A 68,135-nucleotide genomic window follows, 5' to 3' on the forward strand; every position below is an offset into this window, starting at 1 on the left:
TTGTGATAGATATATTTGAAACTCCAAGCACATGCTACAGCTCGAATGGGAAGTAATGCAAAGAACTCATCAGCATTTCTAAAGTCTCCCACTTCTACTCTGCTTCACACAATAAGTGAATCTGAGAAGGCATCATATGTAGCACATATCAACAATTATCTTGCTGAAGATAAATTCTTAAAGAAATACCTTCCCATAGATCCTTCAACAAATGATCTCTTTGAGATTGCAAAGGATGGAGTGCTTATCTGGTGATTAATTCTAACACTTTGTGTGATATTCAACGATACTGGAATTACATTGTCCAATATAATTAGTTTTCCTTTCATTCTTTTAATGCAGCAAACTTATCAATGTGGCTGTATCTGGAACCATTGACGAACGGGCTATAAATATGAAGAGAATACTCAATCCCTGGGAAAGAAATGAGAATCATACCTTAGGCCTCAACTCTGCTAAGGCAATTGGATGTACTGTGGTCAATATTGGAACTCAAGACTTCATTGAAGGAAGGGTATGTAGACCCTTTCTCAACTCTAATTTTTTAGCCATTAAGCCATCCAGCATGTTTGTCGCAATTTTATCCTTGTTTTTAACATGCAAACCTGCATGCTTATCACATGACTCATTATATCTTGGTAATCTCACAGGTCACTTACTATGATGCATTTGTTGTCCCTTGACTAATTAAAATGATCATCATGATCAAAATGGTTCTCCTGTATCATTCTACCAATCCAAATCTATTTAACCTATTTCATAATTTTATGAAGGATTTTTTTTTTTTTTTTTTTTTCTGGTTTATTTTGATTACATTTGCTTTTTTGTGGTGATAGGATCTCCTAACTAATACTGTTTACTTTGGCTCATTTTCAGAGGCATCTTGTTCTAGGAGTAATATCTCAAATTATTAAGGTAAGGCTGCTTTTTATTTACTCCGTAATAGTCTAACTGGTTGAATTTTTAACTACAATGAGATAGGAATCATTAGTAGGCATTATTAACCATATAATTGATATAATGTTGCTAAAGTTGCATTCACCTGCTTCCCTTTCCTCAACAAACATTGAAGTACATTGAAGTGCATCAATATGGTTCTTGGATCTGAGATTAATGATTTAGAATGTGGTACTCACCTGCTTCCCTTTCCCTATAAACATGAAGTCCAAAGTTATAACATTCAAATGTTACATTAATGATATAAAATGTGCATTTTGGTTTTTAGCATCTAAGAAGAATTTTCTTATTATGAAATTGTAGATTCAACTATTGGCAGACCTCAACTTGAAGAAAACACCTCAGTTGGTGGAGCTAGTTGATGATAGTAAGGTGAAGAAGTTGACTGGTTTAATTTTTGTAAGACTTGATGCATCAATACTAATTCAGATTTTGTTATTATGTTTTGGTTGCAATATTAGGATGTAGAGGAGCTGATGAGCCTGCCTCCTGAAAAGATCTTGCTCAGATGGATGAACTTTCAATTGAAAAAGGCAAAATACAATAAAACAGTCACAAACTTCTCTACTGACATAAAGGTACATGGAATAAGCTGAAATTTAAAATTTCAATGAACTCTGGAAGCACTTTTGTTCTATTTTCACTCATCCCATCCTCCATTCTATAATTCCACAAGCTATTATTTTTCCCAATTCTGGAAATTGCAAACAATGTAAAGAAGAGAAAAAAATAACATTGGTGTTGCCTAAGTTGTATTCACCTGTTTTTCTTTCCTATAAACATTTAGTCCTGAGTTATGGTTTTCAATTGCAACATTAATGATTTAGAACAGAAGCTTCATTTAATTGGTTTGTGCTACAGATTTTCTTTGTTTTACACCTGTATATCAATCTTTTGGATCACAGTTTCTAGTGAAGTCAAGACACAAATTATTGAGCCAATTTACCTTTCTGTAGGATGCAGAGGCTTATGCTCATCTCCTAAATGTTCTAGCCCCGGAGCACAGTGATCCAGCTACACTGACCGTGAAAGATTATCTGGAAAGAGCTAAGTTGGTTCTTGAACATGCTGATAGGATGGGTTGCAAAAGATACTTAACAGCAAAAGATATTGTGGAAGGTTCTCCTAATCTTAACCTTGCATTTGTGGCGCATATATTCCAGCATAGGTGAGATAATAGTTCCTTTCAAATAGATTAAAGGTTTGAAGCCAGCCTTTTATATTTTCTACTCTTCAAGAAATTGGACAATCTAGCATGCAATGGTGCGAAATTAAGTTGCTCTGTATTGTTTACTGTGAATGTTGAAAAACTAATTTCCCAGTGTGTGTGTTGAGTTGACTTGATAATGAACTTTCAATTTAAGTTCCCATGTTGTCTAATTAAAATACCAGGTTTTGGGCGGCACAGTCAATGGAATAACATTCAATTATTTGTTCTTCTTCTTGTCTTAAATTTCTGTCCAGTATTTTAAACTGATGATAGAGATTTCATCTGTAGGAATGGGCTTTCAACACAAACAAAGCAGATTTCTTTTCTTGAAACTACAGATGATGCCCAAATGTCCAGAGAAGAGAGAGCATTTCGCTTCTGGATTAATAGTCTTGGAAACTCTTCTTACATAGATAATGTCTTTGAAGATCTTAGAAACGGGTAAGTTTAATCCTGCCACTGAATTGTTCTTTTAAACATTTGATACAGTTCTCCCAAAAGATTGAAAAATAGGAATTTGAATTTTCTATAATTATTGTGCATATGTACTATGTACTATTGGACCTAATTTTCATCAAGTTCTCTTCTATGTTGTTCTGTTGTAAATAAACTTCTACTTTGCTGCAGATGGTTGCTTTTAGAGACACTTGACAAGGTGTCCCCAGGAATTGTTAATTGGAAAATTGCATCTAGGCCTCCAATTAAGATGCCTTTCAGAAAAGTAGAAAATTGTAACCAAGTTGTCAAGATTGGGAAACAACTGAAGTTTTCCCTAGTTAATATAGCTGGAAATGACATTGTACAGGGGAATAAGAAGCTAATATTAGGTATGGCTGTCATTCATAATAGACAATATAGTATAAAATCTTTGTTATTATTTTCCTGATCAGATGATTTTAACTGATTCAATTTGGTCCTGGATCTCCTATTTTCTGTCTTCAGCTTACTTGTGGCAATTAATGCGATTCAATATGCTTCAACTTCTAAAGAACTTGAGATTTCACTCCCATGGAAAGGAAATCACTGATGCCGATATTTTAGAGTGGGCTAACAGCAAAGTTAGAAATTCCGGGAGCCAGAGTTGTATGGCTAGCTTTAAGGTAACTATGTCCAAAAGATTACTTTCTCTTTGCAAATCCAAAGTTCAATCTGTTAATTGCTGCAAGGATTTGATCAACTGTTTTCAGAAATCATGGACTTCGTCACTTCCCTTGGTCTGAAAACACAAGTAGAATAAAGTTCACTGTACCCAAATGACATTTACTGCCTTCTGTTGAACAGCCACACAGCTTATCATTATTGTTATCATAACCTGTTTCACACAACAGAGTAAATGAGGCTTTTTTTTTCAGGATAAAAGTTTGTCAGACGGTATCTTCTTCCTTGAGCTGCTCAGTGCTGTATACCCTCGAGCTGTCAACTGGAGTCTGGTCACGAAAGGAGATACAGGTATATCTCTTTTGAGTTAGACTACCAGGTTATTCTTTGATTTGAATTATATTTTCTTATTATTGGCAATGCCCCTTTTTCTTATTGAGTGAATTTCATTGAATGGTCTACCATGCTTTAATTATTTGAAATTGCAGCAATTGTGTATTCATGTATAAGTAATATTTGTCCTTGAAATTTCCCAAGGTTCTTCACTATATGTAACTATTACTTGAAAAAGTATAACATAATGGAAAGTGAGATCCTCAATTATGATCTTCTATGAAGATGAATAACTTCCATTGTGGTATATAAACTTAATAACCATCTCGGGAAAGCCAACCTTCATTATCTGAAGGGGATGAAACCTACCTAGTGACTTTAATTGGTAAAGAATTTTAAAAAGGAAAACTAACTTCGGTTGCTCATAATAGCTAACCAGCTCTATAAACAGCTCCCAAATAGAGTCAAATTTGGATCATTGTGATTACCAAACCAACTGTATAATTAATTTGGTTGTGTTCTACATTTTTGCTTGAGTGTGAATTATTGCCACCAAATATGTTGGCGATGACTCATTTTAACTGTCCAAAACCTGGATTTCTGTAGAGGAGGAGAAAAAGATGAACGCAACCTACATAATCAGTATTGCAAGGAAGCTGGGCTGTTCAATCTTCTTGCTCCCTGAAGATATAATCGAGGTAAAAATTCTTCATCCTCAACCCCACTCTCATAGTCATTGAATACTTAGGCCTTGTTTGGTAACTAGTTTATCATAAATTTTTGACGTATTTGACCACAATCAATATGAGTGTTTGAATAATTAATTTTTTTTTTTAATAACTTATTGTTCCAAAATGTTAAGACTCAAAAAGTTGTTGAAAATATTTTTTTTCGACCAACTTTTTGAAAAAAATCATTTTGCATATAATCAGAAACAGTTAATTTACCAAATATTTTACTATAATAAGTTAATGCTATCAACTAGTCAAATCTGTTAACCCAATCAACTGAACGCTATTTAATCCATCCACAACCATTTGTGCATCACCAGGTAAACCAGAAGATGATACTGACACTGACGGCGAGTATAATGTACTGGTACTTGAAACAACCTGCGGAAGATAGAATGAGCGTGTCTTCATCAGATAGCGAGACCGGCAGCCTCCTGGACACAACCTCCACCTCCACAACGGACGATACCGCTTCCGAGACTTCGTCAGACGAGAACAGCAGTAGATAACTGCTAGCTCGCTCTGTGGGTCGGGTATATTATATTATGCATTCAACTTGTGAAACAATCAAATTCATGTTCCGCCGATTCATTGGGGTATTGTGAAATGAATTTGGCTGGGCGGCCTATGTAGTACTGTTGCAATTTTTTTGAAGGAACAAGTACGTACACTGTTGTGAATAGTCAAAATTAATTTGGATATGTTTGGTAAAGAAGGCATTTTCGAATCTCGTGTCAGTAACTATTATCCGGCGCCATGCTTCCAGGCGCACATCACCGAATTAGTTTCGCTCCATAACAGCATCCCATTAGATGGTTTTTTATTGATTTTTTTTGTGGGTCTAATTAGAGGTGAAAGAGAAAAAAAGAGGAGAGAAGATTTTAGATGCTTGTAGAAGGTGTCCATTTTTTATCTTCACAATGAACCCATCAAAAGATTTAAAAAAAAAAAACAGTTATTAGTTCGCGTGAGGCATCAGAAGCGCTCAGCCGGACACGTTAACTAGCATTATTTATTATTACTATTTTTTGACTTCTTCATTCTCTCATACTTAGCTCTTAAAAATTTGTTTTACTTGTATATTCTGGCGATTTGTCATTATTCTAAAAGGCTGAACCTCAACCCTAAGGGCCCCCCACATCCCGGCCCGACAGAGCATTTGGGAGGATGTAAATCATGGTGATTCAACTGAACATGAACCATAGAGGCTAGACCGGTGCTCACTGTGCACAAGGAGCCACCCTCACTTTGAGAGGTTGCTCCCACACTGTCGCTGGTGAGACTCGATCCCTGGTCATTCTGGCGATTTGTCATTAAGTTATGGAGGGAGGTTCCATGGTACATAAGAATTTGTTTTACTTCTATTTTTCTCACACTCCATATCTAATTTTTATTTTCAAAAAATTGAAATTATGTCCCTAAGGCATTAGTCTATTGGATAATTTTATTTTTTTTTTACTTAAAACTTACTTCTAATGATAGGATGGGAGTTAGATTGACATTTTTGTGCGCAGAAGTATACAATTTAGTATTGAGTCTCGAAGTTAGAAAGAGTATTTTATGTTACATACATTGTTTGGAATCGATGGAAAATGGAAGGATGAGATAGGAAATAGAAAGAAAATAATGCATTCATTCTATCAAATATTTTATATGTAATAGTATTTTATTATGTATTTCTTCTATTTCAACACAATGTATTTATTTAGCAAGTATGATATATACAATTGGTTCGAATATTTTGAGATATTAGATTAAATACATTATGGATTTGGCTTAGAGTGTTTTGATATGTTCGAGGATAACAAGTTGAGACAAGTTTAGGGAATTGAAATGAGTGAGCTTCGTGGAGGATAGACTAAGGCATAGAGGCCTAACAGGTTGAGAAGACGGGTTTTGGATCGTGAATGCAGAAATCCATCTAGATTAGAGTTTACCATGAGAAATTTACATAGAATTATAATTTAGTCATAGTAGAATTGGTAAGGAAGATAGGTAACACCTACACATATAAATATATATAGACCTTGTCTCCACACAATACACATCATTTTCATTGTTCTATGAATAGACCCTCATTTACACCATTGTTTAGTTTCATATTGCTTTCTTTGCAATTTCATCCTTATATTTTGAGTTAATTCTTAATGTGTTGTTAAACCAAAAGGACCTAGTTCCATTAAACCACCCCGAAGACATTATATTGTTAGTCAAAAGAAATATAATACAGCACATAGAAGCAAAGGAAAGAAGGAAGACAAATGACATGCGGTCTAAATGAAAGAAAAAATAAGTTTAATTTCTTTTATGTAAGATTTAAAACCCAAACATTAATGAAGTATTTATCATTGAAAGAGATTTTCAAATAAAAGCTAACATCAATTCAATTTGCATTAACCAAAGTATAAAATGATGTTTTTTTAAAAAAAAAAAAATAGTGTTTATCGATGCTAATAGTACACTATCGAGTATAGCTAATTGCATAAGATATTATTCGCAACCGTACTTATAATACTTATAAAACTAAGTGATAGATATATTAGATACGATCCAAATTTTTAAGTCCAAGCTAAGAGGTGTGTCACGAACTCACAACTAAACATGCAGATTGGGGGCTTGACCTTGGGGTCGGCCTAGGCTAGTTGATCACATTGAGAGGTGAGGTCGGTTAGGCATGATCTCAGAGGATGTACCCGAGAGGCTCAAGGTCAATCAAAGGATGCCCAAGCTAGGAAGTGGAGGTTGCATTGATTCTCGTATTATTGAATTGGGATCACTTACGACATAGGAAGCAATTATGGACGTTGTTGTATGATCTTCTCTTTACATTATCTTGCTCTTGTTCTTTATTTAAATTTTATTAATACAGATCATATCCTGTTTTGATCTATTACATCACCAAATATTATACATTTATATAAGACGTATCAGTATCAAAATATATCATAAAAAATTGAAGGATGATGGACCAAATTAAAGGATTTTGGAGGGGTTGGGGGGGAGCAAAAGCATTGAACCTTGAAGGATTAAGGAGCAAAGAAGGAAGGAGGAAGGAAGGGAAGAAAGCAAAAGCATGCTGCATGCATGTGGAACTTGATGATGTTCAAACTAAATTATTAGAGGTCTAATACTACATACTAATTATGAGGATTAGTTAAGTAGTCTTAATTTTAAGGATTCGTGTCATCCTAAAACGCCATTCCTAAACCTACACCCGGCCCCACCGCCATGTTCCTCTCCCGCTATTTGCCTATCTTTACGAATTTGAAAAACCCTGTCCCCACCCACCCCCACCCTCTCAAAAGAACAATTCCACTCAAGCGTGTATCTATTTTTTATTTATTTGCATGATTTTTTTATAGAGAATATGTTAATCTTTAATTATTTGTATAGATATTATTATTAATTATTTTGGGATTTTTGAGAATTATTATATATATTCATTAGTAAATTAGTTGTTTTAAATAATTTCTCTATTTCTAAATTAAGGAATGTTCTCTCTCTATATATATATATGATATATAGTTGCTTATTTGATATATGAATTTTATTTTCTTGGTACACCAAATAATTAAGGAGGCAAAATGAAAAAAAAAAAAATCAGACATAACCGACAAGACTAGAAAAGGTAAAGAAAAACCAACAAGAAAAATTACAATTTCGACCAAATTTGATATTTATACCTGCAACGTCTAGATTAAGTTGATGTCTAACATTATTATTAGAAGAAAATTTAAAGGGTCAAGATTAAAATAAAATAAAATAACAAAACAAAACAAACAAACAAGAAGAATTCAAAAATCAAAGGTGGAAATTACCCCAACAAAACTTAGACCTTGTGACACCAAGATTAACCAAATGTCTATATATCATTTTTAAAATAACACATGAAAATTGTTTCCAAAAAAAAATAAAAAAAATCATTCAAATTACATTATGACTTGACAATAGTCTGACCTCGCAACACTACATTAAGCAAATATTTAACATTTTTATTACTACAATATATAATTACATCCTCTATTCCTTTATACATGAAAAATATGATTATATATATATACACACACACACACAAATCATAATTAATGTTCTTGGTCTAATGATTGAGAGTGAATTTTGTTGACATTTAGGTGAAGTTATACAGTATGGCACTATGCTAATTGCTAAAGAAGTGACAACTATATATCGCCGTCCGGCGACAAGACCGGTGGTCCTCCCTCATTATAATGAAACAACAGTAATCTATTTTGTAGTTTTGGTAGATTATAACAAGGTCATGAGCTTGCTAGCATGATTAGATTAAGTGATAAATAGATTGAGAAAAATTGAAGGTTGAGAAATTAGGTAAACTAAAGCTTTCGACGAGAAAGCAAAGTCACAAATAATATCTTCTGTTTTTTATTTGTTCTCAGGACATAGTTTAACTGATTAATCAATCTAAAATAAATAAGATCGTAAATTTGCTTTATTAGCAACCATTGCACGAGTTACAGGTCGAATATGAATTTAACCTTCTTGTGACTTGTGAGTATTGGTGTACAAACATTTAGGAGTTTGTAACCTTTAAATTTGGACTTAAAACTTATAATACTTGAAATATGTTATTAATATATGATGGGGTATAATTAATTGAAATGAAATCTCAACAAGCCCTAATTATCATGCCAACATTTTCCATCACATAATCTATATATATGGACTGATTATCCTCCCATTTGTTAATATCATAGTTGAAAAAATCTCATTATATATATATATATATATATATATATATATATATATATATATATATATATAGTGAAAGGTTCCCGTGCGGTTGTGCAGTTATTAATGTGCGTGAGTATTGTGTCTAATGTGCCTGAGATTTGTACTTAATGTGCGTGAATGTGTAAAATGCAGCAGAAAATATGGTTATCAGCTTCTTCCCCATCCCCAGCACTACTTCCCAAAGTGAATAGTGTGTTGCTCTGCTTTACTGATGTTTACAATGAAATAAAAGCTTCCCAAAGTGAATACATGCACAAATTCTATCCTTATCAATGGTCTATGCAGACTGATCTTGGTGCGAAAATCTGGAACTTCTGTTGTTTGCTTCAATTCCATCATGTCAGATTTGTTTATTTATTTATTTATTGATTTATTCTGCTATGGTGAAGGTGAGTAGGGAGGACATAGAAAAACTAGGGGAAAGAAACAGAGAATTTTGATCTACTGGTGATTGGTCTGCAAGAGGTTCCTCGGATTAATGTTTCCAGATTGTTGAAAATTCTCTTATTACTCACGCACATTAAGCACAAATCTCACGCATATTAAGCACAATACTTTGGCACATTAAGTACAAAACTCACGCATATTAACATGACGCACATTAAGTACAAATCTGAAGCATATTGAGCATAACACTCACGCACATTAATCCACCGCACAACCGCACGGGAAGCAACAAATGTACCTGATCCCTTCCCTATATATATATATATATATATATATATATATATATATATATATATATATATATAAACGATGGAGTTAACTGTTGAAGTGGTGGCAATATTCTCTTTACAGCTGCACGGTGAAGGGTGGATAACATTAATTAGGTAGCTACGAATGGGAGAGGCGGACAAGAAAGAGAGTCACGACGGAGATTACATTACATTTAAACTTGCAATATATAGAGCAATGCTATTCATCCTTAATTTTATTTTTATTTTTTATCATAATTTTCCCTATAATTTGGTATTATTTAATTTGTTATTTTTTATATTAAAAGTTGGTAGGATCAATCAATTTACAACACTCAATGATTATAAGATATATCATGGACAAAATTTAGGAGGGGAGAAATTAGCAAGGAATAAGGTATAAGAAACATTTTCCACACATATAAGGTTGGTTCAAATGAGTATAAATCTTTTTTGTAAAAAGTGATGATTGATCCTAGTCATTTATCAAGTTCATCGTAGTTCAATATTTTAGGGAGAAAATATGGGGTTAAATTGTATCCAAATATCCATACATGTGGATAAAATTAATTACTCCGGAGTATTAATTATATCTGATTTGGTTATTGTCAGGTGTGAGTTTAAGTATAAAAATGAGGGCAAATATCTTTTTTTTTTTTTTTCAATTCAAATATGTATGAAAGTGAAATCACTTTTGGTCCCTTAACTACTATGCATGTAACAAAAGTGAAAAATTTTCCACTTTCATACATATTTCATATTTGTATAGAAAAAAAAAAAGAAGAAGAGATATTTGCCCTCATTTTTATACTTAAATTCACACTTGACAATAACCAAACCCGATATGATTAATAGTAATTAATTTTATGATTTTATCCAAACAAAGCACAATTTATTAAAAATTATTTTTTATTGGGTGACAAGCTAAGTAAAATCCACATTCACTACATGAAGGTATGCACTGAGCAAATCTCACACACAACAGGTAATAAAACATCTTAGAACAACTTTATGTGACAAATTCGATCGAGAATATGTTAGCAAAAATTAAAATAATAATTTTTAAATACGAGAATCATATTCCACTCACTCAACCACATTAAAAAAAAAAATCAAAATTATTCTTATTACTTATCGGATCACTATTCCTGAGTCAGCTGGGTATTTCCGTATAGGATAAAGGTGCATTATGCATCCCCCACAATAGAAATGATATTTCATATGTTTGGATAAACAAAGATAAAAGGGTGATATACATATTTAGAATTTCAACTGCCATAAACCAATAAAGTCAATATTATTGATCATCAATGCTACTTCACAACCGACTTTATTCAACTCCAATGACACTAGCTTTATTCTAGAGAGGTGACACTTGTGAGTGTAGTGACAATTCAATTCATTAGTTATTTTCGATATCAATTCAATCTTTAAATTATTATTATTAGAATGATATGTTTGATTATTAGCATATCTTTATGTTAGATTTTGTCAAAAGTAACTTTTAATTGGTCATTGTGGTGTTTTAAGTGCCCATGTCATCAATATCACGTTTATGTATTTATATGTACTGTCAGGTCGAAATGTCAATAGTCTTTGGGATTGAGGATTCAATCTTTTGGGAACAATGTATTTATATATACTGGTTTCACACTTTTTTCTGTTTGCGTTTTGTGAAATCTTACTATATATCACCCCAACCTATTGCTGAAAATTCTGAATTTTCACTTTGATCGAAATGTTGATAGAAAACTCATTTTCCGACCAATAACACCGTACCCATTTTCGTCCAATGGTTAAATTGAACGAAAATAGTGAGATTTCCGGTAGTAAACAGGTTCAATCAGCGGTGATGTGTTAGTCAACAATCTAGTTATAAGTGCGCACATATATGCATGCATGTTCCCTCACTACTAATCTACGATTTGCTCGGTGAGGTTTCGGACTAGCGTGAACCAAATAACAAGTCAAAAAAAATTAAATTTACCACTTTAATAATAACTAAAGAACCAAATTAAATCAACCCTATATATATAATCAAAGTATATATATGATCAAATAGAGTCAATAGCATTTTAAAAAAAAAAAAAAAAAAAAAAAAAAAAAAGGTCTTCACCACGTCTACTTACTCTTTGAATGGTGATCACATTTTTATTATTTTATTTTCTTCATGAGGGTTTTAGGTTCCACCTATTTAACTACCCAACAATGACATACGAAGGTATCGTACATGGATTATACATATATATATTAGTATATACATGAGTTATGACGAGTACATACACGTACATATAACAATAATAATGCAACACAAGTTCTCGGAATATAACTCGTCAATTAGTCAACAAACTCAAAATACTTTCATAAGTTTTACTTTGTTAACAATCGTAGGGTGCATGGTTGGACACTAGGCCAATGTACATGTATTTAGGTATGACTTGTAGATTAATTAGTTGAAGTACTCTCACAATTTATCTCATCCGATCCACTAATTTCTAAGACGTGAGCAATGACATACATTTAATTAAGTAGTTTGGAGTATAAGCTTAATAATATAATGAACACAAACCAAAAATAAGGTAATAAGTGGAAAAATGAAGGATAAAAAAAAAAAGAGAATAAAATTAAAGAAAAAAGGAGGTCCAGCAGGCAAGTGGGGTAACCAGAAAGTGGAAGCTAGCATGTGCGATCATATGGTGGTTGGGCATTTGCAGGTCCACAACACAAAAACTTGATCATAATAAGCCATTTCCGACTCCAAACCCTGATAATCATTTCATGCATGCCCGCATCTAATATCTATAAGGCTATAACCTATATATTTATCCTGAGCAGACTCTAACTGTATAAGGTACTTTTAATTCAGCCTAATCCTCGGTTACACCGAGCTAGTCTAATTAAGGGGCAAAGTATTGACCATATAATATTGATTTTTCTATACAAGAAGGGGTTCAAACTTCCGACCTCTTTTAAGGGACGAGAGTGTACGGCCATTCACGCCAACCAAGATGGTTAGCTATATGTCTACCTTTGTTATCAAATCCTCACCCTCTATTCATTATTATATATATCTCATGTTTCTAAGTGTAATTTGGAAACTAATTAAACTATATGATTTGTAATTATATTAAGAGTTAATTCCATCAGAGGTCCCTTGTCTTTAGAGCAATTCCAAATTTAGTTTCAGATTTTTTTTTGTCATTTAACATCCCAGACTATTATTTTTAGACACTTTTAGTCATTCTCATGACTTTCCTTATTTTTAGTAAGGGTATTTTTGTCTTTTCATATTTTTCTTTTGTTATTTTTCCGGTTTAATTGGTTTAAAAATTTAGGTATTTTTTTAGTAATCATATTTTTCAACCGATTTTTAGTAAAGTCCTAACCAATTAAACCGCTTGAAACCGTAAAAATAACAAAAGAAAATATAAAAAGATAAAAAAATGTCCTTGCTAATAATAAAAAAAGTCATGATGAGATAATAGTCTAAGATGTTAAATGGCAAAAACAATAACCTTGCTATTAAAGACAAGGGAACTCAGGTAGAATTAAATCTTATATTAACTCAAGAAGAATTGATCGATTCTTTTAATGCTAACGATCTACTTATAATATATATGTTATTGACGGTTTGACAAGGTAACCCTCAACAGGTGATTGGTCTGATTTGTAGTTAATTAAGGTTCACAACCCCAACCTATTATATATATATGTAACATATATGCATGGTCATCAATGTGGTATTTTCTAGTATTCAAGTCACTAGCTAGGTCGGTGTCGTCGTCGTCTCTGATCTCAAGTTAATTGAGTCTTACCTAAGAACTGACCCAAAGTAGTGTGTTCAGGACTTCGGATTAGGTTATAATGCCTTTAATTTGGATCATATTAAAGCGTTTGAACGTAACTTGGTCGCAGTAATTAGTTTAGGCCGCGGGTTAGTATATATCCATTATCCTATTTCTATCATATATATATATATATATATATATATATATACGCATATATGAGAAAGATTCTGGCGGCTCTTACTTGTGTGCCTTTATGTAAAAATAAAATAAAAAATAAAAATCCAAAGGAAATAGAGGTTTAATTTTATAAAAGGTTATATCTTTTTTTTTTTCAATGAAAAAAAAAAAAACCCTTGATTGCCCTTTCCGTTTTTGGTAGAAGCTAAGGCACAAGAAATTTTTCTATAATAATCCATATACCAATATTATGCCAAAATAATAATAATAATAATAATAATAATAATAATAATAATAATATATTCATAAATAAATATATGGTTGATGACTAGACACATTTTGAGCTTGATTAATTATATATATTATATATATTCCTCCGATCCTCTTTGCTACATATACATGCCATCTACCACTAATATAAAGCAAACACCCATTAAAGATTGATTCTTAAGAACCCCATCTCAGTGTTGTGTTCTCATCACCTCCCATTTCTAATCATCTCTCTCTCTCTCTCTCTCTCTCTCTCTCTCTCTCTCTCTCTCTCTCTCTTTCTCTCTCTACCCATGTTACTTCTTGACAACTTTGTCCTGCATTAAGGCATGTTTTTTTGTTATATACAAGGAGATATGCATGCATGAGTAGTCAGAACTGGAATCATCAATTTTATTTTGGTTTTTGTCTTTCCATTCTCAACCAGCCAAGCCCCTCTCTCTCACTACCAAAATCTTTATATATATACACACACAATCTGTATATATATATAGTGTTAGTTGCAGAAACCCTAAAAAGCTTTGCTTTAATGGCTTCCCCTAATCGTCAATGGAATCGCTGTTCCATCCAAACTAGGTTCACTCACCGCTTCCTCCGCGCGCTGAGGAGGCTCAGGCTCGCCGCCACGCGCCGCCAGACCCCAACCGCCCTTACATCTCCGGCGGCGCCGCCGCCTGACGACAAGGAAATGACTACGTACTACAGAAGATGCCGGAACGTGAAGCGCGCCGCCTACGCGTCCATGGCTTCCGCGGTGGGGACGAGGCGGGCGTGGAGCCGCGCCCAGCTTCTCAGGTTTCGCCGCCCTGCGGTGAGGAGAAGGGTGGCGGTGGCGGGCGGCGGCGGCGGAAACCATAGAGATGAAACGACGGAAGAGCTCCGGCAGCTGGTGCCCGGCGGCGAGGTTATGGATTTGGGCAGCTTGCTGGATGAAACTGCGCATTATATTGCCTGTCTGGCGTCGCAGGTACAAATCATGAGAAGCATTGCTGATTTATTCTCCACCTAATAATAATATTATATATTTATATTTCTTGTAATATATATGATGGATGGTTGTATGGATGGTGTACGTACCATATATATATATTATAATATATGTAGCAGATTAAATAAGTTGTACAATTGTATGAATAATGGTGGGAGCAGTCTATTGGCCTTATTGATTTGATTTAATCAGATATGGATAATCTAGATTGATTTACTGTCCTTTTGGTCCTTTATCGTCATGGTCATAAGTCGGAGTTTACTCAGTAGACATCATCCAGTATTGAATATGATCAGTTTCCTCATCACTAAAATAAATAATATTATATTTTTTATTTTCTCCTGAATATATATTATCATATAATCAATAAGTGAGTATATACAACAAATAAAAAGTTTTTCATGAGATAAAATAAAGTATCTCATTCGAATTTGTTCTAATCAACCTTTAACCTATGTAACTACGATGTCTCGACTCTCAAGCCGGCTAGTCTCCATCAATAATAGTTTGGAAAAGTTAATAAGCGAACACTAATTCAACAATAAGGTTAAATGTTTAAATTGAAAATAATGTATTTAATTGAGATTGGATGTTTGAACTGATCGAGTTTTATATCATGGGTGGAATTGATTAATATTTGGTTAAGGATATTTTTCTTTATAGTATATTAAATTTAAAATTTATGTCTGGTATAAAAGGGTTATACCATTTCATCAAATACCACAATATAATATTCTTTGATTTATGGGCCGGGAAAGTTCATTCACAACCGCTACTCAAAAGTGTCATGTGTTATAGGTGATGCTTGTCATACCACACAAAATGGTCACAAAGAAATAAATCAATCATTATATCGTGTACATAATTGTATAGTAGAATACACATAAACTCCTAACATAATACATAATACACATAAACTCTTAACATAATACACATAATCTAACATAATACATAATACACCTAAACTCTTAACATAATACACATAAACTCTTACACATAAACTCTTAACATAATACACATAAACAAAAACAAAAAAAAAACAAAAAAAAAACAGTAATAGGATTGGACGGACGACGGAACGATGTCCGTCGCGTCAACTCCCCAACTTTGAGAAACGACGTCGTTTTGGGTCAGGGCGCACAGAATGCATTGTCTGCCCTGGTGCACGATATAATTTGCCAAAGATAAACCAATTTTATTTTATGTACTCCTAATTTATTCAACGCAAACCAAAAAAAAAAAAAAAAAAAAAAAAAAAAAGGTAATAAATAACTTTATAGAGTCAAATTTAGAACTTTGCAGTTACCAAAATATATAACAAAATGCAATAATCATAGTATACCTTTTCATCAAATACCACAATATAATGTTCTTTGAATTATGGAGAAGTTCATTCACAACCGCTACTCAAAAGTGCCCTGCGTTATAGGTAAAGCCTACTATATCGGGCAAAATGGTCACAAAGGTGAAATAAACCAACTTAGTTTATCCAACACAAACCAAATTAAAAAGTTAATAAATAACTTAGTGAAGTCAAATTTGGAACTTTGCGGTTATCAAAATAACTCTCGGAACAAATTTAAGATAGATGAGAATGGTTAGATGGACGTACCGTCACACCGACGCCCGCAGCCCATAATTCATATGAGACGACAGTACTACATGCATAGCTTACAAGTACTAGGACGACGGCCGTCTAAATTGTCAGATCAGTGAAACAGAAGATAGATGATAGATGATGATATGATTGGGATCGATGGAATTGAATGAATTGAAGTCCAATAATTGTCGTAGATGGCTATGTTGTTGTTGTTGACCTAGCTAGCTGTAATCTGCATGCATGAATCTATCATGAACAGAACCGACGGGATGGCCGGGGAAAATGATATGATATGATATGATCATATACAAACATTACATTTTGTCAGTCGTCTGCTTCTCCGCTAGTTTCACGCACTCTTGTCGCCTGTTGTCGGCCGAGGACGACGACGATGTTTTCCACGCAGACATCCTTGGCGGGCCGGGGAGCGGAGAGGTCAGAGGAGGTTTCATGCATAATTATATCAACTGAACTATCACCTTACAGCCTTACAGCTAGCTTGCCTACGACCTACAATTATTGCTTAGCGTAGCTTGCTTTATATTTTCTTGAAAAATTTAAAGAATCTGTTCAGTCTCAACTAAAAGTTGTATATGTACAAACACATGAACTCAGTTGAGATTATGAGGAGGTGTTATCAAGGATTGAACTCGTAACATTTTGATATGGTCAGTTTTACGACTAAAGCAGTCAAGAGTGGGCAGGGCAAACACAACCCACCACTTGGATTATATATCATTGATATGGTTATACACAACCGATACATATTGGTCAACCTTAACCGATCAAAAACTATCATTTCTGGTCGTCTACCCTCGTTCCTAAATCCTAACATAACAAACTAGTAACACCCTTGATGAGTGTTCGACCAATTAGAGTTATATCTCAGTCAATTTAAGTAAATGTCTGATGAGAGTGAAGGAAAAAATAGACACTTAAAATTAAAGAGCAATCATGACTGTAGAATGCATATGCGCCACGTGTAGGACAACCCCATCAAATACGAAAATCATATTACTTACATTTAACTATATCTCCCTTTTGATGCATACCTGTATTTTTTTTAATTATATGATCAAGAAACGAAAAATTACATCGATTTAAATCAAATAATGCAGATAATATCTACAAATAATAAATATAATATTGAATGCCTCTCCGTGTTCTCTACAAACTTGCATGCAAACCAAACACAATAGTTTGTGAAGTTTATGTAAATAATCATGAGATTCCTGGTCAAATGAGGGTCAAACTTAAGTATATCTAATTAAAATTTATTACATATTGAAGATGTTTATAACTTGAATAGTGATTGATGGAATTCGAATTTTTAGCTATAGGGATAGTTGGTACTTGGTAAAATATTTCGAAATATAAAGATTGATTAGTAAATGATTAGTAAATAATGTATTATGATGAAAAATTGCAGCTACTATTTTATCTATTATAATAGTTTATAAACTCCATAAGAGAAGTAATATAAAATCATATACGATAAGCTCGATCAACTAAAGAAGTATTAATAAAAATTGAATTCGTGACATTTTAAATACAAGATTTTTTAAATGTTTTGTCGGGGCAGTCTTACAGTAACTTGAATTGTATACATGCGTGTTGGATTGTCTTGATAATGATGGGCGATGGTGATTGATGAGAGAGATGTTGGAAAATACATGGAAGTTGTGGCTATGAACCAAGGTTAGGGTAAGTATAGGAAAACGATTAGAATAGTTGGGCAATATTTTTGGATAATTATGGTCAGAATGATTAATCCGATGCAATTATGCAAATGGCGTGGTTTTGTTGGTTCTAATATCATTTCTAACCTTCTAACCGTTTTAATTTCGTAAATTTACGTAGAAATTCCGTATGAACACTTTTTAGATATTTTCCACATATTTAGGATCATGGAATAAGGGAATGGGATAATTGGGAATGTCCATTTTGAGTTAATGGTCTCTCCCCTTTTCAAGGTAATTAATGTGCCCGGGAGGATCGGAGGAGACACATGTCGAGGTTCCGAAATGCTCTCAACGTGGATGCTATAGGGTTAGGAGGCATGGTGACTATGCCAAGTGTCTTGACGAGGTCGACAACTTAATGTGATGTGACCGCACGTCGTTTGGTTAGTGCTCGAGGATCAAATGCAGATGATAAGGGTCTTATTCCTGATCGATTTAGCTATCTTCTCTGTCGAATACGATCGGGAACAAATCCTAGGTTTAAATCTAATCTTTAGATTAGATGTTGTATGGCGTGCATTGAGGTCAAGTGTTCAGGTCGAATACTTTCAGCCCTTACATCGCCGAACGGGTTACTAATTATAGTTAAAGCTGCAATTAGAACTACACTTTTCCCTTCATATAAATGGTTGTTAACTGTTAGCTGATTGTGTTGATTAGAGGGTATAACTAATTGATAACATTAGCTGATTGTAGGAAGGTGTTTGGTTGTTAACTGTTAGCTGATTGTGTTGATTAGAGGGTATAACTAATTGATAACATTAGCTGATTGTAGGAAGGTGTTTGGTTGTTAACTGTTAGCTGATTGTGTTGATTAGAGGGTATAACTAATTGATAACATTAGCTGATTGTAGGAAGGTGTTTGGTAAGTTGGCTGTTAACTGTTAGCTGTTTGGTATAATTTCTTTTCTCAAAAAGTTAATTGAAAATGCTGCTTTGAGTAACTTTTTGAATTTTAGCATTTTGGAGTTGATTTTTTAATCATGTCAAACAATTAATAGTTGTCAAATAAGTCAAAATTGACTGATAGGCTAATATTTTACCAAATAGGGCCTATGTTTATCATTATATATCGATGAACATTAAGCTACGCGGTAATGAACATTCTTCAATTATAAGCTCGCAAGCAATCAGAACCTAAGTTTGATAGCTAGCAGTGAATATCTGGCTCAATAATGATGAACATATCAAGTCTGTGCAATGAACAATGTCCCTGGACTGAGCTCACAATATTGCACAGTTAGAACCATATAATATGCATTTCTATTTCAAAAACTGAACTGGCTAACAGCCTAAGTACAAATAGGAGAAAACTGTACACTTTCAGTCAATATATAGTCTCTCCTCCTTCATTACCCTAACACAACCTAGTATATATCTCTGCTACAGAATGTATTTACTCGAGGTCTTACCTCCTATCATGGTTATCTTCATCGTACAATCTTGTCTTGGATGCCCTTCTACCAGTTTAGCTCGGGACGACAAACGCTACTACCAGTCATCAAGGTCTGACAGCAGAACCAGCTCGGGGGATGAGACGAGAGGGTAAATCTCTGATCCGGTATCCACTGCCCCAGAATGATGCGAGACAGAGACCCATGATTGCCATGGCGACCACGGAGCATGCAGGTGGAACTGCTTGAGTGCCCCCGAGGAATTGAGTTGCAAGCAGCCCTGCCAGCGTTGAACTTTGCATACCGGTGCATAGTGAGATTGTCCTGCAGATTTCTTCATCGAACCTGCCAGTTTAACGTGTTAGGATTGCAATAGTGATGGCAATTGCAAGTTCCAAGAATGTAAAGGGAACACAGGTACTAGGAATCTTTATCGACACAAACAAGAGATTTGATACCTAAATAGTGGAATTTTGGAGATCCAGTAACCCAAGGAGAAAGCGACAGCGTGAAATGCCAATACAGGACCAACCAATTTTGCGCCTTCAACAGAAAGAATTTGAGCCCGGTTTATAGCGAGAGGACTGCCAATACACAACGAAGTGCACACCATTGCAACATATGGCATTATAGGTTGAAGAATGGACACAACTGGCTTCGCGTAAGTGTTCAATACTAAGCCAAGAGTTACCGGAACAAGAACAACCTATAAATGGAAGAAACATAAGATAATAACAATATGAAATGCATATGTTGAAAACTAAATAGATAGGTTTATCTATAGGGTTGTGTCTGTTTATGAATAGGTGTAAGTTATGAGTAGTTATTTACACTTATGTATTTGTGTATATATATGTACTCTGTTTCTGTATTAGAAACACAGAGAATACCAATATAATTTCAGTCTTATATACATTTCCTAGTCCTTGATTCTTCATATTGCTTCGGCCTAACTGGCGGGTGGTATTATTCTCCACCCGCCAGGCCATTCCATCTTCCAAATTCAACAGAGAGTTCGTCTCGTTTCATACCTGCAATATTGATTTTGACATGGCAACAGCATCAACAGGAACAACCGAGCCAATGAGAAGGCCAGTTAACGGAGGAGTAACAAGAACAGAAGCAATGGTAGTCGAGCTGGTCAACAGTATACTCAAGGCCACATCACTTTTGCTTAAGAAGCTAGCATAACTCGAAAGCTGAGCTCCAGAAACGCAAGACATGAGGACAAAACCGGCATAGAACATTCTAGGCATGCCAAACGCCTGTGTTATCAGCACCCCAAGTACCGGTTTCAGAACGTATTGTGCAATAAAACCAATGGATAACGGCAAAGGTCTGCAATGGAACCAACAACACGATTTCAATCAAAAACTTCTTCAAATCACTTCCAAAGCACACAAATCGACAAGGTTTGAACCTCTTAACGGCTAGAGCAAAATCATCAATCGAGAGTTTGATTCCAATGGACAACATGATTCCTCCAAGTGCAGGAGCATACAAATCTTTCGACACCCTGCACGTTCCTCTATCATTTACACAAACCAACATTTTACACACTTTTAAGAAGGCATTTGTACTGAGAATCCAAGCAAAAAGACACCCAAATAAAGAGGAATCCTCTTAACATAAAAAATGGAAAATGAATATTATGCCTCATTCTCAGTATACTAAACTGAAATGCAGAGAATTCAAGATTACATAATCTTCTAAACTAGATTCTAAGTCAACTACCAATAAATATAATCAAAGATAAAACACCCTAACCAGCTCAAATCAAGAAGGCTAATAAGCGGCTACCATTTTGGGAGTCAAACTTGTAACCTCTTTACCAAGTCAAGATTGCTCAAGATAAATTATTCTTTATTTTGTGGGTTTTAGAGCTGCAGAAGAATCTGGCAAAACTATATATTAAACAAAGTATATAAATGTAAACTCTGAATACATTAAAACTCATATCAATGATTGATTAAACATTAATAAACTAAACAAACAATCACAGAGAACCATTTAAACCCAATAAAGAATTCAAATAAAGAACACAGACAAAAATCGAGATAATCAAGCTTCTCTCACCAAGTGAAAGTAGAAGGGTAAGAAAGGGCGGAAACGGCAGTGAGAACAACAACAAAGGGAAGCAACGCCGACAACACCTCCGAGCTATCAGCCTTTCCTTCGCCAGCTGCTACGATCCTATGGTTCTTACCGAAAGAAAGCCAAGACAAGTTCCCGTCTCTTCTGCGCCACCCGACTTTCCCGGTGAAGGGCGAGGAAGTTGAGCATGCAACGGCCGTTAGCAATCCGGCACTAATACGCCTGGAAGTTTCTGGAACCCGAAACGGGAATGAATTTTTGTTCCGTGTATTAGGGAGGTTTAGCAGGGGTTTGGGGCTCTTAAGGTGCGGTTTGAGAGGTAGAGAGGTGGAAATGGATGGAATTGTTGACATTTTTAGTGAGGGAAACGGGTTAGGAGTAGAATATGTGAGTTTTCCCCGGCGAGTTTGAGTTCCGTCGCCGGGAAACGATTGATTTTCCGGCGAAGGAACGAGAGGAGATGAACAGGGGAACAGCACTGAGCTGAAACAGTGATGGATGAGGAGATGTGGTGATAGATTTTTTTCTATTTTTTTATTCTTATTTTTGGGGGGGAGAAGACGATGATAGAGATAGGTCAGAGATGGAAATATACTTTTTTTTGGTATTAATTAATACTGAGTATCAAATGCTAACAGATAACTGATTTCTATAATCCTGTGTTTCGCTGCTGTACGTTTACGCTGTGTGCTGCCAGTTTGCCACGTTCCCCCTTAAACTCTGGAGAAATTTTTTTCGGTAGTACAATCTAACATATACATTCCTCGGGTAGACCTGAACAATTAAATGAACAGAGGAAAAAACACGGACCACCTCGTAGTTTACATTAAAAAAAAAAAAAAAAATCTAACCTATACATAGTATATGTTCTGAGGCCTTCCGTTTGAAAAAAAAAAAAAAAAAAGAAGTAATAACAGTGATGTCATCAGATCACAAGGTATTTAGCGTCATATTTGCCTTATGAATCAAGTAAATAGTGTAATTAAATTACTCTAAAAGAGTTAAATATATTTGTCCTATTTTTCATTCTTCCACCTCTCCAATTTTATGCTTTTCTATAAAATTCTCCAGTTTTCCATGTTGATAAACGACCCTAAGCTACGGAAGAAGCTTAATACCAGAGGCGGAGAGTTGTACTTAAAGTTTGGAGTGGAAAATGAATAAGGTGAAGCGTTTTGCGCATTTTATAATTAGATTTAGGGACAAACATATGGCAAGCTGCATTTAAAGGGAAAACACGGCCTTCCAGTTTAAAAAAAAAAATTTGATTGCAGACATACGTGCTGAACTTTAATATCAAGTTTGGTTGCACAATACATTCTAAAACCAGTACTTGTGGGTTCTGTGCTATTTTCTACCATGGGAGAGTATATTTGAAAAGGGTCTATGCGTGAACCCATAAGCTACAAACTCGATTCATAATATATCCATTTTAGCGTGTGCTATTTTCTATCATGGGAGAGTATATTTGAAAAGGGTCTATGCGTGAACCCATAAGCTACAAACTCGATTCATAATATATCCATTTTAGCGAGTCGAGCTATGCTTTAATTGCTCCTTTATATGTTAAATAGTCATGACACTTTCGGTGCCTAACTCTGGATCCAGACTATCATATAACGAGTTATACACTTTATAGATCAAAAGTTCTTAATAAAAACTTTATAGGGATACATAGTATTTTCCAAAATATACGATGTTAATAGCTAAGAAATTTTAAGGTTGCTTATTTGTTTATCTGGACTTGAAACCTTTGCGTGAATATACAATGTATTTAATTGTCACTTCCCCCTCTCTATTTTCTCGTATCCTGCTATGTCCGATATCAAAGCCGACCACGGTAGCGTATGCTCGGTAAAATTCGATCTATTAGTCTATGGGATGGACTGTCACGTACACTGCAATCAAACTCATATCAAAGATTGTTGGGATCTGAGATCAATAATTCTACGGGATAATAACTGTTTTCACCATTTCAATGATGTGGGGATTATTGGTAAGAGCAAAGTGATGTTATTTTAATATATTGGATCTACCCTTTGAAAATCGATTGGATTTGCAAGGATATAGTGTGAATAGTAAATCATTTGCAAATTGAGTGATGTAAAAGTGGAACCTATTTTTTAAGATGGGAGAGATTTGTAAGAATAATGTTAGCCTTACGTGGTCTAGATCTAAGCAATTATGGGTGTCTAGTCCATTAACAAATAGCCACATTAGTTGTTTATCAACGAAAATAGTTGATTGTTGTTAGAGTTAATTCTAGCAATGGTCCTCCGACTATAGTGATTTTCTAAAATTAGTCCCTGACTTTTAATTTGGACACTTTAGGTCCCTTGATTTTCAATTTCTTTCCAATTGAGGTCATTTCATTTGAATACGGTTCATTAGACTTTAAATGAAAGGGTAAACTCGTCCTTTCACCTGCCTATGTATTATTCTTCGTATTTCTCCCTTCGTATTTTGCTGTTATACCTTGTAAACATCTCAATAATAGAGGAACGCACACACGAGTAGTCGACTAAGATTATCTTCATATATATCGCGTATACAATGGAGAAATACTAAGAATAATACATAGGCAGGTGAAATGATGAGTTTACCCCTTCATTTAAATTTCAATTAACCGTATTCTGACGAAAGGACCTCAATTGGAAAGAAATTGAAAGTCAAGGGACCTAAAGTGTTCAAATTAAAAGTCAAAGGACTAATTTTGAAAAATCAATATAGTCAGAGGACCATTGCTGGAATTAACTCATTGTTGTTAGTTGTTTATAAAAATAACAAATAAAAATTTTTATATTTTAAGGAGACAAGACAATTTTATGTAATTTTTAAACCCTAAATTATTATGTGTATTTTTTAATACTCTCAGGCATATATATATAAATAAAAGCTCACGAGTTCAAATCAAATACATCCAAAATAATACTAGGAGGAATCAAGTACACCATTCCATATACGGCATGATTTGAAAAGACCATCCCATCCATACATAATATTTTTAATTTTTATTTTAAAAAAAATTTCAAACTCTCATAGAAAACTTGAGAATATGCTCCCACATGCCAATAAATATTACTCTCATTCCACTCTGGAGCTTTAATAACATTCTTACAAACTTGAAGATCCCCACTCGGATTCAAAACAATATTAATGGCACTCTTTTTTTCTTGACTTGTATAAATAATCTTCTTTTCCTGAGTTACTAAATCTATAGAAATTAGATCCGGCCCGTTCTTGAAAAAAGGAACATCACTATCTTGAATATCTTCAATCTCACCATTCATGAAGTAGTCATTCATGAAGTAGTCCGGATTCAAATAGCTCACAAGCATTAGTAAATGGCCACTTGGATTCCAAATTCCTACTGGCATCCACTGTTCACCCATGCTAGTGACGAGTATCCTTGTTTGTTTATGCCAATTAAAAATATTATTATTTTCCTCCATTAACCAAATGTCAAAATAAACCTTACCCTGTTCATCGGGGGGAAAAATGGGTTGACTAACACACACAATGGTCTCATTCGTAAACGTAACGAAATTAATATTCAATTCAAATGGAGTATTAATCATACCAAAAACCTCATCATCCATGTCAAACCAAATCAATCCAGACAAACCGTACCAATAGTATTTTCCTTTGAAATAAAAATCACCAAAATATACAGACCTAAATAAATATTTAGGAGCTTGTGGATCAGCATCAATTTGCCTCCAATTCCATGAATCGTCTACTTGGCTACAAACCATTACAATTTCATAACTATCATCACAATCCGACTTTACATCTTCAAAACTCAAAAGCATGATAACTTTCCCGACCATGTTGTTAGTCAACCCAAATGCAAACCGCATACCTAGAACAACTTCGATAGGTGGTTTGTTAGGCACCTTAATTGAAGGTAAGGCCATAATTTCCATAATGGATGGATTCAATATGAAAACATCAACAGTCGAATCACCATTAATTTCATTTATAGCATCCTTACAAACAAATAGGCATAGCATACCATCACAACACTTGATGTATCTTAATAATCTTGAATTTGGCATGTCTAGGTATATGCATCTAGTCTCATTAGACTCTAAATCTTTGTAGACCAAGTAAAATAGCACACTTTCACCATCGGCAGAATTAAACTCTATAACAGCACCACCAGTTTTAGTTCGACTAAATTCAAAGTGTTTTTGAATGAATTGATGATCGTTTTTAATTAAATTATAGAAAAATTTACAAACACGTTTCAACCGCATAAGAGATCTTACGGACAATCTGGTCAAAATATTAATCAACAGATCGCTTGGTAATTCGCAGTTTTCCATTTCTGATTGATATTCCAGATAGAAAATTTGAAATGTCAAATGATTCAATCCTCAAATCAATAACTTATTGAAAGATCCAAAACTCTACCATCCACCCAATTCAAAATTGAAGCGAGCAATAGAGGAATGATGTACCTTCCGTCGTGACGTTTGACGGTTTGAGTGAGACGCAGAAACAGAGACGACTGAGAAGCAAGGGTAGGGCCATAGGGTGTGAGGGCTTGACCGCCGCCGGAGGGCAGAGACGCAGAGGACCGTGGACAAGAACGTCGGCTTAAAGCGAGAGAGACGACAGATGAGGAAGACGAAGGGTTAGTACTGGGTAGATTATGGTTTGGGTTGTTATTTATACCTAGGTCGGATGGGCTGTTGCCTGTTCGTTTGGGTTGCCTTTAACTTTTGTGTGTGGGCCGAGTTGATTATATATATATATATATATATATATATATATATATATATATATATATATATATATATATATATATATATATATAATATGTGCAATAAATAAGTTTATTTATTGATTTGTTGTGTGTTTGTTACGGAGTATAATTTATGTATAAGATTATATTGAATAATCTTATACATATATATACTATATACTATACTAATAATAGCTAAAAATGAGGGTTACATTTTTTAATCAAATGGATCATTCAGATTGATCAGATTTTAATTTTTTCTTTTTTATTAGTTCACTGTTAACTTACTCATTGATTTCAATAAGAAATGTCTTAGGTTTGAATCTCATCTCAATCAAAGTTGGCATAATTAGTACTCTATTATACTTTTATTAAATTAAATAATAATTTAGTAGCTACAACAAAAAATAATAAATATGCATTTCTTTAATTTAAAATTATTTGTCTATAATGCCTTTATTCAAAAAAAAAAATTATTCATTATCAATAAATTAAATAAGATAAATAATTTCATTAGTTATATTCTCTTTATTTTTTTCAATGTAATTTTTTTTTTTACATTCAAATTCATCAATTGATTATATTTACTACATTGTCTTTTTTTTTGCATTATTTTTTAATTAAATATCAATGTTATAATACAAAATAATGGTATATATTTATTTACCAAATATTTTATTAATACTATGAAATAATTAAAAATAATATAATTAGGCCAATCATATTAACTACTTGAGGGATTTGTTGACAAAAAAAAAGTATTCAAATCACACAACAAATTGGAGTGTAAAACTACTTGAGGGATTTATTTACCAGGATTTGTTGACAAAGGTCAATTATTACCTAGTTAGTAGTTTATTCATGGTGTGACACTAATAAGTATGCTAACACGTAGTATTTTATGTTTATGTGGATTTTATGTATATATAATTTTTTTTTATTATTAAATTTTTTTTATCCTTTTATTTTTAGAGTAATCACTGACCATCATGGCGACGGCCCGTGGCTAATTTCGTTGATGGATAGTAGGTTCTCAAACCTCAATGCTCGCCTTTGTTCCTCTCATATGAAGGCAGGCACAACAACCACCTCTACTAGACCTATACAACTGTCATGTTAGGCTGAGATTATCTCAGTCAATATGCCCATTTGCAAAATGATGTGGCATTTGCCACAACATTTATATATTTTTGTTGGGTAAAGGGATTTGCAAATTTGTTGCAGCAACTTTTGTACTTTTAAAACAAAATCATTACTTTTTAGGCACTTTAGAGTGGTCCGGTACATCAAAGGCACTTTAGACTACGGTTTACGACTCTCAGTTTCCCCTTCTTCCACTGTTCATGCTTTTTCAGATTCGGATTGGGCCGGTTGCCCACTCGATAGGAAGAGCACGAGTGGCTATATGCTGTCTTCCTAGGGACCAATCTCATCTCTTGACTTTCTCGGAAACATCGCACTGTGGCTTGCTCGTCGACTGAGGCCGAGTACAAGGCCCTATCAGTTGTCTCGACAGAGGTCACTTGTGTGGTCTCATTACTACGTGAACTTGGTCTACACTCTGGCGAACCGTCTACTCTCTGGTGTGACAACCTAGGTGCCACTTATCTCTGCGTCAATCCTGTCTTTCACACCAGAACCAAACATGTCGAGATCGACTTCCACTTTGTTCGGGACAAAGTTGCCTCTAGCAACTTGGTGGTTAACTTTGTGTCTACGAAAGATCAGCTGACAGATATCTTCACCAAACCTTTGTCTGGGTCGCGGTTTGCAACTCTACGTGACAAGCTCAATGTTGTGGCTCACCAAACACCCCCTTTATTCGTAGTAATTCATTTCTCATGGAATTGCAATTCCTTTCTCACGTAATTCCCTCTCTCCAACCAAACACCCCCGCTCCCGTTATAGCAGCAGAGGGGACTTTGTCACCTACTTCATACCACGACCACCTGATCGGAGACTCCCGACCCACTGTCGTTGGATCTCGAGTCCAAGTGCTTGTAGTCCATACCATACAATTTGTACTATCAAAGCTGTTATAAAAAATAATTAATCAAATACACATATTAATCATTTAACCAAATCAAATAACTAATAGTGATCAAATAAACCAAAATTAGATAATAAGCTAATTATGTTACCAAACAAGTACATAATCTCTAAATACTAATAATAAGTTATAACGCATGGCATGGAGCTTCAGCTTAAATAATTTGCACCCCAAAAAGCATAAACCCGGCCGGTTTCGCAGCCTTATTTCTCAATTCCATTTCTACCCCTTCTCTTCCTTCCTCATCACCCTTGTCAACACTGCCCTTTCCCGTCTTTATCTCAACCCCATTGTCACTGTTATTTTCGCCCTCGTCGGAGTGGTCAGTATATTCCACATCTATGACGCAAATGGACCGGGTTTCCGGTCCACTAATATTATCCTTGTATTCGTAGACCGAGAATATCACAACGTCTCGCGGCTTGATTCCTTTGTCTTTCACGAACCGGTTCCAACCCCGTGTGAACACGAAGCTCTGGCTGCTCTTCCAGTAACAGTACCGGAACTTCCACGACCGCATTGCCTTGTCGTAGAACACGAGTTCCACGTCGTCGGCGCCGCAGCCGTCCGCCGCCGCCTCGAGAGTCCGGGGGAAGAATTTCACGGCGTGTTTCTTCGGGATCACCAGCCGGTTCAGTTTCCCGACGTCACTCGGAGTCAGCTCCTTCTTGAAGAGCTCTCGCAGAACCGAACCGGGTTCGTCTCCGGCCCGGGGTGAGATTCCGACGGGTTGGCCGGTGAGGGCGAGGTGTTTGCAGTGGTCGGAGAATTTCGGGACGTAGGATCCGTCCTTGATCATCTTGAGGATTTCTCCGGTGGAGAATTGGGCCTGGAAAGAGGGCTCTTGGAGGGTGATGCTGGTCCAGGGGAAGTTACGGTGGGCGTCGCCGCACCGGAGCCGTATGGCGGCGCTGTCGTACGCCGCCGCCGCGTCCTCCTCCGTCCTGAACGTCCCCAGCCATATCCTCTGGTGGTTTGCGTAAATCTGGGCTCCCCAGTTGCCGCTTTGTTGCCCCACGACGCCTTTGAACCTCGACGAGCCGACGTTGACGGCGGCGTTCGCCTCCGGCCTCTGCCGCTTCTGACGGCGGTGTTGCTCATTGGAGCTGCCGGAATCGGAGGCTTCCACCGTCGTCACGTTCGTCGTGCCACTCGCCACCATTTCCTCCACTGTCAAATCTTGTGTACGTGGAAACAAATTAAAACAAAACAATTTTGTAATCATTTTTGTTTTTCTTTCTTTCTTTCTTCTACTCGACAAATTCTATAAAAATTACGAGAGATTATGTTTGTACCTGGGAGACCAAGTTGAAGCTTTGGGTCCATCATGCGCAGATACAAAACCTTCCAACAAGCTGGTTTTCAAATCTTCATATATTGTGAGAGATTGAATATCAACAACCAAAAATAATTTCTTTTATTTGAGTAATTATTCCATGTTTATATAAATCAATTCGTAATTTATATAATTTTCCTAAATTTCATATGGAAGTCCCCTTCCATATATATCCCATTCTTTAATCTTTTACCCAGTACCATACCCAAAGTAATTATTTCACTAATAAAATTTTCCTTTTATTTCAACATATACAAAATATATATTTTTTCTTCTTAAAAGTAGTGATTATACTTTTATTGGTAATTATTTTAGGAAAATTCTATGTTTCCTCCACAAAAATTGTTCTCTAATATTCACTCGTTATTATTGTATTTAATATTTAATATTTTATTATTACAGCTTCTGAAATGCATCTTTCCATGGTTTTGAACTTCCTTACACTACTGTATGTATATATGTTCTTCTTGCATGCACTGAAATATATATGTATTCACGATTAACTTTGTGACCTTGCATGTTTAATATTATGGGAAAAAAACGCTGTATACGTGTTTGATTTCATAGCATTATTAACATTTGAATGTGTGTAGATGAGTTTGAGCATCAAAACTGACTATATTTGAATAATACAACCAAATTATATAATAAGGGAATAATTTATCAAAATTGACTATATTTGAATATGTTAAGATTTGTAGATTTTATATTCGCACTGATGTGTATCTTTCCAGTCCTCACTCATAAGATAAGTACGTAATTTGAATAAATAAAAATTTAAAAGTAATATTCTTTCCTACTAAAATCACTACATTATATTTACTCCCTTTTTTTTGGTAGGAATTATATTTACTCCCTAACATTTCATAAAATCTTTTATTTTTATTGACTACTTGTGAATTAGTCAATCTCATTAGCAAAGTTGTCAAAACGGGTTGGCAGAATGGAGCCGTTCAGGCCCGCCATATGGTGAGGCAGGCTAAAAAGCCCACCAATACGGGCTTAAAATAGACCACCTCGCCTTAGGCCCGTAGGCCTTGGTGAGGCCCACCAAGCCCGACGGACTAAGTCTGTTTTGACTTCTCTACTCACTAGAAGCTAATATAAAATAAATAATTAATGTAATAATAAAATATTAAATACAATAATAACGAGTGAATATTAGAGAACAATTTTTGTGGAGGAAACATACAACTTTCCCAAAATAATTACCAAGTATAATCACTACTTAGCTTTTAAGAAAAAAAAAATATATTTTGTATATGTTGAAATAAAAGGAAAATTTGACTAGTGAAATAATTATTTTTGGTATGGCACTGGGTAAAAGATGAATGAGATATATATGGAAGATGATTCTGCTGGCAAATGAAACTTCCATATTTATATATAAATCATGGAATAATTACTAAAATAAAATAAATTATTTTTGTTCGTTGATATTCAATCTCTCACAATATATGAAGACTTGAAAACCAGCTTGTTGGACCCTAAGGTTTTGTATCTGCGCATGATGGACCCAAAGATTCAACTTGGTCTCCCAAGTACAAACAAAATCTCTCGTACCTTTCATTGAATTTTTATAGAAGTTGTCCAGTAGAAGAAAGAAAAAGGAAAGAAAAACAAAAAAACGAATATGATGTATGAATGTTTTTGTTGACTTACATTTTTTTGTTTGTTTAAAACAATTATTATTATATTATTTTTTTGAATTCTAGAGTGATCAAGTTGTTAGATTTGTTGAGTCTATTATCAGTTGTGTAGCTAGTCATGTTCATCGAGATAGTAATCGTCCTGCCCACTCCCTTGTTAAGGCCGAAGGAGCTAGGGTATGATGTACTTTGTGGATGTCAATTCCCATGGGTTTTAGCCTCTGTAGGTGCTTAATTTATTAATGAATTATCATTTTCTTGCTTAAAAAAAGTTGTTAGATTTGTTAATTTGTAAATAGCTGGGCACCTACTATTTTATATTTTCAAATATAATGACTACGGTGGCAGTATGTTATAGGTATAAATTTTTATTTAAAAATAATGTTTTGTTGTGTCTATTAACAGTTGCCAATTATGTTCATTGAGATAGTAATCGCCATGCCCACTTCCTTGTTAAGGCCGAAGGAGCTATGGTATGCCATACTTGGTGGATGTTCCTATATCTTTTTTTTTTTTTAAGGAAGAACTTAATACATTAAATCACGATAAAGACAGTTTACACAAAAATTAGGGGGTGTATCAAACCACTCCCCACTACCTGACTCAGAACAAGCCTCCCTAGCAAATGTATGGGCGGCAGTGTTCCCATGTCTTTTTAGTCTTTGTACTTAATTGATTAATGAAATTGTGGTTTTCTTGCTTCAAAAAAAGTATTTCAACCCAAAGAATCTAAATCTTCACCACCAAAGCACTTTCTCAAACAATTTCAACCCAAAGAATCTAAGTCTTCACCACCAAAGTTCAAACCTATGACCATCCATTTAGAATGGTAACCGGGATGCCATCATACTACATGGTAGATTTGTTGATTTCTAAATAATTGGACACCTACTATTTTATATTTTCAAATATAACGAATGCGGCAACGGTATGTTATAGATATAAATTTTTATTTCAAAACAATTAGGGTTTTGTAAAATTAACCAAAAAAAAAAAAAGTAAACATTTGAAATTAATAAAGAGCGCACATATTGATTATTATTTTTTGAATGTTACTGACTCTATTACAATGTAGTATCCTATTTTCTCAACCTACTAAAGCACAAGGAGCCAATAACGCCTCCACTGAGATTCGAACTCACAACCTCTCATATGGGAGTCCAACCCAATGACACATATTGATTATATATCAATAATGATTATTACAATTATTGTTTGACTTAGAGTTGTCACTTGTCAGCATGGTGTTTTGTTAATTCTGTGATCAACAAAATTAAATATTATTTACCAGGACTATGTGGTCTAATGGTACCCGGATTGAACTTTCATTTGGAAGATTATAAGTTCGAGCCTCAGTGGAGACGTTATTGGTTCTTTGTGTTTCAATAGGTTGAGAAAGTATATGAATATACTACAATGTAATAGAGCCAGTAGCTTTCAAAAAAATTAAATATTATTTACATACATCTTATATAATGTTTGGAAATATTTAATATTCTTATTAAATGATTGAATATATGTTAAATCCGTATTCCATCTTTAATTAAGTAGAATTTTGTTGTATTTCAAAAAAAAAAAAAAAAAAAGTAGAATTTTGTTGTGTAGTAAATGCATTATAATAAAACTTGTGTATCATGCTGTAAGAATTGAAATTCTTACATGTGCTTGCCACACAATTGTATTTTGGTGTACTGTTCAACTGATCTATTATGCATATAGGGAGGAGTTCTGGTGCGGTAATTTGCTTAGATGCGGATGTGCGGTTTAATCTGATCCGTTGATCAAATCTAGATCAACGGCTCAAATCAATGGGGCTTCACGTAAAGTAGTCTTCACGGATAGTTCAAGTGATTTCTGAGTGAAAGTTTGCATACATCGATGGGGCTTAGACGAATTCTGTGTGCCGAGCTAGTGCGGGAGGGCTAGTCAAGGACCATAAGAGTAAATAGTTGAGGGGTTTCATAGTTAATATTAGAGCTACTAGTAGCTTCAAGGCGAAGCTATGGAATTTCAGGGAGGGTCTTTGGTTGGTTAAACATGGTGGTTGGAGAAAGGTGGTGATTGAACTTGATTCTAAGGCGGTGGTCATGGTTTTGGGTAGTGATCTGATGACTCGTCGAGATTTGGACCCCCTCATCATCGAATGTAGGAAACTAGTGAAGGGGTTGGATATGGTGCGTTTTCTCATGCATGGAGGGAAGGCAATAAATGTGCTGATAAGCTGGCAAACATTAGACAAATTAGTGCACTCCAAATCTTGAAGACCCTCCAGATTGTCTTACTGATCTCTTACGAGATGTTGGAGACGTGTTGACTCAAAAGATTGCTTAGCGAGGACTTATCTCCCTCCATCGTACCCAAAAAAAAAAAAAAAAAAAAAAAACTGATAACGTGTTAAACAAATAATACTATTCCATTGGTTTAGGGTATATTATTATAATTTTTTTTATTAGAGGATCTAATTATAGTGGGGAAATTGAAACTGTAGAACAGTTAGGGGGGCAAAATGCAATTAAATGAATCACCACGAACCGCTGCGAGGGAGCCAAAACTAGCCGCCAGCTCTTCCCTTTCGTCTCCGCTCTGAACTGCAGCTCTGTTTCGATTCTGTGTTCAATGTTACAGAGACGCTTATTTTGCACTGCTATTTCCGAAACAGCTTTCCGGCCAAACTCCGGCGGTAGCAACTACGGCAAATGGGGCATCAAACAAGTTACCAAGTCCAACTTCTCCGAGGCACTGAACGATATCGAGACCCGCATAACCGAGTCCGATTTCATCGCCGTGTCGTTACAGACGACCGGCGCTTACTCTTCCCCTTGGCAACGGCTGCTCCCCTTCGACACCGCCGAAATCGCTTATCTCAAAGCTAAGCGCGCTGCCGAACGGTACCAGATTCTTCAATTCGCCGTTTGCCCTTTCTCTCTCAGGGAGTCCAAACTCATTGCTTCCCCGTAAGTCATCTTCGCCGTTCAATTTATTTATTTATTGATTTTCTAGACTTCTTGAGTTCAGGTGCTTTTATTTCTATTATATGTGTTTGATTTTTTATTGTATTTCTTCAGAGAAATAGGAATTGTCAGTGATGATAGTGTTCTGTTCTGCCTCTCGCAGATACAATTTTCATTTGTTCCCAAGGGATGAGCTGAAAACAGGGATGCCTTCTTACAGTTTTTCGTGCCAATCATCGTATTTGATCTCTATTGCTCGAGAAGGTTTCGACTTTAATGCTTGCATAAATGATGGTAAGCTTAATTCTACAAAATGCATATGCTCACAACCTTAATGACTATTATTCAAATTTTACATTTTAATTCAGTATTGTATGAGCACAATTATGAAGTCTGGAAGTGCATCACTTCACATTTTGTTCACCATCTAGTTAGGAAATAATACAATTCTTCTTAGATTTGTAATTAAGTACATTGATGAATGAGGGGAAAACATGTTGGGAAATCTCAAAGTAATTCAGGAAAGTGACTGTTTTTTCGTAGGACTTTGACAGATTGGGGAAAAGATTAAGAACTCATCAGTTTAGTGGGTTCTGTCTGGCAGGCATATCATACTTATCCAGAGCACAAGAACTAGCTGCAAAAGACTGTATTAGGAGTCCATCAGCTGGCAGCTGTACAGTTCCATCTCCAGCATCCCGATCAGTTGCTGATTCTATATTTATAAACAGGATCAAATCCCGAGTTAAACATTGGAGAAATGCTTGCACTGATCAAAGCAAGAAAACTGAAGGTGATTCAAAATTGCTTTGCTTAAGATTTAAGAATGAGATTAAATACTTGTTTCTGATTCATGTTACTTAATATTTGATAGATGTTTTAATAAGTTCCTTGAGGAAAATGATCTCAGCAACCGAAGTACATGGTTCTAGGCCTTGCCTGAACATAGATATCTGCAGTGAACAGCAAGTGCAGCTTGTGCTAGAGGTACTCTTCTTCTCCCTCTGCTGATAGTTAGTGATAAACCACTAATAGTCTTCAGTGGATAAAGCATGTTTATCTGTAGTTGGGTATGTACCAGGTACTTAAACTACAGGGGATGAAACATGTTTATCCATTCAACCTTTGCTGATAGAATTTGAACTTTTGTGTCGGGTTCCAGTCACTGAAGAAGTTTGTTGATGTTGTACCTCTATTAATTCCAGCAAATGGAGGTGGGACTCAGATAGTCCGGGTTGTTTTGACAAGTTCCCAAGAAGACAAGAAGCTCCTTGAGGTAGTGAGGGAAGCTTTAGTACTTTAATAATATCTATCAATCACCTTGTGTTGTTAACTGTAACTCATTAACATGCAGAAGGAACTTCAAGAAATGGAAAATAAGCATAATAAGTGTGTTCGTGGCTTTCGAGAGGTGGTTGATCTGATTTCCTGTTCTCAGAAACCTGTGGTTGCCCACAACTCACTAAATGGTTCATCTCTTTGTGGAAAATTTTCAATCATGCTAGACTCTGCAGCTGCCAAATCTCTCTCTTTTTTTTTTTTTTTCTCTCTTTGCTGAGTGTTGCCTTTACCCATGCAGATTTTACATCTATTCATTCCAAATTCCTAGCTCCACTACCATCAACCCTGGATGAATTTAGACACTCATTGGGTCGTGTCTTCCCTCACATACTTGATGTGAAACATCTTATGAAGGAACTTGGCTCTCAGAAGAATTTGAATAATATTTATGTGGCTACATCTTACCTAAATAGCAGGTTCTTTGCCCCAGTAGATGTGGAGCTTCCCCACCAAGGCAAGTGCTCTTTTACCGAATGAATTAATTGTGTTACTCTGCAAATGCTCTTTGTTAAATGCTGTCTTACTCCATTCTCACTACAGTGAACTGGATAATACGATGCAAGCTAGCATTATCTTTTATGGTTTATACATGTTATTTTGGGGTTAATAGAACTGCAGAAGTCATTGATTCTAAGCTTGTCTTTCAGTTTATGATTAATTCCTTTGAACCAGTGCTGACTAGTGGTTAAATTACCAGCTATATCAACCAAGGCAGACAGTGTCAAGAGTCATGGCCATAATGTTTTAAAGATAAGCGAGTTGTTTGCCAAGGTGTGCTCCATTTTGAAAGTTGATCCAAAAGCTCCTGAAGCCATTGAGCACTGTGGCCAATTGCCTCCAGCTCTAGAACGCTATGCAAATATTTTTGATCCTTGCTCAACCAGTTATCAGGATCCTCCTATCAATGAAGAAGATGTCAGAGTTCGGGCAAAAAGCTGTAAAAGAGTTAGCAGTAAAAATGTGGTCTTCCTGTGGGGGTTCCAGAGTGGGATTTCCACTGGACAGGTGAAAAGCCTTGTATATGGTAAACACGAAGTCTTCTCGAGTGAATTTGACATTCGATTGGTGGATGAGAGTTGTGCAGTACTTGTTTTTTCGAGTCCTGGTTTGTCTGAAGTTCTCTTGGAGGCATTGGATTCTGGTTCTTTGGAAGAGATGGTCTCTGAAGGCATTAGAGCTGCTAGTTATGATGCATATGTAAAAGTGTGCAAGTTAGGGTTATGGAAAGCAAACCTGGCTGATTCTTTAGAACTGGCTTTGGAAGAAGAATCTGAATGTCTTTCAGAAGCTCACACTGCAAAGGATCTCTCAGTGATACATTGGAATAGTGATGAAATGATCAGTCTAGATGACCTGTAAACCTTCGCTTTATATTTTTTCAACATCTGTATTTGCAAGTGCCATTTAAATATTTAATCCTTTTCCCTACCATATTTGCTTCTCTACATGATTATCAAATCATAATTTATTTTTTAAAAATTCACAATTTGTATACTACGAATAGTCGAACACAACTGTTTTAAAAATATATATATTAACATTGCGTGTTCGACTACTCGTAATATACAAATTGTGAACATTTGGATCTGATTCACTTTACAAGGTGAACCTTCCCCCGGAATCACGTACCAAAAAAAACCAGATCCTCGCTGCCAAATTTATCACTTTTGTAAGCTTCAATTATTATTGTGTGGATCATGGTCTGCACAAATTATATGAGCCTTATTTTGTATACTGTAAACTAATGTATATTCAATACAAAAATAATGTACATTGTATTTAGAGGATATACATTATTTTTGTTTTGAGTGTACATTATATTGTATAATGTATATATAATACAAAAATAATGTATATTTAGTATATTAAAAATGTATTTTTTATTATGGTGCACCTAACATTGTGCGACTATTTTGCCGGTAGGCTTAGAATCTAAGTCCGTTTTGGAAATGGAAGTTTGACTGAAATGCGTGATTTAAGATCCTCGCCAAGTCGCCATCTTCATCGTTCGTAGCGACTGAGTTGATTGAGAGAGGGATTAGTGGTGCAGATTACACTGATAGGAAATGGCGGCGATTACTTTCGACTACATGCCTAGAGTCAAACATAACAGTAATGGCGTCCATTTGGTTCCGAGAAATAAGAATCTACGGCATTGTCTTGTACGCTCGAATTCAAACTTGTTTGGGCACAAACTTGCTGCCGGTTATGAACCGCTCTCATTTTCGGCTTCAACCGAGAAAGCTCGGAGGAGTGGATACGTGCCGCCGCTTCGTGTTGCCGGTTCGAAGCAGAGTTCCGCGTCCTGCTCCTTCGATGTTGTGATAATCGGTGCCGGAATCATCGGTTTGTCCATCGCGCGCCACTTCCTTCTCGGATCGGATCTCTCCGTTGCCGTGATTGATGCCGCTGTGCCTTGCTCCGGCGCTACTGGGGCAGGTAATGCATACGTCTTTGCTGCTTTTTCCCCCCTATCTATGATTTTCGCTCCGAATTTGCAAGGTTCACACGAGTGGGGAAAATAAACGTAGCTCTCACTTCTCACAATCTATACAGTGTAGTGCCGTTTTAGCACCTATAGTTGATGGTTTGAAAGATAATCGTTTCATTTATATCGCACTTTGATTCTACTTAACACTGAACTGTGTTGGCTGCTTCATTTATACTTATTGCATCAAGTTCTCAAGGAAAATATCACCTATTATGTAATTGCTTTGGTAACCTTTGAGATCTTTGCTGTAAAATTTGTGAAACTTTTTTTTTTTTTTTTGAGGTTGTAGAAAATACATATAAAACTATTATTTTCGTATCCCTCCGAATAAAACGGACCTCTCTGGACCTAGCTTATGATTCAAAGTATGCATTTCCACTCCCTTTCCCTAAAGTCTGATTGGTTGTAGGATGTCTTTTCATTCTATTTGGCATTTGAGCCGGTTCTAGGGCAAGGCTACGTGTGGAAAATTAACAAAGTACCGGAGAGTGATAAATGGGAACTGGTAATGAGAAGCCATCAACTTTGGGAGATCCTTGCCAAGAACATTGAACTTGAAGGCATGGATCCTTCAGAGATATTTGGATGGAAGAAGACAGGTGCTTTGCTATCTTGATATGTATAAGTGGTATAACTGCTATAAGCTTTGCAATTACTATCCATCCCACAAATCTGAGAGGTATTATTATCATCAGGAAGCTTGTTAATTGGTAGAACTTCTGAGGAATCCTCTATCTTGAGAAGGAAGATCAAGCAGCTATCTGATGCGGGTGTCAGAGCAGAATTCTTGACAAGAAATGACTTGCTCTCTGAAGAACCTGCACTTCTGCTTGAAAAGGAAGGCGGAGCAGCATATGTACCGGATGACTGCCAATTGGATGCTCGACGTGCGGTTGCATTTATTGAGAAGGTTTATTTGATTCTCTTTTCTATTTAGAACTAGCTTATTTACCTCTAAAATAGTTTCAGTTGTTTGCAAATATTTCTAGATCTCTTGCTTTGTTTAATGCATTTAGGTGTTATATACAATGTGCAGGGTAATAGGGTTTTTGCTGCAGAAGGTAGATATGCAGAGTTCTATCATGAGCCTGCTACTTCCTTATTAAGGTTTGACAGCTTCACTTTTTAGTTTGTTAAAAATTTATATCAAATCCAAGAGATTAATAAGTTGGTGTGTTGCTTGTAAATTTTAGGTCTGCTAACACCGGGGAAGTTGAAGCAGTTCAGACTTCCAAGACCATTTTGCATAGTAAGAAGGCTGTTATACTTGCAGCCGGTTGTTGGAGTGGTTCTTTGATACATGATCTGATTAAGCATCACAATATTGAAGTGGATCTCCCTGTCAAGCCTCGAAAGGTATTATCCTATAGTGAAGGACATTGCTGTTGAATAGGCATCCCTGCTGAGTGATACTTCATATCCACTTCCTTCCCATCTCAATTCATGTGCTCAGAGTAACTAATGCTTTAACAATTAACAATATACACATTCCTCCAATCTCGCATAAGAGACATCTTATGCTTAATGTTTAGAGAGTGCATATTATGCCCTAGAGCATTATTCTGATGAAAAGCATGATTACTTGTAGAATTGAGAAATAGCTATCCTGAGTGCAACCTCTCAAATTTGCAGTGTATTAGTATTCTGTATATGATGTTAAACTTCTTCTCTTGTCTGTATAATAACAGGGTCACCTACTTGTGATAGAGAACTTTAAGCCCTTTAAGCTGAATCATGGTCTTATGGAGGCTGGGTATGTCAACCATCAATCTGCTATTCTGAAATCTGCACCTAATTCAGGATCCATTTATGATGCACAATGTACATCCGTCTCAATGACAGCCACTATGGACACGTCTGGTGGTCTTGTTCTTGGTATGTATTCAGTCCCCAAAGACTCTGAAAACAGTGTAGAAATGGCTGATGGATATGGCCAAGAGAAAGGATGACATGACAAATTTTCACACTTATTAATTCTCTCTCTCTTTATTCCTGATTTAGTATTTGGGGAGAAATTATTATTTAGCCTCTTTTGTTTATACATAAGTTATGGTGTCAGGTAGCAGCCGACAACTTGTTGGCTTTAGCACTGAGGTGGATGAATCTATCATCGACCGGATATGGGAGCGGGCTGGAGAGTTTTTTCCTTTGCTGAGAAAAGAATCTCTAATAGATCTGCAACAAAACAGAGAAGTGAGAGTGGGACTGAGACCCTACTGTAAGTATAAACACTAGGAATTTCATCTTAATAAAGATCACTTGTGTAGTAATGCTGATTGGAAATTGTGTTAAACTGTCCAAGTGCCTGATGGGAAGCCGGCGATTGGACCTGTACCTGGATTCTCAAATCTGTTTGTGGCAGCTGGCCATGAAGGAGAAGGACTTACACTGGTAATCCTGTACTTCTCTTAACTGAATTAAAACTTACAAAATGAGCAATTCCTGTGGGGTTTTATATCAAGCCGGTTAAGCCATAGCTTTTAGGTCTACAGCTTTTCCTGATGCCAATTCCTTATAAATTTTCTAGGCTCCCGGAACTGCTGAAATGATTGTTGATATGGTGCTGGGGAATCCTTGGAAAGTTGATCCAGCTCCATTTGCTGTGCAAGCTCGTTTTCATTCATGAATTTGCACTGCAGAGTTTTCAAAGGTTGTATCTCATGGTCACAACACATTTTTATGAGTTGTTATATCTTTCTCCTTAATAAACCTCAAACATTCTCAAATGAAAGACTATTTTGTTAGGAATCTATACAAATTAGACTTCCACTTTGCATATCTGTTCTGTAAAACAACCAACTGATATAATTTAGATTTATTTAGGATCATAATGGCTTCCTTCTCTGTCCTTCCCGGCTACCATTATCAGGATTTTTTTATAAGGTAGTATATGTTCTATACTTTTTCTATCTCTTATAGTCTAAAGAGTCAATACCCTACCCCAGGAGTTCAATTTTGGGACCTTCTTTGAGCTTTGGTTTTATTAAATAAATAATTTTTTCAAATTCAAATTTTATTTTATTGATGTCAACGCCAGATTTATACACCCATATACCTACGGCAGGAGGAAAATACATAAAATAGTTGGGCTGAGCCGCTCGCCTTTCCAGTTTTTGAATTCTAGGCTTCCTGTTGGCCGCCGGCAGCGGCGGCGGCATCGGGGCCACTAGCACGGCTAACATATACGGTGATGGACACAAAAACGTAGATGATTATTCCGGTCAACGACAACGGGATCAAGAACGCAACACTCACAAGGGTGGACGCAGCCATGCAAGAAAGCACTCCCAGCCTCAACTCGACCACATACACCACAGACACCAGCAAGAACAAGCACCCCACCATCGACGACATCGCCGAGAAGAGGACTCCCGTCGTCAACCAAAACGACGACTCCGGGGAGCCATCATCCTCTCCGGCGGCCTGGAGATCCAGCGACAGCTTGGTCGAGAGGGCGACGAGGGAGGATAAGAGGTAGAAGCTGAAGGAGATGATCTCGAAGACGACGAGCATCTTGGCGGTGTTGGCTCCCGGCTGGCACTCCTCCCGGACGTTAAGGCTCTGCAACTCCTCCGGCGAGACCAGATCATAATCCAGCCCCAAAAACATGGCAATGGTGAACAGTGAGTTCACATCCACCACACTGTCCAGTGCCGTCACGTGCACGTTCTTCTTGGTAGGATGGCCTTTTCTGCATCCATGCAAACCATTAAGGAGAAAACCGATCAATTAAACATTATTATTTGCAAATGAATTAGCCATCAGTCTATAGATGTTATTTAGTGTTTAGAAACATATTTGATGCACGGTAGTATAATGTTACGAAAGGTGCACTTGATATTCTCCCGTATAATATAATATAATAAATTTGTCTGCATTATAAAAGAATGGGAATTTAATTTACGTTTTAGTAGCGGACGATGAGTGTGGATTGGGCATGGCTACGCTACCTGGTGATAGTGAGGGGATGTGATCGAGATAGGTGTGTAGAATATGGTAATGTAATTTTGTTTTGGGGGATTTTATTTGTGGTTGTAATGTTCCAAATTCCAATATCTTCCTACGACGTAAAGTATAATATTTTGCTTTGCCATATAAAGGGACGTACGGGATTTTACAGATGGTAGTTAAAGCCGGAAGCATGGAATAACAATAGTTATTGTGTGGACCACGGTTTAAAAGCGATATCATTTTGTGTAAATTGTTTTTTTACGCGATCCATTGCAACATACATTTTTATAATTTATAATGTACATTATTTTAACTCATAAAGTACATTATCTTACCTTAGAAGTTTCATTATTCTAACACATAAAATTCAACGACTTCGTTTTGAACTGTGGTCCACACAATAATTTGTCCTGGAAAAACGTAACGATTCTAATGTTATAAAATACAACTCGGAAGCCTGCATTTGGGCTTTTAGTTTTGCCCTGTGCAATGCTTATACCGCGGACCATGATTCACGTGGCAAGGAGAATCATTGATACAAGTTCGTTTTTATTATATTGTAATTTCATTTTTTTGTGTTACATGTTTATTTTGATTTGTAATACACCAAAAAAGAACTTGTATCAAAGTATATTGAATTTAGTAAAAATAAATATGTAAGTCTAGAAAACATATAACATGTTAAAAATGAACATGTATCGATGTCTACTTCACAAGATGCATGAATTCCAAAGTGAACGATATAATTTACACTAGTATTTTTTGGGCATATGGCAAATCTAGTTGGGTCTTATAGGCGGCTACCCAACAACTCAATAATTTTGAAAGGGTAAAATTGTAAAAAGTTCATTAGGTTCTTAAAATATTAGCGATATGTGTAAATATTCGCAAATTATGCTGTGAACATTGTGGACACGAGTCCAAAACGACGTTGTTTTTAGGGAAACGTGACATTTCAGTTTAAAAAAAAAATTGATTTTGTCTCGCCGTTAACGACGTTATTCGTTTATGGAATTATGAATGTACAGTTATGGAATTATGAACACAGAGCTCTGACATTATGAACTTACAATTATGAACATATAGTGATAAAATTATGAACATAGAGTTTCGAAAATTATGAATTTACAGTTATTGAATTATGAATGTACATTTACGGAATTATGAATGTACAATTATGAAAATATGAATGTACATTTATGGAATTATGAACACAGAGTTCTGACATTATGAACTTACAATTATGAACATATAGTGATAAAATTATGAACATAGAGCTCTAAAATTGTGAACATAGAGCTTCGAAAAGTATGGATTTACAGTTATTGAATTATGAATGTACAGTTACAAAATTATGAATGTATAATTATGGAATTATGAACACAGAGCTCTGACATTATGAACATATAATGATAAAATTATGAACATAGAGCTCTAAAATTGTGAACATAGAGCTTCGAAAATTATGAATTTACAGTTATTGAATTATGAATGTACAGTTACGGAATTATGAATGTACAATTATGGAAGTATGAATGTACATTTATGGAATTATGAACACAGAGCTCTGACATTATGAACTTACAATTATGAACATATAGTGATAAAATTATGAACATAGAGCTCTAAAATTGTGAACATAGAGCTTCGAAAATTATGAATTTACAATTATTAAATTATGAATGTACAGTTACGAAATTATGAATGTACAGTTATGGAAGTATGAATGTACACTTATGAAATTATGAACACATAGCTCTGACATTATGAACTTACAATTATGAACATATAGTGATAAAATTATGAATATATGCTCATTATTCCTATGTGCAGTTCGATGACATATTTAACCCTTATTCCTATTATTTTAGTATGTCTAAACCCAATAGCCTGTTATTCATCCAGATTCCAGAATAACCGATCATTTAATGATTCGTTACTATATATTCTTCAATTGTTACTAACAACTAAGATGTCGAGAAATAAAAAGCATAATGTAAAAATCAAAATATAATAATAATAAAAATGAATATTAACTTATTATTCATCAGCCACGCACGTTAATTCGATCTCTCTCACTCTCAACCTTATTGGTTGAACCAAATTATTCACACACACACACCAAAAAAAAAAAAAAAAAACAGCCATACAAAGATGTATATAGTTGAAAAAGAAAGTATGATGAAATTAAAGAGTATATAATTATTTAAAGTTTGGAAAGCTAGGCTTCGTGTTGGCCGGCGGCGGTTTTGTCGCCGGTACGTCTAACATATCGGTTGATCGCCGCAAAAACGTAGATGAGTATTCCGGCCAACGACAAGGGGATCAAGAACGCAACGCTGACAATGGTGGCCGTGGCCATGCAAGAAAGCACTCCCAGCTTCAACTCGATCACATTCACCATAGACACCAGCAAGAAGAGGCACCCCACCACCGACGACATCGCCGAGAAGAGGACTCCCGCCGTCAACAAGTGTTCGTCGACGGCCACGCTGGAGCTCCTCTCGTTGGCGGCCTGATCGGAGGCCTGATCGGAGGAGGGCTGGAGGTTGAGGGAGAGCTTGATGGACTGGGCGACGAGGGAGGAGAAGAGGAAGAAGCTGAAGGAGAGGATCTCGAAGACGACGAGCATCTTGGCGGTTTTGGCTCCCGGCTGGCACTCTTCCCGGACGTTGAGGCTCTTCAGCTGCCCCGGCGACGCCATCGCAAGCCCCAAGAAAATGGCGATGGTGAAGAGTGAGTTCACGTTCACCACGCCGTCCAGCGCCGTCACGTGCACATCCTTCAGCTTCTTCTCATCCTGCTTTTTTCTGCATCCATTCAACCACTTAAATCAATCAATCAAACATTATATTTTACCATGCCTAATCCTAAACCCACAATCTCTATTCAAGAGTTACTAGAGGGGATCGAGCCAGCCCGGTTCATCAACCAAAAATTAAAGTTTACCCGCTATACTATAAAACGGGCTAGCCTTAGTCGGTCCGTTATAGCAAATGGATCAGACCGGACCTGCCCAAACAATCCGGGGCTGGATTGAACTTCGGGCTAACCTGTCTATTTGACACCTCTAAGCGGAGGCCCGTAAGGGCCAAGTCAGCACCATGTGCTGGATTGAACTTCGGGCTAACCTGTCTATTTGACACCTCTAAGCGGAGGCCCGTAAGGGCCAAGTCAGCACCATGTGACTAGGGGATTGTAGGACAAATGTCGATAAAAGATAAGTCTAGCACCCTAGCTCTCGAAAATGTGTAACGAGAAAATAAAGTTACCCCTTTACTATTAGCTATAACTTTTTAGCCCCGCACGGTAGTATCTGTTCATATACTTTCTCAACCTACTGAAACACAAAGAACCAATAACGCCTCCACTGAGGCTTGAACTCACAACCTTCCAGATGGAAGTCCAACCCGGATACCATTAGACCATATAGTCCTGGTAGTATTACTACCTAATATAACAAAAAATTAAACTTATTATAAAAAGGGGAATTTAACTTACTTATTTGTAGTAGAGGATGAGGGCGGTGGATTGCACATGGCTGGTGATAGTGAGGGAATATGAAATAGGTATGTAGGATATGATATGATAATATGATGATAATGTAATGTATGTTGTTTTGGGGGATTTTATTTGAGTTTGTAATGTTCCAATATCTTGGTATGACGGAAAGTATAATGTTGCTTTGCCATGTTAATGGAACAAGATACTACACAACTATAGATTTTTGTGGTTTCATGATGATATCATTTTTTGTTAAAGTTGGAAGCCTGGAATAAAGTAACAATTCCAAAGTTTCAAAATACGACACAGATTTTTCAAAAAAAAAAAAAAAAAAAAAAAAAACCAAGAAACCCACATTTGGGCTTTTGGGTTCTGCCGTGAGAATTTGGGCCTATGTCTTGTTGGGCCTAGTTTACAGCTCAACCATTTTGAAGGCAAATTATATTGTGTACCCTGCGCATTGCACCCTGGCCAAAACGACGTCGTTTTCGGTTTCTGGACTTTTAAAAGAAAATTCATATTTTGTATGTACAGAATTGTATAGTAGAATACACATAAACTCCTAACATAATACATAATACACATAAACTTAAGTGTTAAAAAAAAAAATTGTAACGGAATTGGACGGACAAAACAATGTCCATTGCGTCAACTACCCACCAACTTATAAAAACATCGTCGTTTTGGGTCATGGCGCACAATGCATTGTGTGCCCTGGTGCACGATATAACGATTGCATTTTTAAAGGGTAAAATTAACATTTGGTCCTTACGAAAGTTACAATATGAAAATAGAGTCCATCAATTACCAATCACATTTAGTACACAAATAATATACTTTTAATATATTAAAAATGTACATTATATTCAGGGAAATTATATTACTCTATATTTGAGTACTGAAAATACATTATTTTGTATAATGTACATTCAATATGCAAATAATGTACTTTTAGTATATTAAAAATGTACTTTTTGTTATGATACACACAGCATTGTGTGTGGACCATCCCAATAATTTGCCATCAATTACCAGTTACGCTCAGGGACGGAGCCAGGATTTGTTGGTGCGGGGGGCCAATATTAATTTGAGAGAGAATAACGATGAACTGAGAATAATTAACTCCATAACTTGATGGTAAAACTTCTCTACCAACTTGCAAACGTCATCAATTCTGAATGATATACACATCTCTTTTGGATCTAACGATGAACTAAGAATAATTAACTCCATTGTTTTATCATCAAACCTATATTGCTGACGTTTGCCTCCTCCTTCCAGTCAGGGAAGAGGCAACCGCCGCCTTCTTCCAACCTGGAAGGAGGCGACGTAGGCCACTTTCTAGAACGTCACCGGCGACGAGCGGGCAAAAATTAAATTAAAAAAAATATTTTTTTAATTTTTTTTTACCTGTTAACCTGTTGATTACCTGTAAATAGGTCTAATTGTACAACTTTAAAGAGTTCAAGGGTGTAATTGAACCTTTTTAATGTTTGATGGCCTAATTGCTTTTTTCATCAAAAGTTAAAGGGTTTATTTGACCCTTTTCCCTTAAAAATATCAAATTTGTAATGATGTTCAATTGTTAATTCATCTTGTTGATGCCTAGACCCCCTCTTTTTGCAATATATTGAGTATCAAAATTCGGCACAATTATGTTGACAGTTTCATAAAAAGACTTCACACTTGCAACTAATTCATCCCATCTTCTATCTCTTAAATTTTGAATAAGCAACTTAGTAGATGACACAAGATGCATTGCAATCAATAGTAAAATTGTTCATTATTATGAATATATAGTTCAAAAATTATGAACATATAGTTGTGAACATAATTATGAACATATACTTTTGTAATTATGAATATATAGATTCAATAATTGTGAATATGAAGTTCAAAAATTATGAAATATAACTTTATAATTATGAACATATAATTCAGTAATTATGAACATAGAGTTCTGTAATTATAAATATAGAGTTCAATAATTATGAATATAAAGTTATAAAATTATGAATATATAGCTTTATAATTATGAACATATAATTCAGTAATTATGAATATAGAACCGTGTTTACCTTGCAAGATGGACACAGCTCCACAGCATAACGATTAATACTTTGGTGAAGGGAGCTAAAAAAAATAATAATATACTATTAATATTTTTTTGGGGAAGGGGGGGCTAAAGGCCCAAGACACCCAGTTAATAATTCCTCTAAATTCTCCAAAGGCTTCACTCATATTAGTATTATTAAATTTTTTTTTTGGGAGGGGGGGCCAAGGCCCCTTGCACTAACAATGTGCATCCGTCCCTGGTTACGCTTTATCTATAACATTCGGTTGCGTAGAGTTGAGAGAGAGAAAGTATAGACAATTTTGCAAGGTCTCCACCTTGGAGTGTGATTTAGATTTTTATTTATTTATTTATTTATCAGAAGGGACGGGGAAAACTCGAGGGAGACTCGGAGGCTCTAGTCAATTTTCCTAACTCTACGAACTGTAGTAACCCAAGCTAGCTCATTAGTATACTCGTTATTGCAAAGAATGGAGCAGGTGCTGAAAGTCGTTCAGTTTGCATGCTGCATTGCACCAGCTGTTGCGAGGGCGTTTGCAACCCAATTCTGTTCTCTATGAATAGCACGAACGGATATTTTACATTCTTTCGCAATCCACGCCTTGGCTTCCTCGATGACTTCCCTGATATGGCCCCGAAGAGAGAAGTTCTTGTAGATCCACTCCACCACCTTCTTCCCATCAGTTTGGATTTTGTCGTCGCGAATGCCCTTGTCCCAAGCCCACTTCATGCTTAGAATAATCGCTTTGGCCTCCACTGCCTCCGGGTAGTCCACGTCCGAGCAGCATGAGAAGCCACCACTCCACATTCCTTGCTGATTTCTGAGGACCCCTCCCATGCCTGCTCTATTGATCGAAGCTTTTACACTTCCATCAACATTGATCGCATAGGGTGCGAGTTTGAGGGCTTCCATCACAGGTAGATTTTGTTGTTCAAGTGGTTAACGGAGAGTGTTGTGCCTCGAGTACCATTGTGGTATTTCAATAAGAAAGTGTTGGAACGCTAATGGGATATTCAAATAAAGCATATTTATAAGAAACAAATAATGTAATGAGTTATCTTTACCAAAATCACACTAAATTATGCTCAAGGGTTGAATGTATCCTTAGAGTTTTAGTATATAAGAATAGACATAAATTTGATTTTTGGAAAAATTAGTTTTAAAAAAGTAAATAGACTATTCTCGCAAAGGTTTAAACTTGAAATCTTGTAACTGACTAACTCGATTGGGATTATCCAGGAAATAACTATATAACAAATTTGCAACGGTAAATATTGACAACCCTTTTAACAGGTAGATTCGTGGTTTGTACTACGAATCTCTCTATGTACAAAATGGAATCAAATCACCCTGCACACAGCTTAGCTGCCAAATCCTCCATTCCAATTTCCAACAAACAACCTTCAAAATTCATAAACGAAAACCGAAAATTCCCATTTTCTTGTACAATTCCCCCATTTAAAGTCTGGAAAAATGAAAAACTGAAGAATTGAAAAGTATTTCCAGTTCAACTTAAAAGCTAGGACTCTGAAGCTTGAAGCCATACCAAATATGTATGAAATGAGACAACAATTACACAACTAAAATCTCCGAAACACTAAAACTACTCATACAAATGATCAATTAAGCTTTTAGCTGAATGGTTCAATTCAGTGCAGAAAAGCATAAATGACAGTTGAAATATAAACAAGAAGAGCAGAGGTGACCAGAACCACCAAAACCGCCACAGTATGAACAGCAGATTTGCTCCCACAAGACAGCATCCCCAGCCGGATCTCGATCACATTCACCATCGAAAGCATCAAGAACAGGCACCCCATCACCGACCCAACCGCCGACGCCACCATCCCAAGCCGAAGAACCTTGGCGTTCACATGCGCCCTGAACGCCTCGTCCGCTTCCTTGCTGTTCAGCAGATTAATGGCGAGTTTCAGGCCCTGAGCCACCAGGGAAGAGAAGAGGAAGAAGCTGAAAGAGACGACCTCGAAAACCAGGAGTTTCTTCACCACATCGATCCCCGCGTCGCAGCTGGACCGCTCTTCCAGGCTCTTCTGCCCCGGAGTGGCCAGGGAAAGCCCCACGAACACCGCCACGGTGAAGAGGGAGTTCACGTTCACCAGCCCGTCCAGCGCCGTCACGTGGACGCTGGTGGTGGACGACGACGGCGTCGAGGCGGCGGCTCTTCCGGATTGCGGCGAGGAGTAATACGGATATGCTTCAGATCTGTCAAAGTTTAAACAATCCAAGCGAAAATCAACAACGGTATGAAATTGATGAAGAAAAATGCAATAAAAGGGAAGTAATTATTACTCATCCATGGCGTCTGAACTGATTGTTGTTTGAGCTAAAAGATAATGCTCGGAGATTGTGATTGCTTCAAGGGTTTTGATGTATAAAGGAAAAGGTAGGCTAATGAAATTGAAAAAGGGGGAAACTTTTTGCTTTACACATTTGATCTCTTCTCTGTGTTCCGGAAGTAGGTGAGAGAATGGAGTCGGATTTCATGGAGCGAGAGGAACACGGAAGGGCTCAATTAGTTAGAAATCCCTATCTGACTTTGCATCAACTACATTAACCAAAATTGAGTACTCCACTACTCCTTCAATTTTATCTAAAAATAATTTCACTTCATTAATTAAACTAACACATAAAATTAGACAAATCTGAATGGAGCAAACCATTTGGCCAGTTCTCTATCACTTAGTGTGCTGACCGTTGGGACGAAAGATTAGTCCTCTGACTATCGGCTAGAGGGATACCTTTGGACAATCAAAAATAAAAAAAAATTAGACAAATGTAGTCTAAAAAATTTATGATTTAGTAGGTGGAATATGACTTTTGTATGAAAGATCAAGTTTACACATCATTAGATAATACGGAGTAATTATGATTTTTCTTCATAAAAAAGAGTATTTTCAGTGCGCCGACGGCAACTTCCTTGCGGCGAAGAATGGGCCCTTACCAACATGCTTGGGGCCGTTTATGGCGGAAGCAATGGCATGTGTGGAGGCACTCTCTTGACTACGTGGACGAGGTGTCTCGGATGTGGTTCTTCGTTCGGATTGTTCAAACCTTCGTCAGGTTCTATCAACACCATCGACTGAGTTTCGTTCATATGATGGTATAGCTGTTTCAGCATGTAAGGAGTTAATGCGTTCTTTTTCGTCTTGTTCTATTTCGTACGTGTCATGTATTTCAAATGTTTTAGCTCATTCGTTAGCTTCTGTAACCTCTCAGCAGGCAAACTTTATGGTGTGGGAGATTAATCCTCCTGCTTTCGTCTCGGCTTTGATTGCTTAATATACGTATTGTTTTTCTTTCAAAAAAAAAAAAAAAGAGTAGAGTATTTTTATATATGAGAAAAATTTACTCAATACGCACAATCTAATAATAGTTATAAGTTTCTTTAATTATCAAAAAGAAAAATTGAATAGTTTTATACCTAAAAAGAATAATCAAGTGGATAGAGTATATTTTAAATCACAAAATAATTTTTTATGTGTAATTTGTGAGCTATTCTATTATGGATAGTGTGAACAATAATAGAGACAAATGAAGGATGCAATACGTATACGCCCAAACCAACTCAATATTTGATTAAATAAATCACATTTAATAATCATATAATAAGTTTTGAATTTAAGGTTTTTTCTCTAAAAAATATGTAACTTTTTGGATCACGGATTTTTTTAATTTAATTTAATTTTTTTTTTTTTTTGAATCGTTAAAGTGGGATCATTATTGTTGTGTAGAAATAACATGGGGGTGTAGAAATAACTTGGAAAGGTCAAGGATTCGATTCTTGATTTTGGGTATGAATCAACCTTAAATTTTCAGGCTAAATGTCCCATCTAACTTTGATTATACCCAAAAAAGAAAAAAATTATTGTGTAGAAATGAATTTTTTGTTATGGTCCATACAATACACAATAAATTTCCGATAAAGTGACAAAGTCCTTGTTTTTCTCTTTTTCGATTTTGGTTGAAGTAGCGGAGTCGTTTTACTTTTGTCAATTGGTATAGGCCATATATACGTGTTAATTTGTTAAATATTAATCGGAATTCTTAAAAATTCTTGACTATTAATCATGGTTGAAAAAATCGCTAGGCGCTCAGGAGGGCCACCTAGGCGCCGGTGTATTTTTATTTTTTTTAAGACTTGATAATTATAAATTATTTAGTACTTTAATATTTAATACTAAAATATTAAATATTAACATAAAAAGGTCTTAAATTTGAACAATTTACGGTTATTTCGTTTAAAATGATGTCGTTTTGAATGAAATAACCTATTTTAAAAAGAATGTAAGCTAATGACTAAGCTCAGTGCCTAGGAGTCATAGACGGTACTTAGGCGGCCTAGTCGACCAATCGTCTAAACCACTAATTACGGCGGCCGGCCAACGCCTAGTGCCTAAGCACCGATTAATCGGGACCTAGGTGGGACTTTTGCAACACTGCTATTAATCAGACTAAAACATATTACCGAAACATTTATACGAACTGTGCGCACCCTTATTTACAAGGGATTCATTATGTGTGTTGACTAAGAATGTCAACAGAATGACACAAATAATTAACCATAATTATGGGTTTGATCAGTTAACTACATTTTCACCGAATTATACACACATTTATTTACAAGGGATTCATTTTGTATGTAAATTAAGAATGTCAACGGGATGGGACAAACAATTAACCAAAATCTAGGGTTCAGTCGGTTAACTACAATTTCACCGAATTCTGCACACCCCTATTTACAAGGGATTCATTTTGTGTGTTAATTGGGAATGTCAACCGGATGGCATGAAGTCCCGTCCCTGTTTCTCGAATTCTATCATCGTCCCTATCCCTACCGGGGCGAAGAATCATGTTTCGGGTTGAGCTTGAGTGAAATTGTCATCATTAGTGTTAGTATTGATGTGTTTAAACAAGAATGCGATAAAAATGATGTTACAATACAACCATATACATGCTTGATAATGCGTATAGGCAGAAGTTAACTATGGCTGACAAGAATTACTAAACATTTCAAAGGGAAGTTTGAGACCAAAAACCTGTGCAACAACTGAGAACCACGACACTAGATATCTGTCGACAGCCACTCCGCCTAGCGCCACTGCAGAGGCGTCGCTAGTAAATAGTAGCTTCATCCACTCACTAGTCCCGCATGGATGTAAGGTGAACCATGGTCGATTCAAGTAAGGGTGCTCCTGCAGTGATTTCAAGAATTTATCATGAACCAGTTTATGATCTGACAAACGGGGGTAAGGGGAAGGGGAAGTATCGTACAAGATGAAGCTAAATAAAGAGATTGAAATGCAAATTGTAATTGATGAACACTCAAAATGGCTCGTTAAAACTACAGGGATGAAAATAACTAGAGATAACAATGTTGAAATGAGTAACCTCCTGAGTTATAAAGGTCCATTTGGATACGTTTAGCTGCCGTAGTGTGCTTGCAGGGATGTCATTTTCCACATCGCCCAATGCCAAAGGTTGTCCATCTACGGATAAAAGAAAGAACGGTGCATTATTTCTATCCCAGCATAAAGCAAACACCAGACTTGATACTATTCATTGCAAGTAAACTTAAAATGTGCGTTTTAGAATAAGAACTTTGCCTGGACTTCAAATGATGATGGGCTTATAGTCATAATATGTTGTTACAACACTACTTCAAACCTGATCACTAGTTTGAGTTGATAATATGACATTAACAGAGAAGCACTCAAAGGGTTTTAGAGGGGTAGAATGTAATCCATAAGACCAAACGACCTACTGTTTTGAGCGCCAAATATGTAGAGAATGGAACATACCACTCCAATATGCACGGAAGTATAGCACAGGAACCCTATAAGATAAGCTGTACACAACATGGAAGTCATAGTGGCACCTTTCATGCCTGTGCTGTTCAACCTTCAAAAGAGAAACATCAGGCTGAGATGGGCCAAACCACACTAAAAGACCGAATCCAATTAATTAGCTAGTCTAACCCATGACCTTATATGTCTTATTTTTCAAGGTGAGACTCTTACAGAGGGAAATAAAAATGAAAGTTCTTACATGAAAGATAATGGATAACATAAAAGTTTAAAGGAAAATTTCCAAAACACCAGTACAAACAGAATCTACATACCAATACAGCACTATCAATTAACTCATCTTCCTCCAAGGAAACCAGCTCTTCTACTCCACCATCACCACCACATTCATGATTATCTTCCTATAGAGAAAGAGAAAATTAATGACATTACTAAAGTATCTCTGTGTGAAGTATTGCTCTCCAGAAGGTGGCTAAAAGCTAAATTAAATTAAAAGTATCAAGCACATACCATCGTAGACCTGGGAAGAATTACACCATCCATGCATAGATATCCTTCTACCTGATAAAATAACGGGAAATTAGGAAAATTCATTACATAAATATATCAAAAGTTCCAGCATGGCAGAAGCAAGCAAAATATGTATAGTGACTAACTCTGGTGGCAGGACGCTTTGGACATTTCATCCACGACCATTGAGGAAGACTTGAGCTAAACTTCTTCCACTGCTCAGCAAATGTACAAGCGGCGGCATAGAACTCTCCAAATGAGATGGTACCATCCCAGGATTTGATATCAATTATACTCTTTTCTGATGACATTACAGTCTAAATAGAACCTGACAGACAAGTCAGCACACTATCTGGATGTAATCAATGTATGATAATAAGCAATACTAATAACTAATTGTGACTATCAGCTCAAATATTCTGATGGACTTAAACTGTTCTTTCCTAGAGAAGAGGAACGCCAGAATAATTTTAAGTTTTTAACCTCGAATGCATACATAAAACATGAAAATGAACCCAAAAAAAAACTCTTCTATGAAGCAATTCATCGAACACCTAAGAGAAGCATAAACACACTGCGATTCGAAGTAGACATACATAAGCGTAGTGCATATAAAATTAAAAAGTACCGGATGGAATCAGTCCGACGGCTACCTCTCTAATTCTCCGGTGGGGCAGAGGGAAAGACAATCAATTCCGGAATCTTACGTTTTGAGTCAGATGATCGTTCGGAGAAGAACTCTGTTATGCCGTGAGTGGTAAGTACAATTAACAGCACGACGTCGTACGAGGCCGCTGCTGCCTGCTGGGCATTTAGCACGTTAATTGGGCCCGCACTCCGCGGTGATTTGTTTTATCAAGTTGGGCTGATCATATTAATTAGCTATGTCTAATTGCCCAATTGGTTTCTTAATTATTGACTTGATTAAGCTAGTTTTTTTTAGTACTACCGATTCTGTTACAAGGTAATATATGTTTATAATATTTTTTTTCAATATACTGAAGCACAAAGAGTTAATTATTGACTTGATTAAGCTAGTTAATTATTCACCAATTATTGCATGTGATGTTATTCTAAAATAGAATTGCTTTGGTTGATTCTGAAGTGCATGTGGCGTGGATGAAGAAGCTTATTCAGGCTTACACAATTGATTAGGTTACATATTTGAATTTAATTTTAAACATGTGATCATGAACTTCAACTAATGGTAGCCTAATACGTTTTGGATAAGTTTGATATAATAATATGTCTAAACTTGCAACGATAATGAGATGTTTAGTAAATAATTGTTAGTTGATTAGGTTAGTGAGTTTAAATAGTTAATATCATTAGCTGATTGTAGAAAGATGTTTGGTAAATTAACTGTTAGCTGATTACATGCAAAATAATTTTCTCAAAAAGCTTATCGGAAAAGTTCTTTTGAACAGTTTTTTGAATTTTAGCAGTTTAGAGAAATAAACTATTACAAAAAGTTAATTAATCAAAAACTTATATCGAATGTTTAAGTCAAACAACTAATAGTGGTTAAATAAGCCAAAATTGGCTGATAAGCTAACTATGTTACCACTGGGCATATTTTAACAGTTGAATGAGAAGGTGTTCCATACAAAAGACACATCATCAAAAAACAAATAAAACTAGAGAGTGCCATAATGATGAATCCAACTCTATCAGTTGGTCTTGGAGTCTGGTGAAGGAATCATGTTTAAGGCCTTCATCATGAAAGCATACGTGAAGGCAACTTCCCTGAGCTTTTCAAACCTGCACCAAGCCAATAAAATTTGCAATTAGAATGAGAGTTCCATAATGATGACTTTTTGTCACCAAATTGAATTATGCATTTCGTATTAACTACAAGGTTAAGCTAAGCTTATAATGAGGATACCATTTATCATTTTTATATATTATATGCCCAACATCAATTCAAAATACTTTTAATGGTCTGCAGAAGGGAGTAGAGCGCAGCGCAAGCTTTGAAGGGAGTTAAAATAAGATACCTTCCTGATTTTGAAAAGTGCCCAGCACTGCATTCACATTTGAACAATAGCATATTGTCATCAGTCTTCATATCTCTCAACTTAGCTACAAATTTTGCTGGTTCCGAGTAGAGAACGCGTGGATCTGTCACGATATACCAAAGCTCACATTAAATATTTAAATCCAAAGGTAAAAGTGTTTTGAACAGACCCCAATATAACATCAAATTTTCAATTCAGTGATTTCTACCAACATGCATCCACCTATCAAATAAGAACCATTTGGACAATTATATCTTTGGCAATTCTAATTCTACCACCCAAATTGAAGTTTGCAATTAACACAAGAACTACAAGCTGATATGGTAATTGAGTTCCAAGATGGTAATTGAGTTCCAAGATCCTTGGTTCAAAACATAAGATATAAAAAAATAAAAATAAAAATTTGTCTAACTATTAGATTACTGAGCATCAATGTCATGAAAAGGCGAAAAGCTGAAGAGCTGATTTTATACTCAAAATGATATTGGATCATCAGCCAGAGTAAATAAAGTATAACCTGAGAAAGATGGGTAGGTAGATTGTCCAAAAGTGATGTAACACAAGCTGAAGATATTTTGAATTACCAGGCATACAGTCTGATTTAAATGGGAGTATTAAATATTCTTTGAAGGAGATTCTAATAAAACTTCCAAAATTGGGCCTACTGTTCGTTTGCTATTAATTTAGCATCAAAACAGACACAATTGAGGCCATTACATTATAATGCTATTCATCTCAAATTCCTCTTTTTGAACTCCAAGGTTCATGGGAGTTTCAGATATGAATCCACTTACCATTTAAACCAGTTATAAGAAGAATATCCGGGTAACATTGTGGCTTGACCTGTGAAACAAAAATAAAAGAGACACGAGATGAATGATAATCAGAGTACAGTGCAATCACATAAATGCAATAACTTTTTCTAGTAATTAACTTGCAGGAAGTAGTTATTATTAAACATTTGGGAAGATGACGGGGGTCATCAGCCACTTACATTATCAACAGGAGAATATGACTTCATGTAGAAATAATATTCTTCTTTACGAGGATCACCCCATTCCTGCAGCAACACAAGGAGATTACACTCATGCATACCCCCCCCCCCCCCCCCCCCCAAAACACAGACAAAAATGATGATGAAAATCACTAACCTAGTCCAAACCTGTAAAAGAATATGTACTATGGAGTAGTTGATAAGAGCTAAAACAGTAAAGAAGCTAACCTCCCACTCAGAAGTTGTTAGAGGAATAGTTGGGTCAAGCATTGTAGTTAAAACATCTACAAAAGGCACTTCAGCTACAGCTGCCTTAAATAAATCAGGACGCATAGTGAGCACAGCACCAATTAGCAATCCTCCAGCACTTCTACCATTGATGCAAAGCTTTTCTTTGTTGCAATATTTCTTTTCAATCAAGTGCTCTGCACAAGCAATAAAATCTGTGAAAGTATTTTTCTTCTTCAGCAGTTTCCCATTTTCGTACCATTGTCTCCCCATTTCACCACCCCCACGAATATGAGCAATTGCATAAATGAACCCTCGGTCCAACAAGGACAATCTTGATGCCTTAAAATAGGGATCAATGCAAACCTGTTCAGTAAGTGACATTTGCAAGTGTTATATGGATAAAGCAAATTTGTGGTACATTAAATCCTAAATAAATTAAATTCAAAGCCCTTCCGATTTCTTTTTTTCTTTTTAATTGAGCCTTCATATAAATGATGCAGAAATTTCACTATCAAGATACAGAAATAAGACTCAGAAAACTCACAATCACAACCCCATCAAAGAAAGAAACAGACAACTTTATTTGAAAACAGAGCAATAAGAAATTTTTGAATTACACTCAAGCAATAGTGCAATACCTCATATGACCCATAACCGTAAAGAAGAAGTGGATCTGAACCGTCAAGCTTCACAAGATTCTTCTTATAAGTAATTGATATAGGTATTTCAGTGCCATCTGAGGCAGTAGCCTGTTGCCTTTCAGTCACATAATTTGATGAATCAAATCCACCCAATACCTGAATCATAGGATACAATAAAGTATTATGACTGAACATATGAAAGTATGAAACTATAGAGAAATAAATCTTTCCTCTTTCTCTTAGGAAAAAAAGTCCAAAAGTACAAACAGCAACAGCCATTTAAATTGTTCCAAAAATCAACCATGTTTTGTGGAACTTCATAAACAGCTAAAAGAGTAGAAGTAAGATGCAAAACTGATTCAGGGATGCATCGGATGCAATGACTCAGCCATGTAGGATTTAAATGTTGTTAATTACAACTCACGATCATTCATGACCTCTCTAATAACTCACCGGATCAATCTTCTTCAAAACAGAAACTCCTGTGTCCATGTCATAGTCATATACAGAAGGAGGAGTTTTTAGGGAACTATAGAAAAACCTTAGGATGCTGGATGAAAACTGTGATTCTGATGGATCCACAGAGTATATTGGATCAACAAAATCAACGACCCTACCACCTCGAAGTTCTTCCAGTGGCTCCCCAGCAGCAGGAAGGCGATATACAGTTATTTTAGGCAGACCATTTTCACGCTCGTAAATAGCAAGATGGTCACTAAAAAGTTGCATTTCCTGGATCTTTATGCTGCAGAAAAGCTAATTATGATCACTGAATTGCTCCAAAGTATGAATATCTTGAGCATCATGGAAAACCGCTAACAAGTATAAAGTAAATTTTTGTTTTATATATGGGTAAAGTGATGTACGCAAAGTGGAGAGTGTTTTTCTAACCACCCCCCACCCCCCCCCCCCCCCCAAAAAGAAAAAAAAAAATCACACAAGACCCACTATGCTTATGATGACAAGAGACAAACACCCATCCATCATAATTTTAATATTGCCACTAAGATTTTTTAACAGTACTATATACAGACAGATGAAAAAACCCAACACTTAAAGCACTGTTAAAGATAAAAATAAGGTTGCTTCCTATATGTTACGAAAGTAAAGAGAAGATTTCTTAATATGCTGTCTAATAGAAAAGAGAATACAAAGTCCTAGCTAGAAGACTTCGAATAGGAAACAAGTTTCCATATGCCTACCTATCTAAATCCCTAAGACTGCCTAATCTATAGAGATCCATATATTAAATATATATTCCATAACACTATATAAGCATAAATGTTGAGTTATTACCTTGGCCTGTGAGGAAGAAGAACACTTGTTGCTGATATATTCTCCACAGGGCATGCAATCAATTCTGAGTTAAAACATTCATCACTCCTCCTCTGGATAAAAAAGTGATTTCCCCGATGACTAACATATGTTTCAATTCCATTTACCCGTTGTGTCAAAGCTAATAATCCATCATCAAGTTTTGAAATGTCTAGATAGAACACAAATCTTGTAGTTTTACTCTCGGATGCTACAAACATATATTTCTTGCTCTCAGATGCCCGAAGATCCAATGAAAATATGTCATTCTTTTCATGATAAAGGCAGGTGTCATGAGCTTGGTCTGTTCCCAACCTATGCAGCCACACCTACAAAATGTAATATCAACAAAAGAAATTTCATTTATAACTTTACCTAATAGGTCTTGAGTAATATAAAAATAAGTCTACCACAAAATAGAAAACTTTAATTTTGGCTCCTATGTAAGGGACATAAGAACTATGTAGAATTGTAGATTGAAACATCATCAACTGTGCACCTTGGCATATTTCTTTTTACCCCATAAATATAAAACATAAGTTTGAATGTGCAACTTAACGAGATTGCCCAAAAAAAAAAACAAAACAAAACAAGACAAAAAAAACAAAACAAAACAAAACAAAAAACAAAAAACAAAACAAAAACCATAAATAAATCAAAAAAAAAGGTAAAAATCACCATAAACTTTCTCAAATTAATTCTATCGGAAACTATGCACGCTTTATAGTTAAATTGGTCCCTTTTAAAAAATATTTGATGCTAGTTTGTTCAATTCTAGAAAGACACTCCTGAGGAAAAAAAAAATCTTTCATTTGCAAACTTGGAGATTAGGATCAATATGCTATGCCTTCACTGAAGAGATGTGTTAATAATTAAACTTGGAAACCAATGACTTCCAGCTCAAAGTTTTTCACCAAACACCATCTGTTGGACAACTAAAGCAAACCTCATATATAATGAAAACAAAAGATACAGACTAGAAAGAAATGTGATAGGGTTTTGTAGAAAAAAGTCACTTCATGGCATATTGGTCTAAGGCCAAAACCTGTACCTTGTCAGGCCGAAGAATTTCATCCATTGTGACATAAACTAGGGCCTCATCACCTGCCCACTCGAGTTCTGATGTCATATGAACAAGAGGCTCTCCAACTGGTGCTCGAGATTCAATGTCAATAATATGAACAGTATATATTTCATTTCCCACTGTATCTTCAGCATATGCAACCAACTTACCATTAGGACTTACCTGAGAAAAGGAAACTGTGAGGAAGACAGAGGTATAGAACCCAAAAAATAAAGCAGAAAGCCCAATAGAAGAGGATTAAAGCAACAAGTCCTTAATAGAAGAGGATTAAAGCAACAAGTCCTTACTTTAAAAGCACTAATAATATAAAATTCTTCGCCTTGAGCTTTAACATTCTCATCAAGGATTACGTGCTCTGGTGGGGCATCAGGTCCTGTAGGCATGGTATCATGAACAGATAATGAAGCTTCATGATTGGGTGCAAGGCGTCGACAGTGTTGGACATATTCCTTGCCTTGCAGCATCCTTTCGTAGTAGTAATAAGGCCCCCGTCTTATAGGTGCTGAAATGTCATCTTCCTTGATTCTTGCTCTTATCTCAGCATAAATCTCATCTTCCAATTGTTTTGTACCTAAAGAAGTCACCAAACTTTTTTTTAAACCATTATCCAGGATAAAACTTAAACAGAATCATTGAGGGTTAATTTGATGATCACACATAGTAATACAACTATACAAGACAATGCTATTATATCCTTCAATAGGTAACTCTTTGAAATTCAAATGTAGCATTAAAAATCATAACAAAATAATTGATTTCTAAAAGCTAAGAGGAGTTATCTCCAACTTTCCAAGCTCTTCTTCTTTTCCTTGCAACAACCTGAAGCTCAACTCCACAAATACTTCAATTTGTTTTCCTCATCCATAACCAATAACAATGTTTTATGCCACCAAATACTCTACACATATATTCCTTTACTTTTTGGAACAAATGCATTTCTTCCAATGAACTGGAAATATCAATGTTCTTTTCAGATTAGAAAATTAATAAAGGATTATGCTACACATCCCTAATTTTATCACTCACAAACCACCTCTCCATGGTGTGGCACAATCCTAGACATTAACAGAATTAAAATTAAAATTAAAAAAGAAAAACTAATGACTAAGATTTTGCCACATCATGGAGTGGTTGCTTTGTGAGTGGCAAAATTAGGGGTAATTAGCATTTTCCATTAATAAAACACAACAAATAATAATACATTAATACTAGACAATGATATTATATCATTCAATAGATAACTCTTTGAAATTCAAACGAAGCATTAAAACTCATAAGAACATAATTGATTTCTAAAAGCTAATAGGAGTTATCTCCAATCTCTTATTTTCCGTGCAACTAGCTGAAGCTCAACTCCACAAATACTTCAATTCGTTTTCCTCTTCCATAATCAATAACAAGTTTTACGCCACCAAATACTCTATGCAAATTTTTCTTTACTTTTTGTAACAAATGCGTTTCTTCCAATTAATCGGAAAGATCAATGTTCTTTTCAGATTAGAAAATGAATAAAACACAACAAATAAGATATCGAACAGAGGAACACACGGACCAGACATGACGCGATCAGTGTAGTCATTTTCCTCCTGGAGATAAGAGAGAACCTCAGGATCAGAGCGACGGTCGTCGCGGAGCCAGTAGTAGTTGTCGACTCTCACGTCGCCGAAAAGCTCCATCTCGTGCTTCACCTTCTTCGCCACCGGCGGAGTAGGTTTGCTAGCTGAAGCGTCGGTGCACATTGTTCGAGCAGAAAGTCTGATTGTGCTACAAATCCTCTTCGAGATTGAAGTAGGAGCAAGAGGACGGAGTAGAGGAGCACAGGAGGTTAATATACTGCTGCGTAGAGGTTGAAGCATTCTAGTATTTGGGACACAATCGCTTGCATTTCGGGGGTTAAAAAAATATGGGGGAGGAATTTTAATTTGTTTGAAAATTTGGGATCAAATCTGTAATTAGAAGAAAATCCACAGGATAACCGATTATCAATCATTGCTATGAAAATAAAATCCAATTTTACGTTTTCTCTTTTTTAATTTTTCAATATTGCACCTACTTTTAGTAAAATAATTAATTTATCAGTGAATTTTGACTTATTTAATCTTTATTAATTGTTTAATGATAATAAATTTTGACTTATTTAATCATTATTAATTGTTTAATTTAATTAAAAAATTAATATAAATTTTTAATTAATTAACTTTTTGTAACTCTAAATGTTACAATTCAAAAAGCTGTTTAAAGCAATTTTTTCAATTAGTTTTTTTTAAGTGAATAAATGATATCAAACAACTATCATTTAACCGTTAATTTATCAAACACATTTTTACAATCAACTAATATTTAATTAATCAGCAAACAATTAACAAACTAACAACTATCAACCATTTACCAAACAGGCTCAATATCTTTTTGGGACCAAAAAAAAAATATGTAATCACTGCTGAGAGTGTGCACTAGATAATTTTTTAGCGCGATAAGAACACCACTTGAGCACTCTTTTCAGGATAAAAAGATCAGGTAACCTAACTAGTCAACATATTGAAGCACAAAGGGAACCTGTGATTTCTTATTTAGAAGAATCACAATTATGTCACTTGACCATAAGGTCTTTGGCGAGTTGTTTTTACTTTAAATACATTGTGATCCACTTGATTCAAGTAGCTTAGAACTGACAAGAATCACAAGATGGTGGTGCCTCTTATTCAATGTTATTACAATAAACCAACAATGACAGAAAAGAATCTCATCATCAAAATTTGTACAATTCCAAGAACTGGCGAGAGTGCTCGCAGAATTCACAAGTGAAAACACAACTTTCCACTATTCATAGATCAGTAAAGTTCCAGTTAAAGAGCTTCTTTCTACTCCATAGAAATCAGCTTTTTTAGCCATAACCCTCCAGGGCCATATTCATCAATAAGATATCAATATCAGGTTGGAGGAAAACACCAAAGATTTGGCTACTGATGAACAATGCAGCATCAGAAGTAGCAATGGCTGAAGAAGTATCAACTTGAAGGCTTAGATGGAGTTGGAGACGACGGTGGCTTCAAATCTGGGTACTGAAATCCACATAGAGATAGATTAGATGCAACGGAAAACAGCACATGCAAGATGGGAAGGCGGGGGATTGGGGTATATATTGATACTTGCACAATCATTTGAGCTTCGAGTTTGATCTATAATGTTAGTATAGAGAAGAAGATGTAGAACTACGTAGTGAATAACATAGCCAAATCATCAAAAAAAAAATAAAATGAAAGCTTGTCAAATACATTGAATATGTAACTCAAAATAGGAAAGGTGCGGGCTAGAAACTTGAAACTGAAAGCAAAAGAAAAATGAAAGAAATAAAACAAATGAGGGATCCATAATCGGGATAGTTTTGATGGCTTTATGAAAATATACTAACAAGTTTTCATATTTGCCAGTGGCTGTGCAATTAATGTGGTTGTGATTTTTTTTTTCAGAGAAAGAAGAGTTCATACATTTGGATAAGGGGATAATGGCCGAGCAGCACTTCTTGTTTGAGAAGTGGGTTGAACGGGCTTTGAAACAGATCCATTGGTAATCTCTTCACTTCTTTTTACACTGGAATCCATATCTTCATCTGGCTGGCCACCGTTACCTTGCTGTTCTGACACTTTGGCTTTCTTCTTGGGGTAGACACGAACAGATAAAGGAAGAAGCGATTCTTGTATTTCCTACAACAAAACAAACATGTATATGATAAAATACTGCATATGAATATATATATATATATATATATATATATATATATATATATATATATATATATATATATATATAAGGTCAGGTTCCTGTGAGAACAGTCTTCCCGTGCGGTTTACACCATTAAGTATGCATAAATACACCACACAGTGTTCGAAAATACACCATTATGTGGTGCATTTTGTGGCATTTCATTCTGGTGTATTTTCGAACACTGTGTGGTGCACGATGATGATTGGTACACGACAGTCAAAAGCACTTCACACAATGAAAGGCCGAGGTATGAACTAAGCCACGAGGATACAAATCTTAAGATTCCTAGAAGTCTCCATCAAAAAGTTGTTGGCTTATAATGCAAAAGAGTATAGCAATAACAAGAAAATTTTTACATCAACTAACTCTCTTCTACCAGTGATCATACTTTCTCCTAAAGAGTTAATGCAGCACGTTGCAAGGTAATAAAACTGTTCCTAACTTAAATCCGTTTGAAGCTAGAGAAATCACCTGCCATCCTTTGTTGCCTCTTAGCCCACCCCGGATTGCATAGGCCTCTTTGAATCCATTTTTCACCAACAATTCAGCCACTTTGAGTGAGTTACCGTCAAAACTACCTTCCACATAGGAGTCAATACAATATTTGTCAAAATCCTCAAACATCTCAATCATCATTAAACACTACGTACTGCAATAGAAGACTAGATACAGATGTATAACCACTGCTGGAACAACAGATCTTCAACAAATCATACAGAGTAAATGATGGTAAATTGAAGATAAAGGCGAAACTGGTCCCTCTCTATGCCTCCCCATTCTCTTAGCCTTTTGTCCCCTTCCCCTTATTCCTTTAGTTGTTTGACATAAAGTTACAAAAACAGCACAAATGTTACTGTAAAATCCATTGCTTTGTCCCCCACTTAAGTTCAAAAAGTAATCATAACGGGGTGTTTGGTAAATAGATGTTGGCTAATAGCTGCTAGCTAATTGGGTTTGTGGGTTTGATTAGTTGATAGTATTGACTGATTGTAAAAAGATGTTTGGTAAATTAGTTGTTAGCTTATTATATGCAAAATGACTTTCTAAAAAAGCTAATCGAAAAAGTTTCTTTGAGCAGTTTTTTAAATTTTAGCATTTTGGAGCAATAAACTGTTATAAAAAACTAATTAACCAAACACTTATATTGGTTGTTTAACCAAGTCAAACAACTAATACTCTAATAGTGGTCAAATAAATCAAAATTAGCTGATAGGCTAACTATTTTACCAAACAGGGCCAAAGGGGATAACCCAACCAAGTTGGTCATGCCGTTGATTTGGTAACCACAAAGTTACAAGTTTGACTCTCGGAGGGAGCGGTCTATGGCTTTCTTGGTTTGATCCGGTCAATTATGGGCAACCTAAGCTGGTTTATCTCTTTGTGGTCATTTGCTGGTTAGGGTCACAGTGAGAAGTTTACTCGGGGCACGGTTAGTGGCTTGAACCACAAAGTTACAAGTTCGACTCTGGATTTACCCAGTGCACACTAGTGGCTTGAACTCAATGCATTCAATTAACACAGATTAAATATGCTATCCAATCAAATCAAATGTTCAAGCTATTCATGCAAGCATTATTGCATTCTTGTAACATATAATCCAGCCTGCAACTTTCATTACTGCAGGAACGTTTGCTAGCTATAAAAACTAGGGAATGAAGTTTGGCAAAACTTACTTGTCTACTATACAAACTGTTGTGTTCTCCGGCTCCCGAAAATTCTCCAGAACCTCCTTCACAAAAGCATCTTCATTTCCTTCAACAAAATGAACCTGCAGGGCAGTCTTCTTCAAGATTTTCAAATTGGGGGAACCCAAATAGGCCAAACTCCTCTTATCCCTAATATCCAACAGCTCACAACTGGGCTCATCCCGGAGCTTCTTAAACGCATTAATGGCAGAGATAAACTTGTATTTTTGCAAGTACTCTTCGGTGAGCGGGATTACCACGAGCCAAATGAACGTAACCCCGGCAACAAAAAAGGGGTACCTATTAAAGAACTCGTCAATTGAAACCAATACTGCTTCTAAGTTGATTTTAGCGGAGGCTTCTTCAGTGGGCACAGCGGTTTCGGAGGCAAAGCAAGAAAGAGGGAAAGATAGACCCGTACACAGAGAGAAGAAATGGGGGTTCAGAGAGATATGTCGGAAACGGGGAAATGGGGGCGAGTTAGGCGGTTTGCTGGATTGGGTTTGCAGTGAATTTAAGCAATGAGAAGTGAATTTCCGGGTTGAAGTGAATCTGGGCTTGGAGATTAGGGTTCTGGAGTGGTTTAGGAGAGGCGGGAAAGTCGATAGGGATTGGGACAGAGACTCCATTAGAAGCAGTCGAGAGAAAAGGAGAGGGTGGTGGAGAAGATGTGGGTAGGTGATTAGATGACAGTGATGAATTGGTGATAAGATGTGGCGCCATTTGTAACGGCATAATTGCTCTTTGCCTCTTTGGCACTAAATTTGACCGGGTAAATACATGTATGCGGTTTGGTTCCGGTTCCGGTTTCGACTCCGACCCGACGGTTCACGATTCTAAGATTGTTGGAATCGGAACCGGAACTTTTTTGGGCAGTTCCCGTCCGGTTCTAGAATCGGCGGTTTCAATCGGAACCAGCAATTTTTGTTGGAACTACTTGTTAAAATCAGATATTTTTATTTATTTATTTATTTATTGTGTTAATGCAGCATCACATTTTGTATCGATGCATTAGCGCAAAGTCTCTTACGCACAACAAAAATTGCGATGTACAGAACTGAAAAAGTAAAGACCACATGGCCTGGGTTGTGGCCTTTAATACATATACACGGTTCCAAATCAGAATCGGTGGTTTTAATTTGTTAAAATAATCTATTAGAATCTTACAATTTCGATTCGGTTCGAACGGAAGCGTGATCATGCCTATATAAATGATAATTCTTTAACTAACTTTGGATCTTATGGACTCGCCCCAGTTCCATGAGAATATAAATTCAATCAATTTCATTTTGAGACTCAACATCAAAATGTATACTTCTTTCTAACTAATTTAATATTAATACATTTGTGGCATTGTATGTTTGAACTCCAAATTTCAAGACTAATTATCTCTTTTGCCTTTAAAATTAACAAAGGGTATAAATCTTGATATGTTCGACTGTTAGCAAAGCAAAATTTCTTAACTTACTTTGAATTAATTGACTACTTGAATTATGTATCATGACACATTTGTCTCATTATATAAGATGACTTATTGTTATACTCAAGGACGGCAATGGTATGAAGTGTGTACATGTATATATGTACAAAAATGTAGTGATTTTTATATGGCCATCTAACATGCTTCATATTAATATTGATTATGAATAGTATATTAAAAATATATTATTTGGTGGAGACTAGATAAAGCAAATATATTTATCAATTACGCATAATAATAAGAAAATAAGTGTTTACTACTAGTAATTATAATTTTTTGACATATAGGTTGGCAAATACAAACCTTACATAGTCTAAGGGACTGGTATAGCATATTTGGGATTACAACTCTTACTGGGTCTTACAATGATGCTTCTTTTAAAACTTGTATCATTTTTAAACATATAATGTTAAATTTAATTCGTAACTGTAATTAATTTATGATAAAATTATTTAAATCTTACAAATCAACAAATGTAAAATATTCTTTTTTTTTTTTTTGTTTGAAAACAACGTAAAATATATAATATTATCACATGTTACATTTTCTTTTTGGATCAAGGAAGAGATCTCGACACAGATTTCACCATTGTCTCTTGCTCAATCTCGTAATAACGATGTCCAATCGATTATTATCAAGGATCTCT

General features: G+C 35.8%; 12 protein-coding genes across 24 annotated transcripts in view; 4 read left to right on the forward strand and 8 right to left on the reverse strand.

Moving 5' to 3' along the window:
- LOC109158184 (fimbrin-2-like) overlaps positions 1-5,056 on the forward strand; it is a 6,226-nt gene extending 1,170 nt beyond the window's left edge. Inside the window, exons 3-14 of the mRNA XM_019306054.1 lie at positions 10-251; positions 343-514; positions 877-915; positions 1,261-1,329; positions 1,419-1,535; positions 1,914-2,125; positions 2,456-2,608; positions 2,795-2,994; positions 3,110-3,267; positions 3,520-3,616; positions 4,205-4,296; positions 4,650-5,056. Coding sequence (XP_019161599.1) covers positions 10-251; positions 343-514; positions 877-915; positions 1,261-1,329; positions 1,419-1,535; positions 1,914-2,125; positions 2,456-2,608; positions 2,795-2,994; positions 3,110-3,267; positions 3,520-3,616; positions 4,205-4,296; positions 4,650-4,838 — 1,740 coding nt within the window. The 3' untranslated portion in view covers positions 4,839-5,056. The remainder of the gene's footprint in view (positions 1-9; positions 252-342; positions 515-876; positions 916-1,260; positions 1,330-1,418; positions 1,536-1,913; positions 2,126-2,455; positions 2,609-2,794; positions 2,995-3,109; positions 3,268-3,519; positions 3,617-4,204; positions 4,297-4,649) is intronic.
- An 8,723-nt stretch (positions 5,057-13,779) lies between these two features.
- On the forward strand, positions 13,780-15,235 carry LOC109159274 (transcription factor IBH1-like). The gene is made up of 2 exons (XM_019307380.1): positions 13,780-13,794; positions 14,496-15,235. Exon 2 carries the CDS (start codon positions 14,556-14,558, stop codon positions 15,033-15,035), a length of 480 nt encoding a protein of 159 aa, XP_019162925.1. The 5' UTR covers positions 13,780-13,794; positions 14,496-14,555; the 3' UTR covers positions 15,036-15,235.
- Positions 15,236-19,550: 4,315 nt separating this feature from the next.
- LOC109164315 (probable sodium/metabolite cotransporter BASS3, chloroplastic) lies at positions 19,551-22,442 on the reverse strand. Of its 2 annotated transcripts, XM_019312957.1 has the most exons (6): positions 21,827-22,442; positions 21,171-21,266; positions 20,782-21,088; positions 20,209-20,456; positions 19,856-20,095; positions 19,551-19,824 (listed from the first exon to the last, which is right to left on the reverse strand). In XM_019312957.1, the coding sequence occupies exons 1-5, from the start codon at positions 22,195-22,197 to the stop codon at positions 19,858-19,860; spliced, it is 1,260 nt and encodes a 419-aa protein (XP_019168502.1). In that variant the 5' UTR covers positions 22,198-22,442; the 3' UTR covers positions 19,551-19,824; positions 19,856-19,857. The 2 variants fall into 2 exon arrangements, with proteins under 2 accessions (XP_019168502.1, XP_019168501.1); XM_019312956.1 differs by having other exon boundaries at positions 19,551-20,095.
- A 6,356-nt stretch (positions 22,443-28,798) lies between these two features.
- LOC109158880 (AP2/ERF and B3 domain-containing transcription factor At1g51120-like) lies at positions 28,799-29,818 on the reverse strand. The gene has a single exon (XM_019306775.1). The coding sequence runs from the start codon at positions 29,804-29,806 to the stop codon at positions 28,799-28,801; it is 1,008 nt and encodes a 335-aa protein (XP_019162320.1). The 5' UTR covers positions 29,807-29,818.
- Positions 29,819-34,152: 4,334 nt separating this feature from the next.
- On the forward strand, positions 34,153-37,363 carry LOC109162440 (poly(A)-specific ribonuclease PARN-like). Of its 2 annotated transcripts, none has more exons than XM_019311143.1 (8): positions 34,153-34,583; positions 34,744-34,874; positions 35,185-35,373; positions 35,455-35,567; positions 35,743-35,856; positions 35,935-36,049; positions 36,160-36,375; positions 36,619-37,363. In XM_019311143.1, the coding sequence occupies exons 1-8, from the start codon at positions 34,246-34,248 to the stop codon at positions 37,278-37,280; spliced, it is 1,878 nt and encodes a 625-aa protein (XP_019166688.1). In that variant the 5' UTR covers positions 34,153-34,245; the 3' UTR covers positions 37,281-37,363. The 2 variants fall into 2 exon arrangements, with proteins under 2 accessions (XP_019166688.1, XP_019166694.1); XM_019311149.1 differs by having other exon boundaries at positions 34,475-34,583; positions 34,695-34,874.
- A 483-nt stretch (positions 37,364-37,846) lies between these two features.
- On the forward strand, positions 37,847-42,110 carry LOC109162478 (uncharacterized oxidoreductase in pyp 5'region). 6 transcript variants are annotated; one of them, XR_002051097.1, is made up of 11 exons: positions 37,847-38,360; positions 38,862-39,011; positions 39,108-39,322; positions 39,449-39,519; positions 39,606-39,768; positions 40,101-40,287; positions 40,472-40,630; positions 40,715-40,803; positions 40,940-41,062; positions 41,236-41,295; positions 41,450-42,110. XR_002051097.1 is itself a non-coding variant. In XM_019311198.1 (10 exons), the coding sequence occupies exons 1-9, from the start codon at positions 37,988-37,990 to the stop codon at positions 41,036-41,038; spliced, it is 1,506 nt and encodes a 501-aa protein (XP_019166743.1). In that variant the 5' UTR covers positions 37,847-37,987; the 3' UTR covers positions 41,039-41,062; positions 41,450-42,110. The 6 variants fall into 6 exon arrangements, 4 of the variants coding, with proteins under 4 accessions (XP_019166743.1, XP_019166750.1, XP_019166729.1 ...); XR_002051098.1 differs by having other exon boundaries at positions 41,537-42,110; XM_019311198.1 differs by lacking the exon at positions 41,236-41,295.
- On the reverse strand, positions 41,408-42,547 carry LOC109162586. Its single transcript, XM_019311261.1, has 2 exons — positions 42,317-42,547; positions 41,408-42,103 (listed from the first exon to the last, which is right to left on the reverse strand). Exons 1-2 carry the CDS (start codon positions 42,349-42,351, stop codon positions 41,533-41,535), a joined length of 606 nt encoding a protein of 201 aa, XP_019166806.1. The 5' UTR covers positions 42,352-42,547; the 3' UTR covers positions 41,408-41,532.
- A 1,816-nt stretch (positions 42,548-44,363) lies between these two features.
- Positions 44,364-46,053, reverse strand: LOC109162578. The gene is made up of 2 exons (XM_019311251.1): positions 45,865-46,053; positions 44,364-45,173 (listed from the first exon to the last, which is right to left on the reverse strand). Exons 1-2 carry the CDS (start codon positions 45,900-45,902, stop codon positions 44,585-44,587), a joined length of 627 nt encoding a protein of 208 aa, XP_019166796.1. The 5' UTR covers positions 45,903-46,053; the 3' UTR covers positions 44,364-44,584.
- A 3,255-nt stretch (positions 46,054-49,308) lies between these two features.
- LOC109162592 lies at positions 49,309-61,413 on the reverse strand. 2 transcript variants are annotated; one of them, XM_019311279.1, is made up of 4 exons: positions 61,402-61,413; positions 50,253-50,493; positions 49,547-50,165; positions 49,309-49,514 (listed from the first exon to the last, which is right to left on the reverse strand). In XM_019311279.1, the coding sequence occupies exons 2-3, from the start codon at positions 50,258-50,260 to the stop codon at positions 49,592-49,594; spliced, it is 582 nt and encodes a 193-aa protein (XP_019166824.1). In that variant the 5' UTR covers positions 50,261-50,493; positions 61,402-61,413; the 3' UTR covers positions 49,309-49,514; positions 49,547-49,591. The 2 variants fall into 2 exon arrangements, with proteins under 2 accessions (XP_019166824.1, XP_019166816.1); XM_019311271.1 differs by having other exon boundaries at positions 49,309-50,165.
- Positions 52,608-55,043, reverse strand: LOC109162534 (ubiquitin-like-conjugating enzyme ATG10). 5 transcript variants are annotated; one of them, XM_019311238.1, is made up of 7 exons: positions 54,906-55,043; positions 54,424-54,594; positions 54,278-54,328; positions 54,082-54,168; positions 53,762-53,861; positions 53,352-53,449; positions 52,608-53,155 (listed from the first exon to the last, which is right to left on the reverse strand). In XM_019311238.1, the coding sequence occupies exons 2-7, from the start codon at positions 54,586-54,588 to the stop codon at positions 52,946-52,948; spliced, it is 711 nt and encodes a 236-aa protein (XP_019166783.1). In that variant the 5' UTR covers positions 54,589-54,594; positions 54,906-55,043; the 3' UTR covers positions 52,608-52,945. The 5 variants fall into 5 exon arrangements, with proteins under 5 accessions (XP_019166783.1, XP_019166779.1, XP_019166780.1 ...); XM_019311234.1 differs by having other exon boundaries at positions 54,424-54,605; XM_019311235.1 differs by having other exon boundaries at positions 54,424-54,625.
- On the reverse strand, positions 55,796-62,482 carry LOC109162430 (protease 2). The gene is made up of 11 exons (XM_019311135.1): positions 62,112-62,482; positions 60,847-61,130; positions 60,527-60,721; positions 59,458-59,804; positions 58,615-58,906; positions 58,159-58,317; positions 57,518-57,883; positions 57,290-57,355; positions 57,090-57,138; positions 56,275-56,398; positions 55,796-56,038 (listed from the first exon to the last, which is right to left on the reverse strand). The coding sequence occupies exons 1-11, from the start codon at positions 62,413-62,415 to the stop codon at positions 55,948-55,950; spliced, it is 2,277 nt and encodes a 758-aa protein (XP_019166680.1). The 5' UTR covers positions 62,416-62,482; the 3' UTR covers positions 55,796-55,947.
- Positions 62,483-63,171: 689 nt separating this feature from the next.
- On the reverse strand, positions 63,172-66,740 carry LOC109162509 (rhodanese-like domain-containing protein 4A, chloroplastic). Its single transcript, XM_019311223.1, has 4 exons — positions 65,998-66,740; positions 64,796-64,898; positions 64,048-64,263; positions 63,172-63,621 (listed from the first exon to the last, which is right to left on the reverse strand). Exons 1-4 carry the CDS (start codon positions 66,636-66,638, stop codon positions 63,568-63,570), a joined length of 1,014 nt encoding a protein of 337 aa, XP_019166768.1. The 5' UTR covers positions 66,639-66,740; the 3' UTR covers positions 63,172-63,567.
- Positions 66,741-68,135: the final 1,395 nt, after the last annotated feature.

This window comes from Ipomoea nil, unplaced genomic scaffold (genome assembly GCF_001879475.1).
Source record: "Ipomoea nil cultivar Tokyo-kokei standard unplaced genomic scaffold, Asagao_1.1 scaffold0302, whole genome shotgun sequence".
NCBI lineage: Eukaryota > Viridiplantae > Streptophyta > Magnoliopsida > Solanales > Convolvulaceae > Ipomoea > Ipomoea nil.

What these genes read in the sequence shown, in the direction of transcription:
- LOC109159274 (XM_019307380.1), top strand. Translation starts at nt 14,556, where the DNA reads ATGGCTTCCCCTAATCGTCAATGGAATCGCTGTTCCATCCAAACTAGG.
- LOC109164315 (XM_019312957.1), bottom strand. Translation starts at nt 22,197, where the DNA reads ATGTCAACAATTCCATCCATTTCCACCTCTCTACCTCTCAAACCGCAC. An exon ending in TGTCAAAATCAATATTGCAG is followed by an intron (nt 20,457 to 20,781) that starts GTATGAAACGAG and finishes TTCCATTTATAG; the next exon opens with GTTGTTCTTGTTCCGGTAAC. An exon ending in TCCAAAATTCCACTATTTAG is followed by an intron (nt 20,096 to 20,208) that starts GTATCAAATCTC and finishes TTAAACTGGCAG; the next exon opens with GTTCGATGAAGAAATCTGCA.
- LOC109158880 (XM_019306775.1), bottom strand. Translation starts at nt 29,806, where the DNA reads ATGGTGGCGAGTGGCACGACGAACGTGACGACGGTGGAAGCCTCCGAT.
- LOC109162440 (XM_019311143.1), top strand. Translation starts at nt 34,246, where the DNA reads ATGTTACAGAGACGCTTATTTTGCACTGCTATTTCCGAAACAGCTTTC. An exon ending in TCCAAACTCATTGCTTCCCC is followed by an intron (nt 34,584 to 34,743) that starts GTAAGTCATCTT and finishes TGCCTCTCGCAG; the next exon opens with ATACAATTTTCATTTGTTCC. An exon ending in TGTGGAGCTTCCCCACCAAG is followed by an intron (nt 36,376 to 36,618) that starts GCAAGTGCTCTT and finishes TTAAATTACCAG; the next exon opens with CTATATCAACCAAGGCAGAC.
- LOC109162478 (XM_019311198.1), top strand. Translation starts at nt 37,988, where the DNA reads ATGGCGGCGATTACTTTCGACTACATGCCTAGAGTCAAACATAACAGT. An exon ending in CTCCGGCGCTACTGGGGCAG is followed by an intron (nt 38,361 to 38,861) that starts GTAATGCATACG and finishes AGCCGGTTCTAG; the next exon opens with GGCAAGGCTACGTGTGGAAA. An exon ending in ATTTGGATGGAAGAAGACAG is followed by an intron (nt 39,012 to 39,107) that starts GTGCTTTGCTAT and finishes TATTATCATCAG; the next exon opens with GAAGCTTGTTAATTGGTAGA.
- LOC109162586 (XM_019311261.1), bottom strand. Translation starts at nt 42,351, where the DNA reads ATGCCCAATCCACACTCATCGTCCGCTACTAAAAC. An exon ending in TCATCGTCCGCTACTAAAAC is followed by an intron (nt 42,104 to 42,316) that starts GTAAATTAAATT and finishes GCATGGATGCAG; the next exon opens with AAAAGGCCATCCTACCAAGA.
- LOC109162578 (XM_019311251.1), bottom strand. Translation starts at nt 45,902, where the DNA reads ATGTGCAATCCACCGCCCTCATCCTCTACTACAAATAA. An exon ending in TCATCCTCTACTACAAATAA is followed by an intron (nt 45,174 to 45,864) that starts GTAAGTTAAATT and finishes GAATGGATGCAG; the next exon opens with AAAAAAGCAGGATGAGAAGA.
- LOC109162534 (XM_019311238.1), bottom strand. Translation starts at nt 54,588, where the DNA reads ATGTCATCAGAAAAGAGTATAATTGATATCAAATCCTGGGATGGTACC. An exon ending in TTCTTCCCAGGTCTACGATG is followed by an intron (nt 54,169 to 54,277) that starts GTATGTGCTTGA and finishes CTTTCTCTATAG; the next exon opens with GAAGATAATCATGAATGTGG. An exon ending in TAATTGATAGTGCTGTATTG is followed by an intron (nt 53,862 to 54,081) that starts GTATGTAGATTC and finishes TCTCTTTTGAAG; the next exon opens with GTTGAACAGCACAGGCATGA.
- LOC109162430 (XM_019311135.1), bottom strand. Translation starts at nt 62,415, where the DNA reads ATGCTTCAACCTCTACGCAGCAGTATATTAACCTCCTGTGCTCCTCTA. An exon ending in ACGGTTATGGGTCATATGAG is followed by an intron (nt 57,884 to 58,158) that starts GTATTGCACTAT and finishes CTTACTGAACAG; the next exon opens with GTTTGCATTGATCCCTATTT. An exon ending in TAACAACTTCTGAGTGGGAG is followed by an intron (nt 57,356 to 57,517) that starts GTTAGCTTCTTT and finishes GTGTTGCTGCAG; the next exon opens with GAATGGGGTGATCCTCGTAA.
- LOC109162509 (XM_019311223.1), bottom strand. Translation starts at nt 66,638, where the DNA reads ATGGAGTCTCTGTCCCAATCCCTATCGACTTTCCCGCCTCTCCTAAAC. An exon ending in ACAGTTTGTATAGTAGACAA is followed by an intron (nt 64,899 to 65,997) that starts GTAAGTTTTGCC and finishes TGTGGAAGGTAG; the next exon opens with TTTTGACGGTAACTCACTCA. An exon ending in CATTATCCCCTTATCCAAAT is followed by an intron (nt 63,622 to 64,047) that starts GTATGAACTCTT and finishes TGTGGATTTCAG; the next exon opens with TACCCAGATTTGAAGCCACC.